Genomic DNA, 72,089 nt, shown 5'->3' with positions numbered 1-72,089 from the left:
TATCCACCTTCATAAGTACATCCTCAACAATACCTCTAGGAATCTTAACAGTCCTATCAGCTAACTGAATGCTCATCCTAGTAGGCTTGTGATGGTTGCTACTTGTGTTAGCTACAATCTAAGGCAGTGTACCTATCGATGCAGTCTAGCACTAATGGCGAGTATCAAGGTCGTATTCCTCGGCAAAGTGAAAGCCCAAAGTTACTCCTTTGTTCTTTGTTATATTAACCTAAAATGAGTGATGAATAATTTCTAAACTAACTAATAGCTACAAGCTAAGTTCTAAGGGAGATGCAGAAGTAATTGATAAATAAAATAACCAAGACAAGAAAGCAAACCCAAAGGGAACCTAAACTAGTTGGCAATCAAACAAATGATAAAGGATTGGTGAGTCTAATTATGCTACCCGTGCACGAATTCTTAATCGAATTCGGTTTCTCTCTCGAGATAACCGAATTCCTAAATCTAATAACCTAAAGTTGGAATCTCTTCCTAACGATTGATTCTTAAATTAGCATTAAGCTTTAATCCGCCTCTATTAAGCTTTGTTAATTCTTAATTCGGCTAGTTAATTATCCTTATCTCTAAGCGATTATAAACCAGTTCTTGCTATTTAAAATTCCAATTGCCAAATGGACTTCTCAATCACACAAAGCAATCTAAACACATAATTCACAACGTCTCATGAATACTGCATTATCTTATTAATACTGAAAGCAAGAAGAATACAAAATTAACCCAAACAATCCAACAATATAGTATCAAGCCAACATAGTAAAGAAATCCCAATGGATTTAATCAATCTAGCTAATCATGTTCATTATCAAAATCCACAAGAATTCAATTACAACAATGAGTAAAGGTATAGAAACTCGATTACACCCTTAGATGAGAGTAAACAGCCCCAATTCCTCTTGCTCAAATTGAATTGATTTTTGTTCCTCTTGCTCGAATTGAAATCCAATCAACGAACCTCGCCTAATCTTCAATCTTTGAAGGGAATCCGATTGAAACCTTGATCCAAGTCTCCTTTTCCCTTCGTTCCAGCTCATAAAACCCTTAGAGAGAGAAAAATTAGGGTTTTTGACATTCTCCCTCGCCCTGTTTTCTTCTTTCCTCTTTTCTTTTAATTAATTCCCCCTGTCACCGCCAACATGGCCGTGTTGATGCCCGTGTTCCCAACACGGCTGGTGTTTATGCCTGTGTTACTCTTTGTGGCCGTGCTCCCTAAAAACTTCTTTTTCTTTGATGTTTGATGCACCCAACACGGTCGTGTTGGTGCCCGTGTTGGGAACATGGCCAATGTTGAAACCAACACGGCCAAGTTCAGCTTCCTCATGCGCATACTTAGCTTGTTTCGGCAGCTTTGACGTCCAATTATGCTCCACTTCTTCCCTTTATCATTCTTTGACTTCTTTTGGACCTAATGCACACAAACAGACGCATAGGGTGAGTGTTGGGACCAATTCATATCCAAATGTCCATAAAATCAATCTTAAAAACCTCATTTAGATGTGTGTATTTTACACACATCAAATAACCCCACACTTAGCTCATTACTTGTCCTCAAGCAATCAAAAGTAAAATAAGGAAAATAAACCACTAAGGAACAACACTTAAACTGATAGACAAGCTAGAGAGCTTCTGCACATATCCTTAACAAGCGTAAGTCAAACAAAAAGAAACGAAGCAATCAATTCAAGTATCACAACCAAGATGCCAATAATTCGCAAAATACTGTCTCAACAAAATTATTCAGAACCAACTCCTCACCAGATTCACTCTAAATCATTCAAAGTGTTTAAAGGGTAGTGTCTAATCGCTCAATGCATCAACAACTGCCTTACTATATGCTTGCTCTTAAATCCTACTCCTACCACTTATGGAGAGTCAACAACCATGTCAAGAGGTCTTTATAAGGGTTGTAATGGGGATTAGGCAAGGGTAGGTAATTTGGTCAAAGTTGAACCTATGGTGTTCTGCAATGAAATACATGACCTGCACACAAGTCACAATAATCACAAGGGGTAAACAATGGATAGTAGTCTAAGGTGGGAAATAGGAATCAAGTCAAAATGTAAACTCCGAAAAGCAATTAAACAATTAGCTCACTTACTTCCTTTCTTTTTATCACCCTTCCCTTTTATTCTTCTTATTATTATTTTTTTCTTCTTTTTTTTCTCTTTTTTTTCATAAGGGAAGAACATTCACATAATAGAGTGAATTTCTTTTGGATTGAAGAAAGCTGCTACAAGATTCCACACTATTCCCAAGATAAAAATTCCTAATAAAAACAACTCATATTCAAAATCATAACCCAAAGCAGAATAAAACTAAGTGGTAATGGAATATGATAAAAAAAATGGTGAAAGAAGGGGTTATCTATAGAAGCAATAAACGAATGAAGGCTATTTGGCTAGAATGAAAAACCTACGTGCCTCTATCATACCAAAGTGTTAAACTCTCCTTGTGGCCCTCATAAGCATTACCGAGCAAGTTCTAAAAGCAAAGATAGTAATTGGCACTCTCAACAAGAAATAAATACAAGCATATAAAGTGTATGCTTATAATTTAGGCTCAATTTCTCACAAGTGTGCTTTTGAGTAGGTTCCAAACAAAAATCATCAAAACAGAATTAAATAAACCAAAGCAACTTAGTGCAGAACTCAAACTAATTATCTTACATTCTTCCGTAAAACTCAATACTATCGGTTTTACCCGATCATATGGACATAAACAGGATTTCAAAAGCAAGTCAACAGTAAGAGCATCGAAACAAAGTGAAAAATTTTCAAGATTTTATAAAAAAATTGCACAAAGAATAAACAAATAACTGAGATGGGATAAATATTACCCACCCCACAATTGAAGGACACACTGTCCCCAATGTACAAAATGTATAAGAAATGAAAAAGGAAAAAGAACTAATACTGCCCTGACTATAGCTCCAGAGTGAAAAGAGGTGCATCGGTATACCGTATGCTGGCTAGTCTGTGGTAGAGGAGTGGCTGCAAATAATAAAATAAAGAATTAAAATCAAAACTGAAACAAAAATTAAATAAAATATGAAAACTAAAACTAATAAAATGTTTCAAAATAAAAGGTTAAAATATTAGAGATTAAAGATAAAAATTGGGGTGCCTCCCAAAAGCGCTTCTTTTTTATATGATGAGTCTTCTTAGCTGGACTCATGACGAAAAGCAAACGGGCATGATCAACGACCATCCATCCTTCTTCCAAGGAAATGTCTTCAAGTATCCGCTTAGAGGGATAATCGTTAATTTCCTCTTCCCGACTGTCAAGCAAGCTGCCAGTATGATGGGCAAGACTCGCTCCTCGTATAATTGCACGTATTCATGATGCTCTAGGGGCTATTCCAATTTGAAAGCTGAAGTTTCACCAATTGGAAGGATCGACGGTTGGGCAATTTCTTCAGGAACGTCAATGGTTTTCTCCAGTCCTTGGCTTGGTTCACTTGCTAGAAGAAACTCGAGCTCCTCCAAGACTTCTTCATTGGTTAACTCGTGCTCATCTTCCATCATCAAAGGGACTTGTGGAAAAATCCACCAAGAATTCCTGTAACTGCAACTCGGCATCATCAACTGTACATTCATGTTGATAGTCTTTCAGAGGAATCATGTTCGCCTCTTCCTTTTCTGGTTCCATCTCCATGTTCAAGAAATCGTCCTGCATAGAAGCATCATCGTCAAACATAGTAGATAAAGCAGAAAAATTCTCACCTGAACACAAAGTGATGGCACTCAAATGTTCCTTAGATTCAGTAGCGTTTGATGGAGTTCCCAATTGCTCTTCAGCTAGTAACTTGAAGATTAAGCCTACTTGATGCTCTATGTTCTTAATCGAGGCTTGTTGATCTTTAAGTATCCTCTTTGTTTGTTGGAATCTATCCTCTTTGTTTGTTGGAATCTATCCTCAAGACTTGCAATAAACCTTATCATCAACTCCTCTAACACTAACTCTTCACCTTGAGTTGATGGCGCAAGATTAGGCTGCTGAAATTTTGGTGGTTCTTGGTCATCTAAGCTCCATCCAAAGGGTGAATGAATGCTCAACTTTTGATTGTAGGTGCGTCCATGCGAGTCATTTGGCCAACTTCCTGTATAATTCACCTGTTCATAGTTATAAGAACAATGAGCAACATCACTATATAATGGACAATCATTACTCAAATGTAAACCACAACAAAATTCATAAAAAACTTAAGATGAAAGGATAGGAGTGGAGAGTTGATCGATAGCCCTGCAAAACGATTCCACTCGAGCTTCTAAAGATGCACGGGTATCCCAATTTTTAGCACTCTCTTGGTTCCTGATTCCATTTTCCAACGTCATACAAAGAGTTTGAATTTAGCATTGAACCTCCTTATCATCCACTATCTGAATCATAAACTTAACTAAATAAATATGTACAAACAAAACAGAAATAAATATAAATAAAAATAAAAAAATGGCTAAATTAACAAATAGCAAATTTCACTCTAGTTTTCAAACATTCCCCGGCAATGGCGCTAAAAACTTGATGGTTGCTACTTGTGTTAGCTACAATCTAAGGTAGTGTACCTATCGATGCAGTCTAGTACTAATGGCGAGTATCAAGGTTGTATTCCTTGGGAAAGTGAAAGCCCAAAGTTACTACTTTGTTCTTTGATATATTAACCTAAAATGAGTGATGAATAATTTCTAAACTAACTAATAGCTACAAGCTAAGTTCTAAGGGAGATGCAGGAGTAATTGATAAATAAAATAACCAAGACAAGAAAGCAAACCCAAAGGGAACCTAAACTAGTTGGCAATCAAACAAATGATAAAGGATTGGTGAGTCTAATTATGCTACCCGTGGATGAATTCTTAACCGAATTCAGTTTCTCTCTCGAGATAACCGAATTCCTAAATCTAATAACCTAAAGTTGGAATCTCTTCCTAACGATTGATTCTTAAATTAGCATTAAGCTTTAATCCACCTCTATTAAGCTTTGTTAATTCTTAATTCGGCTAGTTAATTATCCTTATCTCTAAGCGATTATTAACCAATTCTTGCTATTCAAAATTCCAATTGCCAAATGGACTTCTCTATCACACAAAGCAATCTAAACACACAATTCACAATGTCTCATGAATAATGCATTATCTTATTAATACTGAAAGCAAGAAGAATACAAAACTAACCCAAACAATCCAACAATATAATATCAAGCCAACATAGTAAAGAAATCCTAATGGATTTAATCAATCTAGCTAATCATTTTCATTATCAAAATCCACAAGAATTCAATTACAACAATGAGTAAAGGTAGAGAAACCTGATTACACCCTTGGATGAGAGTAAATAGCCCCAATTCCTCTTGCTTGAATTGAAACCCAATCAACGAACCTCTCCCAATCTTCAATCTTTGAAGAAAATCCGATTGAAACCTTGATCCAAGTCTCCTTTTCCCTTATTTCCAGCTCAGAAAACCCTTAGAGAGAGAAAAATTAGGGTTTTTGACGTTCTCCCCCGCCCTGTTTTCTTCTGTCCTCTCTTCTTTCTTTTAATTAATTCCCCCTGTCACCGCCAACACGGCCGTGTTGATGCCCGTATTCCCAACACGGCTGGTGTTTATGCCTGTGTTACTCTCTATGGCCGTGCTCGCTAAAAACTTCTTTTTCTTTGATGTTTGATGCACCCAACACGGCCGTGTTGGTGCCCGTGTTGGGAACATGGCCAGCTACTTAAACAAGTCCAGAAACTTACTGCATTGCTTGTCCACCTTATCATGCCTCAACCTCACAAGATATGGAACCGGAGCCTGATACTCCCGCACAGGGCTCTTTTGCCTGTCCTCTTTCTTCCTCTCGATCTCCACCACCTCAGGCTCTAGTTCTTCCTTAGCTGGCTCATCCTACACCATTATATCATCCTTATCAGCTAAAGGCAAAGAACCAGACAATTGCTTACCTAATTGCAAGGTGATAGCCTTGCAATGCTCCCTCGAGTTTGACTCTGTAGTGCTGGGGAGCGATCTTGGGGGTCTCTCTGAAAGCATCTTAGAATCTGGCCAATCTGAGTCTCCAAGTTCTGAATCGAGGCCTGCTGATTCCTAAGTGCACTATCAGTCTGCTGGAATCTCGTCTTCGTAGACGTCACAAACTTCATCATAAGCTCCTCTAAATTTGACTTCTTTTCTAGTGGAGGAGGACTTGTGCAGGCCTAACTGGCTGTTGCTACGGCTGATGAAGTCTCTGAAAACCTAGTGGACCCTTGGCATTATTGTTCCTCCAACTGAAGTTGGGATGATTGCGCCACCCAGGGTTGTATGTGTTGCTGTAAAGGTTGTTCTGCTGCCTTGGGGCATTCCCCATATAATCAACCTGCTCAACATCAGAAGACACAACAAAAACAAATGGAAAAGTAGAAGAAGATGAAGCAAACATACCTCCCGCAATACAGTTCTCACTGTAGTGCAGGCCACCATAAAACTCGCAGCCAACGTTCGCTGCATGAATTGGCATCTAGAGTTGGTCAATCTTCTTGGCTAGAAGCTCCACCTAAGCTGCCAAGGCTGCTGTAGAATCCATTTGGTTTACCACTCCCTGTCTTCCTGGTCGGCTCTTAGAGGATTGCCACTAATAATTGTTCATGGCCATTTCCTCTATCAAGTTCGAGCCCGCCGGGCGCTCTTAGCGCCCCACCTGCTGCAGCATCCACCATCTGCCTCGTCGTAAGGTTCAACCCGCTGTAGAAGGTTTGAACCTGCATCCACACTAGTAATCCGTGATGTGGGCAGCATCTTAAAAGACCCTTAAACCTCTCCCATGCATTGTACATGCTCTCATCATCAAACTGCACAAAAGAAGATATGTCATTTCTAAGTTTAGTAGTTTTAGCGGAAGGAAAATACTTATAGAGAAATTTTTTGGCCAACACCTTCTAGGTAGTAATCATCTGCTGTGGAAAAGATTGCAACCATCTCTTTGCTCTGTCCCTCAAGGAAAATGGAAACAATCTCAGCCGAATGGCATCATCGGTTGTTCCATTTATCTTGAATGTGTCACAAATCTCTAAAAAGTTGGATATATATGCATTGGGATCCTCGCTAGGCAATCCTCCAAACTGCATGCTCTACTGGATCATTTGGATAACATTGGCCTTTATCTCAAAATTGTTGGCCGCTGTAGGAGGTCTGACTATACTAGTTTTTATCCCATCCAAAGATGGTCGAGCAAACTCGTACATCGTTCTCTAATCGTCATCGCCTGGGGGTTGTGGTTCTCCATCATGTTAGCTGTATGAACCTGAATTGTAATTCCGACCTCCTCCTCAACTGCCTACAAACGTCATCTCAATAATCTGAGATGGGTCAGATAAGGGTTCTATGGGATCAGGGTTAGAGCTCCTGGTTATAAACTACTTGAAACCGACAATCCAAACAACCACTAATCAATAAAAATAATAAAATAAAGAATAAAGAATAAATAAATAAACAAATAATGACTAAAGTAACACAAAAATAATTCACTCTAGTTCACCGTTACGGTTCCCCAGCAACGGCGCCAAAAACTTGATGGGCTACTGATGCAACCTACACCTAAGGTAGTGAACCTATTGATGCGAAACTAGCACTAGTGAGTATCAAGGTTGTATCCCTAGAGATCGGATGAACCTAGAGTTACTACCGTTTGCTATGTTATCTAGTCCGAACAACTCAATGAAGTGTTATGCTATGATTGAATATGAACAAATAATTAATTAAATGTCAGATAATCTGAAAGGATAATGGAGCAACACAGGAAGAGAGCAAACCCAAAGGGGACCTAATTGTGATGGAATTACTAAAGGTGATTATCTTGATTACCAAATTGATTACCCGTGCTTGAATCCTAAAATGAACTGGGACCCTCTCTCGAGCTCACCAAATTCCTAACTCTGGGAACTAAATGTTGGAATCTCTTCCTAACAATTAATCTCAGCACAACATTAAGCTTAGATTCAAGTCTATTAAGAGTTGTTAATCCTTAATCCGACTAGCCGATTAACCTTATCTCTAAGTGTATTAACCAGTTCTTGCTTAATCAAATTCTGACTATTTAATGAATTTCTCAATACCAATTAAACAATCTAAGCAACATTTTACTCAACGTCTCAAGTGAAATGAAATTAACTTTTATTACTGATAAGCAAGAAGGATTACAATTTGGTAACTTAATAATTAAAACAAATCAAATAATCCATCAACAATAGAAACCCCAATGGGTTCAAAAGCTCTAGCTACTCATGTTCATAGTTAAAACAAAGTAAGGAACAAATAAGGAAGCAAATTGAAAGCATGTACACCCTTCTCTTTCAAGTTGCATGAGAAACCCTAATTTTCCAACTCAAAATCTCAAACCCTAATTTGCCTCTTGAATGCTCCCAAATCTTGTCTTGATCTTCAAATCGATGTTGAAACAAGGGTAATCCTTCCTTCAATTAATGAAACTGATCTCCCAAAGTGGACAATTGAAGTCTAGAAACAAATGAATTGAGTGTGTATATTGGAAATCAAGTCAGAAAATCGAACCCTCATTCACTAAATCAATTTTGCCTATATAGTCCCTTCAGCACGACCGTGGTCAAGCCTGTGCTGGTCAGCACAAGCGGAGTCCAGGTCGTGCTGAACCTATGCATTCTGTTGTGCTGACCTCTTCCAGGCCATGCCCAAGCCGGTGCTGAGCCACCATGGGCCATGGTGGAGGCCGTGGTGACTATGGAAACCGTGCCAAAATGGCACTTCTAAGGGTAGCTTCTTGACATTGATGAGCATAGTTTTACACATATTTGCTTGCATATTATTGCGTATGTTCTTAGCAATTATTGTGCTTTTATCCCCAGATCATCTGTGTTTTGTGTTCTTTTGCATTTCAGGAACATTTATAGGACCATCATCGGTGTTTAAGCAATCAATACGTGCGGAAACAGACGAGAATTCATCAAGATCAGACAAGAGCCCGCGTTGCACACATTGAGCACGGCCTGAGTCAAGGCCGTGCTGACCATCACGGCCTAGACTCTGGCCGTGACCAACCATCAAAACTTGGTCTTCAAAACAATAGTTTGGGCACGGTTTCCGTAGCCACCATGGCCTTCAGCACGGCCCGTGGTGGATAACACGGGGAGTAACACGGCCCGTGGTGGCCAACACGGGGAGAAACACGGCCGTGGTGAAACCCTACTTGGTGAGATCCACAGTTTCGGCCATGACTGGACTTGACCATCTTGACCAAAGACGGCCTTGAACACGGCCGTGCTGAGTTAAATATATAAGAAAAATGAATTTTTCTTAGAAAGAAGAAAGGGGGAAGAAGTGACATAGAGCCCTGGCGGCTGGTTCGATTTTTGCACAGTATTGAGTGCAAGAGAGAGTTGCGGGGAGTAAGAATCCTGGAATCGCAAGGTTCCGAGTGCAAAACAGTAGTGGAAGCAATTCAAGAGGCAGTTTGGGAGATTAATCAAAGTGTAGATCCAGATTTGGAGCTGTTCATCCAATTCGAGAGAAAAGGGTGTACATGTTTTATTTTCATTATTCTTTCATTGTGATTGATTTCCTAGATTGTTTTAAACATGAACATGATTAGCTAGATTGATTTAATCCATTGGGATTTCTTTACTATGTTGGCTTGATATTATATTGTTGGATTGTTCGAGTTGGTTTTTTATTCTTCTTGTTTTCAGTATGAATAAGATTATGCATTATTCATGAGACGTTGTGAATTGTGATGTTTAGATTGCTTTATGAGATTGAGAAATCCGTTTGGCAATTGGAATTTTGAATAGCAAGAACTGGTTAATAATCGCTTAGAGATAAGGATAAATAACTAGCCGGATTAAGAATTAACAAAGCTTAATAGAGGCGGATTAAAGCTTAATGCTAATTTAAGAATCAATCGTTAGGAAGAGATTCCAACTTTAGGTTATTAGGTTTAGGAATTCAGTTATCTCGAGAGAGAAACCGAATTCGGTTAAGAATTCATCCACGGGTAGCATAATTAGACTCACCGATCCTTTATCTTTTGTTCGGTTGCCAACTAGTTTAGATTCCCTTTGGGTTTGTCTTCTTGTCTTGATTATTTCACTTATCAATTACTCCTGCATCTCCCTTAGAACTTAGCTCGTAGTTAATAGTTAGTTTAGAATTTATTCATCATCCATTTTAGGTTAATATAACAAAGAACAAAGGAGTAACTCTGGGCTTTCGCTTTCCTGAGGAATACGACCTTGATACTCGCCATTAGTGCTAGACTGCATCGATAGGTACACTGCCTTAGATTGTAGCTAACACGAGTAGCACCCATCAAGTTTTTGGCGCCGTTGCCGGGGAATTGTTTGAAAACTAGAGTGAAATTTGCTATTTGTTAATTTAGCCTTTTTTTTTCTTTTTCTTTCTTATTATTTTATGATTTTTATTTTTATTTGTTTATTTATTTTATTTTATTTGTACATATTTATTTAGCTTAAGTTTATGATTCAGATAGTGAATGATAAGGAGGTTCAATGCTAAACTCAAAATCTTTGTATGACGCATTGGAAAATGAGAATAGGAATCAAGAGAGTGCTAAAAATTGGGATGCCCGTGCATCTTTAGATGCTCGAGTGGAATCGTTTTGTAGGGCTACCAATCAACTCTCTTCTCCTATCCTTTCATCTCAAGTCTTTGTGAATTTTGTTGTGGTTTACATGTGTGTAATGATTGTCCATTGTATAGTGATGTTGCTCATTGTTCTTATAACTCTGAAAAGGTGAATTATACGGGAAGTTGGCCAAATGACTCGTATGGAAGCACCTACAATCAAGAGTGGAGCACTCATTCACCCTTTGGATGGAGCTTAGATGGCCAAGAACCACTAGGAATTCAGCAACTACGTCAGCAGCCTAATGTTGCACCTTCAACTCAAGATGAAGAGTTAGTGTCAGAGGAGCTGATGATGAGGTTCATAACAAGTCTTGAGGAAAGATTCCAACAAACAAAAAGGATACTTGAAGATCAACAAGCCTTGATTAACAACATAGAGCATCAAGTAGGCTTAATCTTCAAGTTACTAGCTGAAGAGCAATCGAGAACTCTATCAAACGCTACTGAATCCGAGGAACATTTGAGCGCCGTCACTTTGCGTTCAGGTGAGAATTTTTCTGGTTTATCTATTATGTTTGACGATGATGCTTATGTGCAGGACGATTTCTTGAACATGGAGATGGAACAAGAAAAGGAAGAGGTAAACATAATCCCTCTGAAAGACTACCAACTGGAATGTACAGTTGATGATGCTGAGTTGCAGTTAGAGGAATTGTTGGTAGATTTTCCATAAGTCCCTTCGATGATGGAAGATGAGCACGAGTTATCCAATGAAGAAGTCTTGGAGGAGCTCGAGTTTCTTCTAGCAAGTGAACCAAGCCAGGGACTGAAGAAAACCATTGACACTCCTGAAGAGATTGCCCAACCATCGATCCTTCCAATTGTTGAAACTCCAGCTTTCAAATTGGAAGAGCCCTGAAACATCATGACTACGTTCAATTATACGAGGAGCGAGTCTTGCCCATCATATTGGCAGCTTGCTTGATAGTCGGGAAGAGGAAATTGACGATTATCCCTCTAAGCGGATATTTGAAGCCATTTGCTTGGAAGAAGGATGGATGGTCGCCAATCTCCACCGTTTGCTTTTCGCCATGAGTCCAGCTAAGAAGACTCATCACATCAAAAAGAAGCGCTTTTGGGAGGCACCCCAATTTTTATCTTTAATTTCTAATTTATTTTTTTAACCTTTTTGTTTTTTGAAACATTTCATTAGTTTTAGTTTTCATATTTTCAGTTTCGATTTTATTTCTTTATTTTATTATTTTCAGATTCTACCGAGGAGGCACTGAATTTCCACAACATCAGCCTCGATGGATGATTAGGGCAGTCCCCTAGATCTTTTTATTTTTCTGCATTTATTTACTTTATTTTTCATACATGTCATGCACTTGGATTGTATTGCCTTTGTTCTCCTAGTTGAGCATTCCATGCGGGGTATCCATAACATTTTACACTGAGGACAGTGTGTTCTTCAAGTGTGGGGTGCTTATGAGTAAACCTTAATCTCTTATATGGATTTTTAATATATCTGAAATTGCTATGGCTAGGTGTTGTGTATTTTTAGGGGATGTTAGGACACTGTGTTTTTATGCACTTGAGTATGCTATTTTTAAGCTAATTGATGACTTGATTTATAGAATTGTAGTTACTTTTCTTTGTTGTTCATTGTCCTTGGAAAACAATTTATGGTGTTTTACCCTGCCGGGTTAAACCGGTGTTATTTAATTATTTTTTTTCAAATTGTCGAATTTTAACTTAGAACGTTGATAATATCATATGCATGTGTTTCTTAAGTAATGATTCAATTAATGATGTTGCGAACCAACTGCACCTAATACCACACCTGAAAGTGAGATTTTGAGCCATTTGAGCATTCATTATACTTATGCTCTTTATATTTCTTGTTTGAGTGTGCATTGTACTTAACTTTGCTTCTAGAACTTGCTTTGTAATGCGTGTTGAAGTTACATGAATATTGTGAATACCATGAGATGATTTGGGCGATTTAGGATTCACCACATTTGACCAAAAGCCTATCACCTTATGTTTCCATTATTTAGCCAGTTTTTGAGCCTTAACCTTTTCTTCATAATCTACACCTATACACTTCAATTATACCATTCTTTACATTTATCTTTCCTTTACCCTTATGCTGGAATTTCTTTCTGTGATTTATTCAACTTTATGTGGGATTAAAATGCTAGTTGCTATGTTGGTAAATTCACTAAATCTTTTTGATATTTTAAATGCTCCCTTTGATCCAATTTGTATTTGTTATTCTTTATGTTTATTCGAGTTGTATGCAGCGGTCGCTAATAAGCTGCTAGTTCATTATTATAAAAAAAACAAAACAAAACAAAAAAACAAAAAAAAACCAAAAAAAAAAAGAGAAAAAAAAAAGAAGAAAAAAAAGAATATTTAATAAACAAATCTCTTTAATTATTTGTCTTTTTATTGGATTTAGAGCATTTGCGAGCATTATTCTATGAAGTAGGGATTTTAGTGAATGATTCTTTTTGTGATCTTAGGCATTTAATCCTTTGAGCATATACTATTGTTTATCGCACGAATTCTAGCACTTTCACACTTCTATCCAAATCTCCGTACCTTTACCTTAGCCCCATTTCAACCTTGGTAAAGACCCTTTGATTTTGGTATTTACTTATTCATAGTAGCGAAGATATGATTTATGAGCAAACTTATGGTGAGCGGGTCTTGTGCATTTGCTTTGAGGGATTTGTTATTCACCTAATATACACTTTGAGCGACTTCAGTGATCCCTGTGAGGCATTGGTTCATGATGTTTGTGTTGAGTTGTCATTTAAGTTACTCATGCATTAATATTATTTCCATTCTTTGTTAATGATTTGTAATTTGATTTATGATTGAGTATCCTTTGAGATGTGTTGAATACTCTCTGTTGTGGACTAGGAGCATAAACTGAAAGGAATTGCTAACTGTAGTTTTATGAGGTGAGTTGTTAATTGCTTGAGGACAAGCAATAGCTTAAGTGTGGGGTAATTTGATGAGCATAGTTTTACACATATTTGCTTGCATATTATTGCGTATGTTCTTAGCAATTATTGTGCTTTTATCCCCAGATCATCCGTGTTTTGTGTTCTTTTGCATTTCAGGAACATTTATAGGACCATCATCGGTGTTTAAGCAATTATAGATCAATACGTGCGGAAACGGACGAGAATTCATCAAGATCGGACAAGAGCCCGCGTTGCACACATTGAGCACGGCCTGAGTCAAGGCCGTGCTGACCATCACGGCCTAGACTCTGGCCGTGACCAACCATCAAAACTTGGTCTTCAAAACAATAGTTTGGGCATGGTTTCCGTAGCCACCACGGCCTTCAGCACGGCCCGTGGTGGATAACACGGGGAGCAACACGGCCCGTGGTGGCCAACACGGGGAGAAACACGGCCGTGGTGAAACCCTACTTGGTGAGATCCACAGTTCGGCCGGCTGGACTTGGCCATCTTACGACGGCCTTGAACACGGCCGTGCTGAGTTAAATATATTAGAAAAATGAATTTTTCTTAGAAAGAAGAAAGGGGGAAGAAGTGACATAGAGCCTTGGCGGCTGGTTCAATTTTTGCACAGTATTGAGTGCAAAAGAGAGTTGCGGGGAGTAAGAATCCCGGAATCGCAAGGTTCCGAGTGCAAAACAGTAGTGGAAGCAATTCAAGAGGCAGTTTGGGAGATTAATCAAAGTGTAGATCCAGATTTGGAGCTGTTCATCCAATTCGAGAGAAAAGGGTGTACATGTTTTATTTTCATTATTCTTTCATTGTGATTGATTTCCTAGATTGTTTTAAACATGAACATGATTAGCTAGATTGATTTAATCCATTGGGATTTCTTTACTATGTTGGCTTGATATTATACTATTGGATTGTTCGAGTTGGTTTTGTATTCTTCTTGTTTTCAGTATGAATAAGATTATGCATTATTCATGAGACGTTGTGAATTGTGATGTTTAGATTGCTTTATGAGATTGAGAAATCCGTTTGGCAATTGGAATTTTGAATAGCAAGAACTGGTTAATAATCGCTTAGAGATAAGGATAATTAACTAGCCAGATTAAGAATTAACAAAGCTTAATAAAGGCGGATTAAAGCTTAATGCTAATTTAAGAATCAATCGTTAGGAAGAGATTCCAACTTTAGGTTATTAGGTTTAGGAATTCGGTTATCTCGAGAGAGAAACCGAATTCGGTTAAGAATTCGTCCACGGGTAGCATAATTAGACTCACCGATCCTTTATCTTTTGTTCGGTTGCCAACTAGTTTAGATTCCCTTTGGGTTTGTCTTCTTGTCTTGATTATTTCACTTATCAATTACTCCTGCATCTCCCTTAGAACTTAGCTCGTAGTTAATAGTTAGTTTAGAATTTATTCATCATCCATTTTAGGTTAATATAATAAAGAACAAAGGAGTAACTCTGGGCTTTCACTTTCCCGAGGAATACGACCTTGATACTCGCCATTAGTGCTAGACTGCATCGATAGGTACACTGCCTTAGATTGTAGCTAACACGAGTAGCACCCATCAACAATTCAGCACGGTCGAAGTCCAGGCCGTGGTCAACCCTCGAAATGCTAGTCCTTGCTCAATTTGATGAATTCTGGTTTGTAATTACGTGTATTTCCCTCGATTGCTGACAATGTCCTTCGATAACGACCTGAAACGCGAAAGGAACTAAAAGACAGGTGATTCTAGCATAAAACGAGATAATTATGCACAAGAATGTAAACAATTGGGCATGTAAATATGTATAATATGATGCCTATTAGTTCTCATTACATATGTTCCCAAGGTTTGTTTATAGTCGATGTTTGATCAAGAATTAAATATTGGTCGTTGGATATTGATCAAACACTCGAGACTACCATAATATATTATCACTTCCTTATGAAGTAAGCAATCTGTCTCATGAGATTGAGGAATAGAGATTCCAAGATAAGCAAAAGCAAAAAGCACTCCTTAGATTGACGAAAATTCCTTTTGTAAGCCTTCTCCATCTTTTACTTATTTTCTGTGTTATGATTACTTTACATCAATGAAATCCTTGGTAGCAATAAAAAAAACTTTTTTTGAGATCAATAAGATCCGTGGTAGGAATTTAAAAAAACAAACTTTTTTTTTATTCTGTTGCACCTTTTCTTATATTCTAATATCAATTCCCAACAGCAGTATTAGAGCCTCCATTGATTAATTTAGTCATAATGGTTGCATAATTATTTATTGATCAAAAGCATACAAATTTGGAATTTCAAAGCTATTTTAAAGATTTCATTGGTTGTCATATCTATATGTCAAATGTTTGGGTAATTCTTGTTGCATATGAATGCTAAGGGATATAACTTATGATCTGAAAGTTTTTATAAACTTTGAATCTCGTTTGATTATGGTTTGGGTGCTGAGAGTCCATGCCTTGCACGTAAACAACATATGATGTGATCGTCAATACCTAATCTCTAATCAAGTTTAAATCGCAAATTGATTGAAATAAATTCTGGGTAATTGTTACAGTAAATTTCTTTGGATATGTGATGTTCAAAATTCATTCAAAATAATTTGGAATTGGATTCTTGATGATCAAAGTAAAACTATGAACATACTACACATCTAAGGGTTTATCATGTGCATGTGTGTTTGGGTTTTGCTTTGATTTGTGTTTGGACAGTAATGAATATGAGTTAGAAGATGAATAATGAACCTTAGATTTCTGGAAATTTAAGGCTTAATCTTCATGAATACCATATATGCACACAACACACATATCAAGTGATGATTTCATAAGTTATGCTCACAATATGGGTTACTTATGGGACTCGGCATGTATGTGTGTTTTTGGTCTAATGGCAAACCTTTTGAGGAAGAACATCATATCTAGATCATGCATAAGATGAGTTGTTGAAGCAAACTTGAAGGTTGATTTAAGTCTTGATCATGTTCCTTCCATAGTTGCCTTGTTTTTTTTTTTTATGTTTGCCATGTGAATCTTGACTATCTTGAATTGTTTGATAGGAAATTTGATTTTCTTGATAATGGATCTTGATGAATCTTGATAGATCCAATTATGTATATATACTTAGTGGGTTTAGTGCTTAATTGTATGTTTTACATACATAATATAGTGAAAATATATGTTTTTACCTCACTTTAGCTTCATTGTCCAATTTCAGGTAACATTAACCAAAAAAGAGGGAAAAAAATGGAGCCAAATACTCACAAATGGGCTTAAATAAGACTATTGTTGTCAGTATCCAAGAGCGAGATGTGTAGACTGGATATTTTGCAAAGCCCAGCCGAAATTTGCATGGCCTAAGGGTAATTTAGTATTTTGTATTATTATTAGAATTTATGTTAAGAATTATTATGGTATAATATTTGGTGGAGATAAGGATATATAGTCTTATTTTGAGTATATTTATCTTTAAGGAGACTTATCATGGTGGATGACTCCTTTATATATATTTTTGTAAATCTAGTTCTAAAGAGGAGGAGGAGATGTCTCTCGTATCTGCTCTGTGCTACATCTCCTATCTACTCTGTGCTACATCTCCCATCATTATTTGTTCACTAGCCTTGTCTTTGCAAGTTCTCTCTATAGTTTATCTTCTCCAAACATTTATTTTTAATTTTTCTTTTCTTTTAAGATCAAAGAAGGTTTTTAAGAAGTGAAGAGTGAGGATCAATCATCTTCCTACCTTAAAAAAATTCTAGATCTAGAGGGAGCTTTTCTTCTCAGTCTTGTTTTTATGTTTAACTATTTAATTACCATGATCATTGGATTAAATATGTTAGGCTAGTTTTCTTTAAGTGTTTAGTTTAGCCTATTTACTTTGTATGAACCTTGTTATCTTTTATTTAATGAATGATTTCTTTATCATCATATATTTATTAGTTTCAATTATTATTGTTGGTTGACCATCATATTAATTCAATAATAACAATTGTTATGAAAATATTTAGGTTGAATTTATTAGAAACATCATCTTTACTTCAATCTATGTTGATATAAGAAACTTTAGTGGCATCATTAGCTTGAGTAATTAAAGGAAAAGGAACATCACCATCTCATTCATTAGATCTATGCTTAAGGTTAAAACAAGGGGATTCCTAAGTAATTGGCTACGCTAAAAGTTGTCTTTAACATATAGTTTCATTAAAATCATATCATTGCATATTTCTTTTACTAGTTTATTTTATTACTTTATGAACCTCAAAGTCTTTCAAAATATTGATTCAGAGTATTTAAATTTACTTTTATTTTTTGTGTTGATAATTAATTTTTATAATAAGTAGCCTCGTAGTTCTTTGAGAGATCAACCTCGAGGTAAATTTACCGCTTTACTATAAGAACAGTTCGTGCACTTGCGAGTACTAAGTTAGACATATCAAGTTTTTGGCATCATCGCTGAAGAACTGTGTCTAAATTTTATTATATTGATTATTGTCAAAATTGTCTTATGTATGTTTATTTATTTTCTGATTTATTTTGTTCATGTGTTTATTGTTTTACTTCTAAATATCATTTTTAAGTTTTAGATCTAAAATTCTCTTTTTGGTTTATATGCCTAGCAGAAAAACTAAATCAGATGACTCATCAATTCAAAATCCATACAACTTGAGATCAACTATTAAAAAGGTAGAAGAAGATCAAGAAATGAGTGTGAGTTTGTGCCATAAAGCTAGAAGAGGAAATTGAAAAAAAAAAGTTAAAGAAGAATTAGAGATAATAGCAAACCCATAAAGAGAAGTGGCTACGCAAAAGCAAATGGCCATGAAGGATTATGTTTGGTCTATAATTGGTAACACTACTTCATGTATAGTTCTAAGTGATGTATATAAGAATTATGAACTAAAGAACATATACTTTAATATGCTTCCTTTATTTTATGGTATCCCTAGTGAGGATGCATTAACTTTTATTAGAGAATTTTATGTCATAGTTCATATTTTTTCATTATAGTGAATTAATGAGGATCAACTAAGAATAAGGTGTTTTTCTCATTCATTAAAAGAAAAAATAGAGGCTTGGTTAATGACCTTGTCTCTTAATTCTTTAAGAACTTAGGATGAGGTATATCAAAAGTTTATGAGTAAGTTTTACTCACATCAAAAGACCAAAGAATCAGAGCAAAAATTTCTAATTTTTATCAAAAGAACATTTGAATCATTTCATGAAGCATAGAATTGCTTCAAATTACTTTTATTACAATGCCCGCACCATGGATACCCACTTCTAGTGACCAACCGATCATTTTATGATAGGTTGACGCAGGAATATGAACGTATGGTTGGTAATCCAGCTGGAGGTGCTATGTTAGAAAAGACAGCTAAGGTTTATGATATCTCTGAGATGTTAGGAGCTAACACACAATAAAAGTTGTGAGAACAAAAAGAGTAGGACTGAATGAAGTAGTAGATAGTAGTGAGATGACCATGCAATTAGTTGACTTGACCAAGCAAGTTAAGATACTTCCTTTAACCAAAAAAGCACAAGGAATAAGGTAAGTAATTTTGCGATATTTATGGTCATGGTACTTATATTTGTTAATCACAACAAAAAAAAGATTGTGTTTAGTGATGGACAGATCCATGAGTATTCCGTCACAAAACCAAAATAGCAATGAATTCCATCTATAGTTATTTCACTTGCCGTTATTCTTTTCACGACGAAAAAATTGTCTGTCAGTAAATTTAGCTACGAATTTTATATAACTGAATTTAGCGACAATTATTAATCTATTGTTAAATTATCAAATCTTTTTATTTTTATTTTAAAATCTGTGGCTAATTCATCGCTAAAAGTTAATATATATTTAAATAATATTTTTTAAGTATTATTAATTAAACTCTTTTGTATAATTTTTATTTTAATGTCTAGTTGTTTTATAAATTAACTTTCGATATTTTTAAATTCTAATGTCCAATTAATTTATAATAATTATTATTATTATAATATGAAAAATGAAGAAAAAGAAGAGAGAAAAATGAAGAAGAGATAAATGAGGGAAGAAGAAATAATTAAATAGAAGTAAAAATCAAAATAATGTGAATGAAAGAAAAATTAGATGAAAAGAGAAATCAATACAAAAGATAGAGAAACAAAATAAAGAGAGAAAAGATAGTAAAGAAATTTAAAGAAGAAATATCAAAAAAAAAGATTGAGAAAAAAATGAAAAGAGAAGAAAGATATAGAAAAAAAATAAGAAATTGAAGAAATGAAAGAAAAGAAAGATAGTGAAAGAAAATGTAGAGAGAGTAAGAATGGAAAAAAAGAAAAAAAAAATGATAGTGAAAGAATATGTAGATAGAGAGTAAGAAAGAAGAAGAAAATGATAGTGATAATAAGGATAGATAGAAAGAAATAGAGAATATGTAATAAAGTGAAAATAAAGGAATAAAGAGAGAGAAGTGATTTATAATAGGTTAAAATTAGCGAAAAAAATGTCGCTAAATTCATCAAAAATAGCAGCAATTATAAAAAGTGCGGTAATTAAAAATATATAATCTATCGTTAAAGTTAAGAAAAATAAGCAAAATATGAAAAAATATGGAAAATTATAAAATTTAAAAATCATCACTAAAATTGAAAAAACAAAAACCCGAAATGGCAGAAGTGTAGGAAATATAAAAATTCGAAACTCCATTGCTAATCCGTTGGTAAATCTGTAGCTACATCCATTGTTAAATTTGTCGCTAAAATTGGTTAAAAAATCGAGTAGCTATTTTAGTTACAGATTTCAAATCCGTTGGTAAAATCTGTCACTAAGCTGGCGCCAAAATATATGCCCAAATTTAATGTCAATTTAGCCACAGATTTTAGCTATTCCTAAATGTCGTTGCTATTTCGTCACTAAATTATAGTTAAAGTTCAAATATTTTTCTTTCACCCTTTCCAACGTTGCATATCATTATGTCATTGCTAAACATGGAATTTATTGTAGTGCACCTTTTGATAATTGTACAGGAAATATCTATGAACAAGCTAAATTAATAAATTCTTACAAACACAAGCAGCCTATAAATAACTCTTATTCTAACACATATAATCCGAGTTGAAGAAATCATCCAAATTTTTCTTGAAAAAACAATGACCAAAATCTACTACAAATATTAAGGAACCGAAATCAACCTCATTACCAAAAACAAGATTCTCATTTCCAAAGGAACTTATATCTTTCCTTTCAAAATCAAGGACAAACTTTTCAATCTAATGAGTAAAGAAAGCCAAGTTTGGAAAAAATACTTTAATCATTTATGATGGTTTCTCATGATAGGATGTGTTGTCCCTTAGAACAAAGAAGGGGGGGTTAAATTAGTGACCTCAAATCACGAAAATAAGTTAACTTATGAAAAACACAAGAAATTTAGAGAGATTTAGAAAGAGTTAGGGTTAGAGAAATTTAGAAAGAGTTAGGGTTAGAAAGATTCATACAATAGTTGTTCAGAAACAATCCTCTCTACATCCACTCCTCAAGATCACACTTGAGAGTTCCATTATAATTTTTAAGATTACAATCTTTAGATTTTGCAAGTTCACCCAACAACTTGATATTTTTCAAGGTTAACACTAAACCTCTTCGCTTAGTGAACTAATCCACCACTAAGTCCCTTGAGTATTAGATGGTTACTCAATAATCAGTTCTTTATGTTTTTAAGGGCTCGCATGACAACCCTTCAGAGTTTAGTTGAATATAGAGATTCAACTTAATAGACTTTACAAAGAATAAAATTAAGTGTACCAAGTTGAGAAATAAATTTGCAAGAGTTTGGATATATTAAAATCACACACCTTATGTTGTGAGTCTCTATAAGGGGTATTTATACTCATACCAACCTCATCGAGATCTTATAAAGGATTCATAACTCATTTAATGCAAATTGGATGACTTGGCAAAAAGTTATCTATAGTCATGAAAAGCGCCATCGCGCTTTCTGAAAAGAGTTGTTGAGACTCCAACCGCTCCAGACATGTAGCTCTGACTTGTTGGCTAAATTTGCAATGGTCACTGACATCGTATTAAATGCGAAAACAGCCCTCGCGCGAGAATGTCGCGCTCGCACTTGTCTTGGGCATGCTCAAAAGACCCTTCTGCTTCTCGTCGCATAATTGCCTACTATATTGGAGCTTTTGACCCCAATTACCATGCCCCGTGCTTCTAGAGGTGTTGACACTTGACTGCCATGTGTCTCTCCATCCTTAGGGTATTGCCAGAAGGTCCTCTTTCATAGTTACTCAATTTTGACCATATAAAAAGCACCATTGCGCTTTCAAGGTACCCTTGCGCTTTTTAGGATATTTTGCAATCTTTACTTAAGAGCTTGAGGAACCTTGCCTTATGATTGAACCCTTAATGCACTATCAAATAGACACTCAAATATGATATTAGCGACACTCAATTTGAATGTTAAAATCAAAATAGAGATCAATTGACCCTTAGGTCAACAATTTCCCTTTTATAATTATGACAACCAAATTAATAAAAAAGATAAAATTGAATGTTTATAAGTGTAATTAGGTAAGTAATGAATAGGATTCAAAAGATAGAATTATATTTCTTTGAGTTATATAGCAAGATAGCAAGAAAAGACATAATTACTTAGACTAAATCGCTCCCCTTATTATGATATTTCTTTTTTTTATCTTTATTTCTCCCCTTTAATTATTGTCCTTATTTTATTTTCTAAATAATTAATTATCTCATTCTCTTTCCCTTGGCAAAAGCAAAAAGATAGACAATAAGAGAATATAAAAGACATAACACAATAGAACAATAAAGAAATGAGAGTTGCATTAATAAGATAAGGAAAAGAATGCAAAGAAAATGTGTGATCAAGGAGAAATGAATGCATGAAAAGGAAAAAAAATATGTAAAAAGAAAAAAATAAGAAAGATGGTCAATCTTCTTCTTCATCCTCTTTTTCCTTGTCTTTCTTTTGAACCACAGGCTCCTTTCCTTTGCCTCTACTACTTGAATTAACATGAGTGGGGGGAACTAGTCCCTCTTCTTCCTCTTCTTTCCCATCCTCAACATGGCAATGAGGAATCTTATAGATCTTTTGAATTTCCACTAAGTTTGCATGCAAATGATGGAGATAGTTTCAAGTCCTCTCCATTTGCTTAAGAACCTTGTCTTCGAAAGAGAAAGAGCTTTGGCCTTCAAATGTAGAAGGGGTAGATTCACTTAGGATTCTATGATCCTTTTTCATCTTCTTCCTATCATCCATAAATTTTCCAATAAGCAAGAAGAACTCACCATCCATTTCCCACTTAGGCCCAAGTCTAATCACCTTTGTATGCTCAAAGAATGGTAGGCCTAAAGAGATGGGAGCTATTGGAGGAATGAGATAGGTTTTGTTAAGAGGGGTAAGGAGTTGAAGGTGGTTTGCTATTTTTGTGATGTAAATAGACACAAGAAGAACACCTTTTTAGGTGTTCCCAAGGTGAAAGAGGTGGTCAAGAAAGAATTTTGAGGTTAGGATTCTCTTACCATGAATCATGGCATAAAGAAAGAAAAGATCCTTTTAAGGTACTTTCTCCATCCCATTATCCCTTGCATGGATATTAGAGGCAATCATCCTATGCACTACCCAATGAGAAAGTAACTTGAGGTCTTTAGAAAGAGAGTCTTTGATGTGGGTGTCTTTGGTGGATATTTGTCTCTAAAATTGAGAAAGGGAGAAAGGCATCGCAACAAAATTTTCTATTATTCTCATAAGGCTTCTCTCTTGAAATCCAAAAATGAAGGAGAATTGAGTTCTAAAAAGGTTCTTTTTCTCTCCAAACAACCAAAATTCTATCCCATGATACTCATCTCTATCACTCTTTTTATTGATCACCAAAAAGGAGAAAAATTCTTTGCTGAGATTCTCACACCCTATGTCTAAAGATTGGGGTAGAAAGAAGTCCATTAAACCTAAATTATCTTATAAGGTATATTGAGACACACATAGCTTAGTAAGAGATTCTTCATCAAAATAGCGACCGGCTTGAACATCTTTCCTCTCTATTGTTATAAAATTTATTTTTGTCTCATCATCAATGCCCTTCATTCTTTCTTAAATATTTTGAGAAGAATAAGGATCTCCTAATGGATTTCTTTGACCTCATGGTTAGAGATGGAAGAAGTTGAAGAAGATTATAGAAGATGAAAGTAAAAAAAAGTATTTGAAAGTTTAGAAGATATAAAGCTTTTGAAAATTGATGAATGTCCATCAAATGAGCCTTATATAGCCTTAGTGGAGGTAAAATAATGGCTAGATTTGCATTAAAGCTCTTTTTAAAAATACTATAACGGCTAGATTTTTGCAAAATTCAAGGAGAATCGCAGGCATGCTTGCCAAGTGCGATTGCCTAATTGAAAAAGCAGTCACAATGGCTAAAATTTTGTTGAACTGCGGTCGCACTTCAGAGGTCAATTTCCAGTTTCATGGAGACTTGTAAAGCATGATCGCCTTTCTAAACTATCAGCATGCTTTTTAAGAAAATATAAATTTTAAATTCATGCAAAGTTATACTTAATCATTTTCTTTTTTACTTTTAGAGTATTAAAATGCATAATGAGTTAAAATAAATCTCATATGCCAAATAAAATTTCAATACTCACCTATACAAAATAGAGATGCAAACATAACATATTTTCACAAGCATATCACATAAAAAATTCACCAAATATTTCAAGAATTGAGAATTAGAAAACTTATACAAAAGAACTAACCTAAAGTACTTCCATCAATCATTCCTAATTCTCTTCTGATATAACTTAATCTCTCCTTATTAAGAGGTTTGGTGAAAATATCGGTAAGTTGGTTAGTTGTATCAAGAAATTCTAAGACAATATCACCACTTTGCACGTGATCTCTCAAAAAATGAAACCTAATATATATATCCTTACTCCTAGAGCGTTGAATTAGGTTCTTAGAAAGATTTATAACACTATTGTCGTCATATTTTGTAGGAGTCTGATCAACCTCTCTCCCATATTCTCTTAATTATTTTATCATCCAAAGGATTTGAATACAACATCCTACCACCACATATTTGGCTTTCACAGTGGAAAGAGCAACTAAAACTTATTTTTGCTAAACCAAGACACTAAGCATTCACCTAAAAGATGACAAGTTCTAGAAGTGCTCTTTCTATCTAAAAGACTTCCCATATAATTGGCATCTGAATAGCCTATTATGTCAAAAGATGATTCTCTAGGATAGCAAAGTCCTAAATGTTAGGTGCCATGCAAATATCTCAAAATTCATTTGACAGCATTCAAGTGAGACTCTTTAAGACAAGATTAAAACCTAGCACATAGGCAAACACTATACATAATATTGGGTCAGGCAGTTAAGTATAAGAGAGAACCGATCATGCCTCTATAAAAAATTTCATTTACACTCTTACCCTTCTCATCTTTGTCCAATTTTGTTATGACACTCATGGGAGTCTTTGTTATTTTGCAACCGTCCATCTCGAAATTCTTCAAGATTTTTTTTTTGTACTTAGATTGGTTGATAAATATTTCATCCTTACTTTACTTGATTTGAAGACCAAGAAAGAATTTGAGCTCTCCCATCATGCTTATCTTAAATTCTCCAGTCATACACTTAGCAGAATCCTTACAAAATAATTCATTAGTAGCTCTAAACACAATATCATCAACATAGATGTGGATAATTCGAGTGTCATGATTATGTTTCATTACAAATAAAGTGGCGTCAACCTTTCCTTTTGAAAATCTATTTTCAATTAAAAAAGAACTAAGTCTTTCTTACCAAGCTCTAGGAGCTTGTTTTAAACCATTTTAGGCTTTAGTCAATTTGAAAATATGATTAGGAAATTTATGATTTTCAAAACTGGGAGGTTGGTCAACATAAACTTCCTCCTCAATAAAACCATTTAAAAAGGCACTTTTCACATTTATTTGAAATAATTTGAAATTTATATGACATGCATAGGCTAAAAGTATTTTAATAGCTTCTAATCTAGCAACCGGAGCGAAGATTTCATCATAATCAATGCCTTCCTCTTGGTTGTAACCTTTTGCAACCAAACTAGTTTTGTTTCTAGTGGTAAAGCCTTGCTCATCTATCTTGTTTCTAAACAACCATTTACACCCAATAATTTGGTGGTCCTTATGTCTAGAAACAAGTTCCCATACTTTGTTTCTCTCAAGTTGGTTGAGTTCATCGTATATAGCAATCACCTAACTTTCATCATTTAAAGCCTCATCAATAGTCCTTAGCTTGAATTGGGAAACAAAGGCTAGATTATTTAAAGCTACTAGTTTATAACGAGTACTTACACCTTTTGATAAGTCTCCCAATGACTTGAGTAGGTGGGTGATCCTTTTTGAAGTTCCACTCCTTGGAAAGAATTTTGAATTCTCCATCATTTCGGGCTTTTGAGTTGCATCATGATCTTATTGACCTTTTTTATTGTTCTTAACAGATTCATCAATCTCTTTTGATGGATCATCAAGATTAACTTTAAGCTCCTCAAATGCACCTACAAGATCATTCACACAAGTACCTTTCCTAAGATCAAGCTTGTTTGATTCATCAAAAACAACATTAATAGACTCTTCCACTACTAAAGTATGTTTTTTAAAGACTCTATAAGCTTTACTTGATATGGAATATCTTAGGAAGATTCTTATATTGGTTTTAAAGTCAAATTTTTCAAGATTATCCTTGATATTCAAAATGTAGCATTTGCATCCAACTACTCTAAAATATGAAACCTTAAGCTTTCTTCCATTCCAAAGCTCATAGAAAATTTTATTTAATAATGGTCTTTTAAAAATTATATTTGCAACATAACAACTAGTATTAATGGCTTCCGCCCAAAAGTAAGATTGGAGTTTATACTTATTGAGCATTGTTCTAGCTATTTCCACTAGATTACTATTTTTTCTCTCCACAACTCTATTTTGTTTTGATGTCCTAAAAGATGAAAAGATGTAGAAAATTTCAAATCTTTTGCAAAGGGTTTTAAAAAGATCATTTTCAAACTATTTTCCATGGTCATTCCTTATTTAGGAAATCAAATATCCTTTTTCATTTTGAACACATTTTGTAAGATTTGAGAACATTAAAAGTTCCATTCTTATGATCAAGAAAATTAATCCAAGTAAATCTAGAGTAGTCATCAACAATCAAAATTTATATGACTCTCTACCCAAACTAGCTACTCTAGTAGGTTCAAAAAAATCCATATGAAGTAGTTAGAGTGGTCTAGAAGAACTTACTATGTTCTTTGATTTAAAGGATCAAAGATGTTGTTTTTCCATTTTTCATGGCTCACAAGGCTTGTCCTTGATGAACTTCACTTTAAGGAGTCCACTCAATAGCTTTTCTTTGGCTAATTTGTATAGAAAGTCCATGCTTGCATGACCAAGTCTTTTGTGCCATAGCCAAGATTCATCACTAATAGATACAAAGCACTTGAAAGATTTATTAGCAACTTTATGTAGGTAAATTAAGTAGCTCCTTTCTCCCTTGAATACTACTTTGTTATCCATTAGGGTATTGATATAGCATTCATTGGAGTCAAAAGTGACTATTACCTTTGTCACACAATTGACTTGCACTTCAAAAGTTATATTTTAATCCATAAAGTAGGAAAACATCACCAATAAGAGATTGGTCATCCTTATCGAAAAAACCAATGCCAATTACCTTACCCTTGGCATCATTACCAAATGTGACTTTGCCTCCATCATAGTTTTTGACATTTACAAAGAGGCTCTTATCTCTTGTCATATGCCTTGAGCATCCACTATCAACATGCCAAAGATTTGTGCATGTGGACTTAAGGCAAACCTATAAGAAGAAGTCAATTCACTTGGTTTTAGGTATCCAAACAAGGTTAGGTCCTTGAGAGTTGGGTTTGGAAGTGTCATCCACAAAGAGGTGCATTTTCCTTACTTTACATAGCATGTTGATTGTGCCCAACTCTCATACAATAATGGCAAGTGACCTTTAAGTTATAAGAGGAGTTAAAGTTAGTCTTTTTAGCCACTTTTGCTTGAGGTTTAGGCCTCAATGCATTCACCATATTATTGCATATGCATGAGCAAGACCCTTTAACATATAAATGCTTGTACATAAATGTATGTCTTGTCCTTTTAGGCTTAGCTTTTGGAATTTGTGATGCCTTCCCTTTCTTCTGAGTGGGAGTTTTAGTGTATGTTTTGTGCTTTAAATTGTTTTATAATTTCTTTCAACCTTAGAAGGTTGATTGGCCTTAACAAAAGTTGTAGTATGAGGTGTTACAACTAGTATATCAAGAGACTCATTTCCTTTGTGAAACTTTGAGATTCAGTACCTAAGTTTCTCAACTTTATTTTTCTTAAGAAGCTTTTCATTTGAAATCTCATCCAATGAGTTCTTTAGATCATCATTGGAAGTTTTTAAAAAAGTAATTTCTTTTTTTCAAAACTTTAAGATCTTTTTTTCAAAATTGAACATTTGTTTTTATAGAAATTTAATTTTGTGAGCATGTTTTGTAAAAATTCATCCTTGTCATCTAAGACATCATCACCAAAAGAATGAGAAAATGAATATGAAGAAGAAGAATTATATGAGTGAGAAGTGGAGCATACCTCATGAGATTCTTCCAAGTTGGATATGAAGTAAAGGTTTGCTTCTTCATCTCTATTACTTTCATTATTTTAAGATGAAGATGCATCACTCCAAGTAGCCTATAAACTCTTTTTCTTTTCTTTATCTCCTTTCTTCCTCTTTAAGTACTTGGAAAAATTTGGTTTGATGTGTCATTGCTTTCCACACTTAAAGCAAGTAACATCATCTTTTTATCTTTGCTAGGACTTGATTTGGATAAGGACTTCTTGCTTCTTCTCTGTTTGACTTCAAGAATCCTTTTGACATGTTTGGTGATGAGGGCTACATTATCACTCTCACTATTTGCTTCCTATTGGTCTTTATCATCACTTGGGGCATCTTTTTCCTCTTGAGCTCTAGTGCTTACCTTGAGTGCTAGGGCCTTTTTCTTTCCCTCATCTCTATCAAATTCATCCTTAAGAAGAGACATTTCATAGGTTAGAAGTGTACCTATAAGGACATCTATGGCAATTTTAGGTCCTTATTTCCTTCTATAATGCTAGCCACTCTAGCATATAAGGACATCTGTAGGATTTTTCCAAGGTCCTCATTTGCTTCTTCAATGCTAGCTACTCTAACACCATACTTTTCCAAAGGTAGACTCTTAAGGATCTTGTTATGGATGTCCACAAGCTCATATGCTTGTTAAGCTTTCTCACATTGTTGATGATAGTGAGAAACCTATTGGTCATGTTAGTGAAGGATTCGTTTGGCTTCATCTTGAACATCTCATACTCGGTGACATACATTTGGATCTTCCTTGATTTGACTTATTTGGTGCCTTCATGATAATTTTCCAAGGTAGTCCAAATTTGATAAGCCGTAGTGCAATGTTACACTTTCCCACATTTTTCTCTAGATACACAACTCATAAGAATGGTCATTGCTTGATTATTCTTGTGATTATGATTCTTGTGAGCATCTACCCATTCTTCTCTAGGAAGTATTATTTCTTCACCATTCTTTATTTTAGTAGAAGCGTTCCATTTCTTCACCATATAGTCCCACACTTCAATGCCATATGAATCCACATAGATTTCTGTATGGAATTCCCAAAAGGCATAATCAGATCCATCAAAGAATAGCTTGAGGTGTTGAACTCCTTTATTGGTTGCCATTGATCTTTATACTCACAATAAAGCTTGAGAAGAATATTTGAACTCTGATACCACTTATTATCCCTTGGAACTAACAAGGTAGGTTGAATTGGTGATCTCAAATGGTAGAAATAAGTGGAGGTATAAAGCATAAGAATTTTAAGAAGGATAAAGAAATTTGGAAGAGAGTTAGGGTTAGAAAGATTAACACAAAGATATATAGTGGTTCGAGAACAATCCTCCCTACATCTACTCCTAAAAATCACACTTGAGTATTCCACTATAATCTTCAAAGTTACAACCTTTGAGTTTTGCAAGTTCACCCAATAACTTGGTGTTTTCAAAGGCTAACACTAAACCTCTTTCCTTAGTGAACTAATCCCTCACTAAGTCCTTTAACCTTTGAGTATTAGATGGTTACTTAACAACCAATTCCTTATATTTTTAATATCTAGACTCACACAACAACCCTTTAGAGTTTAGTTGACTGTAGAGATTCAACTTAATACACTTTACAAAGAAGAAAATCAAGTGTAACAAGTTGAGAAGATTTTGGGTATATTAAATTCACACACCTTATGTTTTAAGGCTTTATGAGGGGTATTTATACGCATACCAACATATTTGAGATGTTACAAAGGCCCCATAACTCATTTAATGCAAATTGGATGACTTGGTAAAAAGTTGCTTGTAGTCATGGAAAGCACTCACACGCTTAGAAAGCGCCTTCACGCTAAAAAATTCGTTGAGACTCTAACGGCTCTAAACACGTGGCTCTAACTTGGTAGCTAAAGTTACAACAATCATTGACATCGCATTAAATGCAAAAACTGGCCTCGTGCTAGAATGACGGGCTCATGCTTGCCTTAAGCACGCTTAGAAGCACCCTTGTGCTTCTCATTGCATAAATGTCTGCTATATTGGAGCTTTTGTCCGTAATTGCACCGCTCTTGTGCTTTTGAAGCACCCTCGCACTTTTAAGGATATTTTACAATCCTTACTTGAGAGCTTGAGGAAACCTTGCGTTATGATTGAACCCTTAATGCACTATCAGATAAACACTCAAATATGATATTAACCACACTCAATTTAAATATTAAGATCAAAATATAGATCAATTGACCCTTAGGTCAACAAGGTGGAGAGGAATAAGAAAAGAACAGACTCTGTTGAGGCTTCAATAAAATATTTAGAAGTTTAAATAGGATAAATTATTGAAGTTGTTTAAGAGCTCAAGAAAGAGAAAATACTAAGTCGACCTCCATTATTAAAAGTGGTAAGGTAGTTGATAATAAAGTTCATATGGAAATTGAAACAAAGTTTTCTTCTTATGTAGGTACACTTAAAGATGATGGATTAGTGGAAGTAAAAATCAATGAAGAGAGCATGCAAATGAAGAAAAAGTAGAGCCTAATCTTAGGCTTGAGAAGAAAGAAAAAGAAGCATTTCTTGGACTTGAATTCCATAAGATAGCTCAGCTTTATAGGCCACCTATTCCCTTTCTCAATTGACTCAAAGAGAGTAAACAAGTTTCTCAAAATATTGAGATACTCTCTAAAGTTAATACTAATTTACCTTTGTTGGATGTTATCAAGAATAAGCCAGCTAATGCAAAGTTCTTTAAGGAGTTGAACACCAACAAAAGGTGATATGCAAATAATGAAAAAGTACAAGTATTAAAAAAAACAAGTGCAGTGCTTCAACATCAGTTGCCCCTTAAGATGAAGGATCTTGGTACCTTCAATATTGATGTTATAGTGGGTGAGAAAAAGGCTACCAAAGCCATATTAGATTTGGGAGCAAGCATCAACTTGATGTCTTATTTGGTTTATGAACAACTTGGCTCGTGAGAGTTGAAGTCACTACCATGTCTCTACAACTTGTTGATAGATAAATAAAATATCCTATAGGTATAATGGAAGACCTACTAGTTTAAGTAGGTAAGTTAATAATCCCTGTTGATTTTATAGTGCTTGATATATAAGACATACCAACAAACGATAAGGAGCAAACTGTATTCCTTAGTATACCTTTCATGGAAACTATCAGAACAGTTATTGATGTGCATAATGAGAAACTTACCATGACAATTTTAGGAGAAACTTTGAAATTTAAAGTGTTTGATTCTCTAACTTTATCTCCTAAATCTACTAATGATGAGCGTTCATATGTTGATTATTTGTATTCTCTTGTTTATGGCACATTATATGATGTTATTCCATTGTTAATTAATAAAAGCTTCCATGACACTTTAGATATTCCCATTAAGAGTATAAAGTCATACTTGAAAAGAATGGCTTATAGCCAAAAAGTGGAGTGTATGAATGAAAACCCACTCCATGAGCATAATCAGGAATGTTTAGCTATAGATAATAAACTTAGCAATTGTATTTTTATGTATTTAAGTTATTTTTATTTTTATTTTCTATTCTTTTATTTTAAAATTTTATGTTTTATGTTTATTTTGTAAGTCTACGATGGAACTGCCAGCATTCCTACTTTCTTTGAGATTCCCAAAGCACATAATTTTCCCATGTGGTAACAAGTCAATTTAATTTTCAATCTTATGTTTTCATGTTTCATTGATCTTATGTTATTATGTCTTTAGTATGTGTTAAATGTTTGATTCATCATTAGGAAAATAATAATTAGGGATTAGATGAGTTTAGGCATGTATCTTTCCTTGTAGGATTAGGACTGAGTTCTTTTCTTTATATGTTTGTCACTAGTGTAGGAATTAGTTTGAATTATATTTAGTTGATTTTAGTTATTTTTAGCTTACTTGATTTTTATTTTGTTTAAATAAAGTCCATCTCTTTATTTTGAGTTATTTGAAGTATGTTTATTTTTATTTCCCTTCAAATTTTATGCTTTTCATCATTTTTTAACCTTTAGTATGTACAAAAATTGAACAAGGTGTATATTAAATCTTGTACCAAAAAATTTGTGAACCACAATGTCGAGGGCCACTCGATGCTAACCAACTAGCGAGGTATGAAAGCTATTCGTGAGGACCACAGACGTGGGACAACAGAAACAAGCCCGCCAGTAGCGAGGTCGCGATCTAGCTATAAGGTTGCAGGCCACATTACCAGGAGGCACGAATGTAACCATTGCTGGTTTGAAGTAGCCGCAGGACGTGTGTGACAAGACCTCAACATTCCTTTTGCCATTTTGACCTAAAATTAAATATATTAATGAGAAAAATAAGGGTAACTGAGATATATACAAAAGTAAAGTTTTTTTTTTAAATTAAAACACTCTCTTCAAACAATAAATCCATATCCATCTCCTTCATATACATAGTCATGTCATTAATTAGAAATTTATTTTAGGATTTATATTTAGTTATTTAAGGATTTCTTTTTAGTTATCTTATGATTTTATCTTTTTAATTTCTTCAGGATTTTTTTCATTTTTATTATTGATATAAATAAATTATTATTTTCAATTATTTCTCATTCTTTCTATTTCTTTTATAATAATCAATGATGTGTGTTTAAGTGTACTTCTAAGGTTGGATTGATGGAGATTGGAATTCAAGTTCATGGCTTACTTTGCATTGCTAAAATCCACGGGGAGTGTTCTATTTTTTTTCTCCTTTCTTGTTTTTTATTTTCATATATGCTAATGACATTGAGGATAATGTCAAATTTAAGTGTGGGGAGATAGAATTTCTTCTTTATTTAATTAATATGCCATATGAATTAGCAATTTTATTAATCTTTATAAAATTTTAAATTTTCTACTCAGCTTTTTGTTTATTATTCTATATAATAATCAATGAAAGAGTGTTATTATGCCAAGCTTCTTAAACTCTTAAATTAGTGTTTAACATTTATTTGTAAACTCATAAGTTTATATGTACTTAAATAATCAAGTATCCATTCTTTGCATATGGACATGACGAGTAGTTTGGCAAGTTTGAGTTGGGTATAATTAGAAGTGTATGATTTAGATTAATATTTTCTTATTATTAAATTAGCTTGCCTAAGTTTAGTGAGATATGATATAGGTACGTAAGAAAAAGATGTTAATGCAGGTTTACATTTTGAATAAGGTTATGATGATTTGGATTATGCACCATAGTTATATCCTTTGAAGATGAATTAGGCTATTTGTTGTGAAACATGTGTAAAGAATTAGATGCTTGAGTCTTTTGTTAACAATAATTGATTTTACACTTTTACAAAAAAAATTTATAATTCAAGTTATTCTCGGGTTGGCATGATCGTTGCATTAGTGAGATTCTTTTGAGTAATGACTTGAAGCTATAAGTATGATTGTTCTTAATGATTTTTGCAAAGGTTAATTGTTAGGTTGTTATTTAATTGAGGATAGGTAAAGGTTTAAGTGTGGAGGTATTTGATAGATCCATATTATATATATAGTGTTTTAGTGTTTTAATAGTATGTTTCATATATGGTGGAAATATATGCTTTTATCTCACTTTAGTTTAATTTTCCAATTTCACGTAACATTAACCAAATAAGGAAAATATGGAGCTAAAGACTCACAAATGGGCTTAAATAAAATTATTATTGTCAAGATCCAAGAGCGAGACACATAAACTGGTTGTTTTACAAGACCTAGCTGAAATTTACATATCCCAACGACAATTTAGTTATTTTGTATAATTATTATAATTTATATTAAGAGTTATTATGGAATAATATTTAGTGGAGAAAAGGATATTTATAGTCTTATCTTGGGTATACTTATCTTTAGGGAGACTTATCTTGGTGGAGGACTCTTCTATATATATCTTTGCAAATATAGTTCTGAAAAGGAAAGGGAAGTGTCTCATATCTGCTCTCTTCTATATCTTCCATCATCATCTGTCCACCAATTTTGTCTCTACAAGTTCTCTTTATAATTCTCCAAACATTTAGTTTTAGTTTTATTATTTTTTTTAAATCCAATAAGATTTTGAAGAAGTAAAGAGTGAGGATCAATCATCTTCCTACCTTAGAGAAATTTTGAATCTAAAGGGAGCTTTTCTTTTCAGTCTTGTTCTTATGTTTAACTATTTAGTTACCATGGTCATTAGATTAAATATGTTAGATTAGTTTTCTTTTAAGTTTTTAGTTTAACCTATTTACTTTGTATGTACCTAGTTATCTTTTTATTTAATAAATGATTTTTTTATCATCATATCCTTATTAGTTTCAATTGTTATTGTTGGTTGGCCATCATATTAATTTAATAATAATGATAGTTATGAAAATATTTAGGTTGTACTTTAATCTATATTTGTATAAAAAAACTTTAGTTACACCATTAGCTTGAGTAATTAAAGGAAAAGATGACCATTTTATTCATTAGATCTATGCTTAAGATTAAAACAAGAGGATTACTAAGTAATTGGCTAGGCTAAAAAAATGTCTTTATCATATAGTTTAATTAAGATCATATCATTCCATATTTATTTTAGTAGTTTATTTTATTACTTTATGAACATCATATTCTCTCAAGATATTGGTTAAGTGTTTAGATTTACTTGTATTATTTTTTATTGATAGTTAATATTTATAATAAGTAGCCTCATAATTTCTTGAGAGATCGACCTCGAGGTGAATTTACCGCTTTACTATAAGAATGGTTCGTATACTTGCAAGTACTTATTTAGACATATCAAATCTTAATGAACTCAATTAATTCTGGAATTAATGTGATTAATTAACCTTGTTAGATCTTTAAATCTTTTTAAATAAGGAGTGTCATTGTTTATAGAGATTTCTAGATAAGGACAAGGCATACCATATCCTAGTTGGCATTTGACTCCTTCCCTTGAGACAAATTCTAATTGTCTTAGGATATAATTATTTGTCTTAATATGATTAGGAGATTAATTAAAGGATTGTTTTAATTAATACAAGTACTATTAATCCTTTAGGTCAAGGACATGTAATTTTAGAATTCTAGTTAGATTAGGTAATTGTCTATATTAAGACAAGAGTTTGACTCTTGTCCTAAAATCTAGACATGGCCGAACATTACAAGAAATTAAAAGAGAATTTTATTTTAAATTTGATTTAATTAAATAAAGTTTCTTATTAATTTATGTTATCCTATAATTTATGTCTTAGTACCTTAGTATAACTAGGTTGTTTGTCCTAATTAATACATAGTTTTGACTTTATGTCTTAATGTTTGATTTTGTGTCCTAAAATGACATAAAATTAAAATTTAGGATATTTATAGAAAATTAGTTATTAATTAAATCTGATTTAGTTAATTTTAATTCTCCACAACTTTCTACAACTAAGATTAAATCTTGGTTTCCTAGTATGACTACGATTAGTAAAGTTTGTTTGATCAAAGTTTGACTTTATGTCCTAATTTTATTTTGGCCGAAAATTACACTCTAAAATAAGGAGAATTTTTATTTTAAATATGATTTAATTATTTTAATTATTTATACTCTATTTAGTCCTAATTGTATGCAATAATCAAATAACTTAAATTACATTATCTTGTTCATAGGTCAACTGAGTAAGATACAACATATCCTTGAGAGATATGAATTTCTTGTGGATAATGAAGTATGTGTCAAAAGCGATGAGCCTACTACATATCAAGAAGCAATGTTGTCTGAAGTGGACTCCATGTATGAAAACTAAGTAGACTTTGGTGAACCCACTTGAAAGTATAAGTGGTATGGATGGCAATGTACAAATGTACAAGGCTAAGCTAGTGGAAAAATGTCTCAAACAAAGATAAGGCATTAACTTTGATGAAAACTTCTCTCTTATTGCTATGCTTAAGTCCATTAGGATTTTGCTTGTTATAACTGCTTACTATGATTATGAGATTTGACAAATAGATGTCAAAATGACTTTCTTTAATAGAGATTTGGTTGAGGATATATGTATACGACACAACCCGAAGGTCTTGAATCCATAAATCCCAATCAAGTGTGCAAACCGCAAAGATTCATTTATGGATTAACACAAGCCTCTCGAAGTTGGAAGATTCATGTTGATGAGACAATTAAGGAGTTTGATTTCAAAAGATCCGGATGAATCTGTTATTTTTGGCTCCTTTATCCCACATTGAAAAGCTAAGAAAAGGAAGAAGTAGTCCTAAGGCTATATAGTGGGCCTTCTCTCCTTTTCTAAGTGTCAAGAAAAACAATGGGCCTTATATTTCTATGGCTAAATTGTATTTCTCTTCTTTCTCTTCTTATTAATATTTTTTTGTAATTCTATTGAATTAAGAAATATTATTTTGGTAGTGCCCGAGGAAGTAAGCATAATTTTTGCCGAACCTCGTTAAAGTTCTGGTGTTTCTTTTCTTATTATTTATTTAATAGCTTATTTGTCAGTGGAAACTAACCCGATTTCCACAACAATTAGTATTAAAGCCAGGTTGCTGAGTGGTTGCAGTTTAAATTGATCTTCCATATCATAAAAGAATCTGGATCATTCCACATTGTATTTGAAAGCTATTAAATATAGATCGAAGCAGAAATGGCTGACTGTGAAAATACCTCTACACCAACCACAATAGTAGCACCAAATTCGTCGATTTCAGTGAGAAATGTAGTGGCGAGTTCCAGAACTGTGGTGGAGATATTTGATGGTACCAGTCATTTCGGTATGTGGCAAGGTGAAGTTCTAGATCCCTTATTCCAACAAGGCCTAGATGTTGCCATTGAAGATGAGAAACCAGACTGTGTGGAGGAGAAGGAGTGGAAAATAATTAATTAATTGGCATGTGGTACAATTCGATCGTGCTTGTCCAGAGAGCAGAAATATGCATTCTGTAAAGAAACTTCAGCTAGTAAATTGTGGAAAGCACTAGAGGAAAAATTTCTGAAAAAGAGCAGTTAAAATAAACTCCATATGAAGAAAAGACTGTTCAGATTCACATATGTTCCTGGTACCACAATGAATGATCACATAACAAACTTCAATCAGCTTGTTGCTGACTTGATGAATTTAGATGTGACAGTTGAAGATGAAGATTTGGCCTTGATGTTGTTGGGATCTCTTCTAGAAGAATTTGAATTTCTTGAGACTACTTTACTCCATGGGAAGGCTGAGGTGTCTCTCAATGAGGTTTGTGCTGCTTTATATAGTTATGAATTACGAAGAAAAGATAAAAAGTGTAGCTCTAGTAGTGCAGCGGAAGCTTTGGTAGTGAAAGGCCGTTCGGAGAAAAGAAGTAAAGGGAAGAAGGGAAGATCGAAGTCCAGAGTTGGCAAAGACCAATGTGCCTTTTGCCGGGAAAAGGGGCACTGGAAGAAAGACTGTCCGAAGTTGAAAGAAAAAGCCAAAGGGAAAGCTGTTGCAGATACAATGTAGCTGAATGTGATTCTGATCTTTCATTAGTAATGATGCCATTAACCAGCAATTTGGGAGCTTGGATTCTTGATTCAGGCTGTAGCCACCATATATGTCCTAACCAGGAGTAGTTTTCTGATTTCAAAGAAAAAGAGGGTGGAGTTGTCTACACAGCAAATGACAACACTTGCAAAAGTGTTGGAATTGGTTCAGTTCGGTTGAAGAATCATGATGGATCAATTAGAATTCTGACTAATGTCAGATATGTGCCGAGTTTAACAAGAAACCTTATTTCTTTGGGAGTTCTGGCAAGAAAGGGCTTCATTATTGTCATTAAAAATGAAACTTTGAAGGTTATCTCTGGGGCACTTGTTGTGATGAAAGGTATTCAGCAAAGCAATAACTTATATTACTATCTTGGCAATCCAGCTATTGGTACGGCAGCAGTAGTTTATAGTCATAATCAGGAACTAGAAGCAACCAGTTTGTGGCATATGCGCTTGGGACATGCAGGCGAAAAATCCTTGAAACTTCTAGTAAATCAAGGATTATTGCAGGGAGTGAAAGTCTGCAAATTGAATTTCTGTGAACATTGTGTCAAGGGAAAACAAACAAGAGTGAAGTTTGGTACTGCAATCCATGATATTAAGGATATTCTGGATTATATTCACTCAGATGTATGGGGACCCTCCTAGACAGCTTCAATAGGAGGCAAACATTATTATGTTTCCTTCGTTGATGATTTTTCCCGGATAGTGTGGGTGTACACTATGAAGACAAAGGATGAAGTGTTAGGAGTTTTTCTCACTTGGAAAAAGATGGTAGAAACTAATATCAAATGTCTCCGAACAGATAATGGAGGAGAGTATACAAGTGATCCTTTTATGAAAGTCTGCCAAGATGAAGGTATTGTGAGACACTTCAATGTCATAAATACACCACAATAGAATAGGGTGGCAGAAAGGATGAACCGGACTCTACTGGAGAAAGTTCGGTGTATATTGTCCAATGCTGGGTTGGGCAGACAGTTTTGGGCTGAGGCTGTAACATACGCGTGTCATCTCATTAATCGTTTGCCACAACTGCTATCAACGGTAAAACACCTTTAGAGGTATGGTATGGAAAACCTGCTACAGATTATAATTCCTTACATGTTTTTAGTCCCACTGCATAGTATCATGTTAAGGAATCAAAGTTGGATCCGAGGGCAAAAAAAGCAATTTTCATTGGGATATCATCAGGTGTAAAAGGATATCGCCTATGGTGCCCAGATTTAAAAAAGATAATCTTCAGCAAAGATGTTACCTTTGAAGAATCTACTATGGTGAAAAAGGTAGAAGAATAGGAGACAAATGGAGCTTACAGCAGGTGGAGCATTCTCCCAAACAGGTGCAATTTAATGGTAGTAGAAGTACTGAACCAATAGTAGATCAGTCTGATAAATCTATTCCTATAGAAGAAGGGGAGTTAGAAGATGAATCAGGTGATGAAGTAGAGGTTCCAACACAAGAACCTCCACGGCAACATGAGTCAATTGCATTGAGTAAGCCAAAGATGAACACTAGAAAACTTGCTCATTTTGAAGATTTTGTAACCTTTGTATCTTCAAATGTTGATGTTCTGGCCACTTATATTGAAGCTATACAGAGCTTTGAGGCAAATAAGTGGAAAATGACTATGGAGGAAGAAATGCAATCCCTTGAGAAAAACCAGACATGGAAGCTAGCTAGTCTGTCTAAGGGAAAGAAGGCAATTGGTTGTAAATGGGTATTTGCAAAGAAGGATGGATTTCCTAACAAGAATGATGTTCGCTATAAGGCAAGATTGGTAGCTAAGGGCTATGCTCAGAAGGAAGGAATTGACTACAATGAAGTTTTTCCTCTAGTGGTGAAGCATTCCTCCATTAGAATATTATTGACCTTGGTAGCACAATTGAATTTGGAACTGTTTCAAATGGATGTAAAAACTGCATTCTTGCATGGCAATCTGGAAGAGGAAATCTACATGGATCAGCCTAAAGGATTTAGGGTTGCCGGAAAAGAAAATTTGGTGTGCAAATTGAACATATCATTATATGGTTTGAAACAGTCATCGAGGCAGTGATACAAACGATTTGATAAGTTTATGATGAGGCAAAGGTACACAAAAAGCAAATATGATCATTGTGTATTCTTGAAAAGGCTACAGGATGGATCCTTTATCTATCTTCTCCTTTATGTTGATGATATGCTTATTGCATCAAAGAATAGATGAGAAATAGAACAATTAAAGGCCCAACTAAATCAAGAGTTTGAAATGAAGGATTGAGGTGAAGCTAGAAAGATTCTTGGTATGGAGATAAGCAGAGGCAGAAAATTGGGGAGACTTTGTTTAACTCAGAAGGAATATCTGAGAAAGGTACTGAAGCGGTTTGGAATTGATGAAATGACAAAGCATGTCAGTACACCACTTGCTCCTCATTTTAAACTCAGTGCTTCTCAGTCTCCAAATAATGATGAAGACCGAGAATATATGTCAAAGGTTCCATATGCAGATGCAATTGGTAGCTTGATATATGCTATGGTGTAAACAAGGCCTAACATTTCACAAGTAGTCGGAGTTGTGAGTAGGTATATGCGTGATCCTGGAAAAGGACATTGGCAAGCTGTGAAATGGATCCTAAGGTATATTTAGAATATTGTGGATATTGGATTAATGTTTGAGCAGGATGAGAAGTTTGGTCTGAGTGTGGTTGGATATTGTGATTTTGACTACGCAGGTGATTTGGATAAACGTCGGTCAACGGTTGCTTTGTCAACAGAGGCAGAGTATATGGCAGTTACAGAAGCTGTAAAGGAGGCAATTTGGCTTCAGGGGTTGGTGAAAGACTTGGGAATTAATCAGAAGCACGTCAAAATGCATGTTTAGCTAAAAACCAAGTCTATCATTCAAGGAAAAAGCATATCGATGTTCATTATCACTACGTGAGAGAAATTCTAGAAGAAGGTAAGATACTTCTTCAGAAGATCCCAACTGCTGAAATCCTGCAGATATGACTACGAAAGTAATAACTGGTGTCAATTTCCAACATTGTTTGAACTTGATAAATGTTTTGAAAATTTGAAGATGGGCGCTTCAAGCGCATTTGGAGGCATTGCTAAATTTGTGATGAGAGAAAATAGAGAATGTTTGATTGGGCTTAGGAAGTTGCCAAGGTGGAGATTTGTAATTTTTGGCTCCTTTATCCCACATTGAAAAGCTAAGAAAAGGAAGAAGTAGTCCCAAGGCTATATATAGTGGCCTCTCTCCTTTTCTAAGTGTCAAGAAAAATAATGGGCCTTATATTTCTATGGGCTAAATTGTATTTCTCTTCTTTCTCTTCTTATTAATATTTCTTTATAATTCTATTGAATTAGGAAATGTTATTTTGGTAGTGCCCGAGGAAGTAAGTATAATTTTTGCCGAACCTCGTTAAAATTCTGGTGTTTCTTTTCTTATTGTTTATTTAATAGCTTATTTGTCAGTGGAAACTAACCCGATTTCTACAATAGAATCTTGTGTGTATAAGAAGGTTAGTGGTAGTGTGATTGCTTTCCTAATACTTTATGTCGATGACATTGTATTAATAAGAAATGACATACCTTTATTGAAGTCTATAAAGGCTTAGCTATCCAATAATTTCTCCATAAAAAATTCGGGAAGCAACCTATATTCTAGGAATAAAGATCTATAGAGATAGATCTAAAAGACTGATTAGACTATTCCAATCTAGTTACATAGACAAATTACTAAAGAGGTTTAGAATAGAAGATTCTATGAAGGGACTCTTGCCAATATCTCATGGCATAATTCTTTCAAAAGAAATGTGTCTTAAAATACAAATTGAGAAAGAGAGAATGGATAAATATCCTTATGTATCTGCAATATGTTCTATCATATATGCCATGTTATGTACTAGACCATATGTATCTTATACTTTAAGTGTTACGAGCAGATACTAAGCCAATCCAAGTGATGATAATTGGAAGACTGTTAAAAATATCATTAGGTACTTGAGAAGGACAAAAGATATTTTCTGGTTTATGGAGAAAAAGAACTCATAGTTCAAGGTTATTCTAATGCTTGTTTCCAATCAGATAAGGATGACTGCAAATTGCAAGCGGGATATGTTCTTACTCTTAATGGTAGGGCAATAAACTGGAGGAGTTCTAAAGAAAGCACTGTCAATTCTACAACTGAAGTTGAATACATCTAAGGCGGTGAAAGAGGCATTTTGGATTCAAAATTTCATTACTAAACTAAGTGTGGTTCCTAGCATTGTTGATCCTATTACTTTGTGTTATGATAACAATGGAGCCATTGAACACGCAAAGGAACCGGGATCTCATCAACAGTCTAAACATGTATTAAGCGCTACCACTTAATAAAAAATCTCATTCAGATGAAATAAATATAGAATGAGTACCCACGAAGAACAATCTTGCAAAGCCTAAGCCATTATCTCAACTAAAACATGATCAACATATGAAATGATTCGATGTCAAGTATCATGGAGATTGGCTATAGTGTGCTTTAGTTGTAATAACTTGAAATTTTGGAGTTCAAATAATTTTGAATTTTATCTTGATGAAAGCTTAAGTTTATCAAATCTTATTTGATATAATTTAAATCTAATTTTAACACAATGTAGTTAGTATCATGGAGATTGAAATGAGAGCATTTAATTATATTAAAAAATATAAAGGAAGAGTATTAATTTTATTCTAAGTAGGTTAGCTATATATTTTATTCTAAGTAATTTGTTTAAAGTTTATAATTTTGAATGAATGACATTTATGGTGCTATAAAAAAAAGAAAGAAAAAAACTACTTTAAGATATCTAATGTTTAGTAATAATAATTTGAATAAGTATATTTTATTTGATTTAATTAAATATTTTAAAATAGTATCATATATAGATATAAATTTACTTATTATTAAAAAGGAGTAAAAAAAGAAAAGAAAAGAAAGATTTATTTAGAAAACATGTTATTTAGGTATTTATACAAATTTTATTATTTCTAAGGACTAAAGTTGAAATTTTATATATATATTTATATAAAAGGGCGTAATTGAAAGATTATTTTTCTTATCAAGAATCAAATTATATTTTGACAAAAACTATGTCGTTTTGGCTAAGGAGTTTATATCTCCTTCTTCCTTCTTCTCTAGGTGACAAGGGAATAAAAAAAGAAAAGAGGAGGAGAGAGAGCTTTTAGAATAAAACTTCAAATAGCCATAAATTTCTTATTTTAGCTCTGATTAAAGCATTAGAATTGTTAGGAAACTAGCTTTTTTTTGAGACTAACAATGTAGATTTTGGAAAGAAAATTTTAGAGAGAGAAAATATAAATTAGATTTGGTTTTTTATTATTTTGAGTTAATCCAACAGTTGAATTTTCAAATAAATAGTATAGATGAACTCTCCATGAAGCAAGCTTTTAAATATCGTTGGTTTTACTCCGATCAAACACTGTTTACGATCGGACGGTCATAAGTATTTTAATGTTTCTAGTCAATCGTCGACTCTTTAAAAAAAAGAATATCTAAACCATGATCTATTCATTGAGATGAGTCTGATGGTGTCTTCGGATTGTCGAATGAACATCGGCAACCGCTGACAAGTTGAAAGGCGTTACACACATTTGGATAAATTCCTAATTGTATAATGTCTTATAATTTAATTTAATGTTAATAATTAATAATTGAGTATCATAAGTAGTATGATTGCAATATTATATTTGTTTTTAAAAATAGACATAAGAAATTTAATTAATTAATTTGATTATATTTATTATTTAATTAGAAGTTTTAATTAAAAAGAATTGATAGTTAAAATTAATAGATGGAAACAAATTTTCTTTTAATAAGTTGATAAAGTTAATTAGCAAATCCATATATGACTTAAGTGCTTAAATATTATTTAAATATTTATTAATTGGTTGTGAGGTTGACTATTGTATGGTTAACTAATTGAATTTATGTGTGTACGTATTTCTTTTTAGTTCTAGAAATTCAAATCTATTAAAGTATCAATTCTATATTTTTATTATTTTTAATTAACTTTATAAGAATTTATTAGTATGTATAGGTAAAAGAGTAATATTATTATAGATTTTATTGTAACGAAATTATAAACATGCAAATGAAATTTTTTTTCTTTAAGCTCATGTATATAAAATTAATTATTTATTAACTTAGTGTTAATTCTTATTTTTTTAATTGATTATAAAGTTTTTTTTTATTTTTTTATTTGTACATATTTATTTAGTTAACCTATATAATAACAATTTAAAAACTACTTTCTCTTTTATCTTTAAACTTTAAAGCATGTTCTTAGAAATCGATTTTTCTTAGATTTCTTTTATAATAGAAATTAGTTACTTGTTTATAAATTATGAAATTGCTATGTAGATTTTATTATAGATTGGATTGTAGTAGTTGGTATGAGTTGTTGTGGAATCCAACCTGGGTTATGTTCTAGTTAATGATATTATTAAGGTACGGAGAGAATATATCTGTATTTTAGAGGAGATTCTATCAAATTTTCGGTAGAGATTACGATAGAATTTAAATAGAGTTCAAGCGGTCAAACTTCTAGAAGAGTTTAAAGTTAAATTATTTCATAAATTTTGTATTGATTTGATTATTTCTTATTTAGATATTCCAACAGGACAGTCAACTCCATCAGAAGTTTAGCAGTTCAAAGAGTCATCTAATCTATTAATCAAAGTCGTATAATTTTATAACGTGTTGTTTGCACGCTTGAGCCAAGGCTCTTCAAGGATGGAAAGGCATAATTGATTATTTGTTCTACTCGTTAACTAAGATGAGCAATATAACATATGTGCTTATGTGTTAGCCCTCTAGCCCCTTGCATTTCATGTGTTATTGTGTGTGATGAAAAAGTAAGCATGTACTGTATTTATAAGATAGACAAAATGCATTGTGGTATTATATGATATGTAATTGTATGACGAAGATGAGTTAGAACGACTTAGTCAATGGGAAAATCATACCATATGTACACTAGTATGATTAAAAATTTAAGTGTGTGAGGTGCGTTAATAAAGATAATTAAATTCATCATGGTTGGAGGGTCGGATATCGGACCTTGAGGGACGCGGGCATCTCAGTATGTGATGGGAGGTACCACAAGGTTAGGCATTGAGCCTTGAGAGGTGACATGCACCTATTGGTGAACCACACGAGGTAACTAGAGGATCGGGCACCGAACCTTAAGGGTGATGGGTACCTTTGGCAGTAAATTCTCAATTTTATGTTTAAAAAGTGGTAACAGTAATATTTTCGTTCTTTCTTTATTTTCATCTGTCTTATGCATTGAGCATCATGAAATTTGGTATGAATATTTGTTATAATTATATAAAAGATATATTGCATGAATGTGTGATCCATTAATATTAGGGTATATATGTTATATTATTCACTCAGTGAGGTCTGACTTCCTTCAATTATCTTTTTAGGTTAGCTCGTGATTTGTGAAACATATGCTATATTGCTTCTTTGTGGCACTTTGCAATTGGTTTGAGTATTCATTTGGTCATCTTTTTACTATCCACAATATAGATTTGATATAAATTAAAATTTTAGATGTAAGATGCTAAGTAGTGTATATTAGCTTATAATTAGTTAATAGGCTTGATGATATAAAAATCTTATATTGTGGCCTTGCAAACAGTGTATTTGCGAAATGTTTTAAGTTGTAGAATAAAAATGAAGGATTATAGTTGATAAATGAATTGGATACTAATTAATTTAGTATTAATTGAATTAATTAAAAGTTAGGATCTCCTAAATCTTACAGGTTTAGTTAAGTTGTGATGAGAGATGTGAGAATTTAGTTTAGAAAAATATGATTTTAGGCTTGTTATGCCCATAGCCATGTTCAGAATGAAGAATCAAAATATATTATACATTATAAAATAAAAGAAAGAAACAAAGGGCATAAGAGATCACTCAATAAGTGAAAAATGAAAAGCTTAAAGAATTCTCTTTGAGCTATTTGAAAGTTATTCAACTTGAGTTAGAAGGGTACAAATGCTTTTTTTCTTTTTTGTTTACCAAAAAAAAAAAAACTTAAATCATAAGTTAATTGATTTGATGATTTTATGGATCTATTTGACACTATAATTCTAGATATATACAGAACTTTAAATCATTTTTCTCGAGTCGTACGAGAAGAAAACTTCTTATATGTTTTCACGGGAGGTCTTTTTTTTTTCTACCTTTACCCAATGAGCCGTTTATCGAATTGTTGCAATTAATGTTCGATCTCGTAAAGAAGGAAGAGATCTTCGAAAAATAGGTTTTTATGATCCTCTAAATAATCAAACCTATTTAAATGTTTCTACTATTCTATATATTCCTTGAAAAAAACGCTCAATCTATAGGAACTGGCGCATGATTTTTTTTATGAAACATCGTCTTAATCAAACGTAATTTATTTAACAAAATACAAAATATGGTTACATTTTTTATGTCTTAATGACAGTTTGACCTAAAATTTCGTTCGGGACAGAATTTCTCATCCTCTTAGTCTACACATATACTACTACGTGCACTCTATTTATTGCTTTGTCATAAGTTGGGTCTATGGATCTCCTAAATCAAATTTGTATCAACAATCCTTTTTAGATAATATAGTGGTACCCTTTTGAAATAACTTTTGAAGAAAACAATCACTTTCTTCCAAAAGTTGTATTCTAATCAATGGTTAATAAGGAAATAAATTTTAATTAAAAATTTAAAAACAACAAGATGGAAAGAAAATTTTGGACGGTTACCAATAAATAGAGTGAAGAAGATAAGGAAAATGAGAGAGGAAGGCACTATAATATAATAATAATATACTAAATGATATATAATAATAATAATTTTTTAATTGAAGAGGCAAAAGGCTGTTGTTATTCGGTAGAAACCAAAATAGTTTAATATGAAGATTCCAATCGCCAGTGTCCAGGCTTATTTGCACATATTGGATCTTGGACTGATCCTCTATTAACCTCCCTGGACTCTTCTCCATTATTGCTCTTTAAATATTATGCCCTGCGCCACAGAATCTTCTTCCTGAGCCGGTGATTTCTTCACTCTTCTACATATATTAGAAAGGAAAAAATAAGAAATAAGAGAAAAGGTAACGAGGTTTAACCCTTTATTTATTTATCTTTTTTGAAATTAAATACAAATGAGCAGTACCCTTTTCTTTATATATTAAATTGATTGATGGGTGATGATGCAAAAGGAAGAAAAGAAAGAAAAAGGAAGAGAAGAGCGTGAGTGGTGGTGGTGAGTGAAATAAAACCTAATAGCACCAGGTGACGTGCTGGGCAGAGAGTGAGGCATAAAGGGCAGGTGTCTTGGGAGTAAAGGCCTTTTAACTTCTGTTTTCTATTTGGCTTCTTTCTAACTTTACTTTTTTTCTTTTTTTTTCTCTTGCAAAAACAAAATTTGATTTATTTTTTTAAATTTTTTTATGTGCTTATCAAGTTGCTTTTGATTGTTGTTGTGCTTATTGTACCCCACGGCCATCCTTTTTGACGCCAAGCAATTGCAATTTGCAGAGAAAATGATGGCCCTTTCTGCATCTGATGATACCTGAAAGGACCCACGATCATCAGACGGTTCTGCTTGTTTTGCTTCCTCATCTTGGTAATTATTTGATAACCAATTCCTTTGTTTTCTTTTCTGGTTAGATGCAGACATCTGGGTTTGCCTTTTTCTGTTTGTATCATATTTAGCTTCTTTTGTTCTGTTTTATGGTTTTTTTGTCGACTGATCGCTTTTCCCATCCCAGATCAAACAATTATTATAAGTTTGTTTTATTGATTTTTCAGTTCGTTCTTTCTTTCAGCTGTATTTGGTTGAGTAGTTATTAGTGTTGTCGGATTCTTGGGATCCCTGTAAAGATGAGCGGAGCTGTGCTTGTAGCTGTTGCTGCTGCAGTTGGAAATCTATTGCAAGGATGGGATAATGCAACCATTGCAGGTGATCTTCTACCTTCTTTTATTTCTCTGTCAAGGTCTGTAATGTCTTCATTTATTTTTAATCATTTACTTTACCTTGTATAATTTAGATTTGATTCATAAATGACTTGAAGCATGTATCTTTGGCTTTTAATTCATAGATTCATAAGATCTCTTTCTCTCTCTTTTTCATTTGACTGCAGGGGCTGTTTTGTATATAAAGAGGGAATTTAATTTGGAAAGTGAACCAACTATAGAAGGTTTGATTGTGGCTACGTCACTTATTGGAGCCACTTTGATAACTACATGTTCTGGAGCCATATCAGACTGGCTTGGTCGCCGGCCTATGTTAATAATCTCTTCTGTGCTTTATTTTCTTAGTGGTGTTGTGATGTTATGGTCTCCGAATGTTTATATTTTGCTGTTGGCAAGGCTTTTGGATGGATTTGGTATTGGCTTGGCAGTAACTCTTGTGCCAGTTTACATATCTGAAACTGCACCACCTGAAATCAGGGGCTTGTTGAATACCCTCCCTCAGTTCACTGGATCTGGTGGCATGTTTTTGTCATATTGTATGGTGTTTGGAATGTCATTAACAACTGCTCCAAGTTGGAGATTGATGCTTGGGGTTCTTTTTATTCCCTCCCTCATTTATTTGGCTTTGACTCTATTTTACTTGCCCGAGTCTCCAAGGTGGCTTGTGAGTAAAGGACGAATGCTTGAGGCCAAGAGGGTTTTGCAGAGGCTTCGTGGCAGGGAAGATGTATCTGGTTAGCTTTTCTGCTTTGTATTTTTAAAATTTGTGCATGATTTTTCTCTATTATAAACTATAATCTGCATGGGCTTTGAAGTGTGATTTTTCTATGCTTAATGATAGTTGATCCAACATGTCATTGTATGCTAGGAATAATTAGTAAACAGTCTATTTTTGCAGAATGGAGAATTGTATTAAGGATTATTATTCATTTCCTTCCATAAGACCTTTAAAATATTTTAGAATCTTCCTGTAGAGAATGGTGTGTGCATACTATTTCTATCAAACACACTGCATTGATTGAAAGCTCAGGATAGGGTAATTTAGTTAAAAGCTTTTAGAAGCTTTGAATTTGATACAATGTGCTATTTGTAAGGATATCTATCGGACTGAGCTTTCTGTATATATAGGGAGTCTAATCTATTAGGGCATGTGGATCAAATCATCAACATAATCAAATAGACTTGATATTTTTCTCTGTTAACTTGATTATGGATTCATTTAATGTTCATGAAGTACATAGCATAAATCAAATTGCAGTACTAGAAAATGATCAATGTAGCTGACCTTAATTGATTGGAACTAAGGCTATAGTTCAATTGACTATCATGAATAGCAACAAGATCTATGCTCAAGCTCACACAAAGAAGCTTCTTTTTCTTTATTTACATTCATCCCTTGATGTTCTAGGTATCTAGTTGGGAAGTACTCCAATGGTAGATCTGCTCAGCCAATAAATATTTGGTTTTATATCGTTTTTTTTTTTACTAGATAAACCTTTTATAGTGGTGATGGACATGTTTTATAGGTTATCAAACTTTAAAAGTTAGTTTAGGCAGCAGGCAGTTGATTAAATGACCTAAACGGCTGCATATGGGTTATTAAATATAGGTGCTTTATTTAGGATTTCTTCTTAATATTATGCTTCAATACCTTTTCACTTTCAAGACTGTTTTTCCTTGTTATAGTTTTAGTTTGCAAGGTATTTTTGCTGATTCTCAATAATTATACTTGTATGAAACCTGTCTAGCATAAAATTAACTACTATATAAGTGTCCTAAATATTGCAGCTATATTGAGTGTAACATGATATCAAATTATTACAATGTCAACAATTTTTTCCTTTCTTTTTCCACCTTTCAAGTAGTAGTTTAATGTGAAAGAAAGGGGAGAAAAGAACGTTTGAATTATTAGTATTTGTGTGTCTTTTTCCTTGGCATATACAAGCATCAATAGTAAGATGTTTGGTTCTTTCTCATGGGTTATCAACTTGTCATCCCACAGGCACTCTATGGAAAGTAGTGCAATGGTAATAAAGGAGAATTTCAGGTGATAAGATTGATTCAGAAATATTGCAAGCCAATAAGTGAAAAATTGCTGAACCACCATACTTTTTTAGACTTCTCCCTCATAAATAGTGCCATCATCTTTCTCTGATGTGGTATACCTTATGAAACACTAAACCTGACATGGTAACAAGGAAGCAAAAGGGGACAAATCTTTTTGAACTTCTCCCCCATAAAAAAATGCCCTGTCTATCTGTCCTTTGATGCCTTTTTGCATGCCTCAGCAGCCAGGCCTTTTATTCACTCATAAGTATTGGGTAAATTACCATGTCTCTGTTAGTTTATTCAAAATTATAGCAACTATCTAGATGATCAAGATATGTATGCTGTTTCTCTTTGGTTGTGTGCAGCCTCACGCACTTCATTGTTTCGTGTTATATCTACAGTAACTTTTGATTATTTTTCCTTTTAGGAGAATGTGGGAAAGCACTTTCTACTTACCTTTGGCTTGATATTGTTGTGACTTTGAAATAAAGAAGTATCATATGGGTGATACTGATAATGTTCAGATGCACAGGTGAGATGGCTTTACTGGTTGAAGGACTTGGAGTTGGGGGTGAAACCTCAATAGAGGAGTACATAATTGGCCCTGCCAATGAAGTGGTTGATGACCAAGATATATCTGTGGATAAAGATCACGTGAAGTTATATGGGCCTGAAGAAGGTCTCAGCTGGGTTGCCAAACCTGTTACAGGGCAGAGCACTATTGGTCTTGTGTCTCGGCGTGGAAGCTTGGCAAACCAGAGTATGCCACTCATGGATCCTCTAGTCACCCTCTTTGGCAGTGTGCATGAAAAGCTACCTGAGACAGGTAGCATGAGAAGTATGCTTTTTCCACACTTCGGCAGCATGTTCAGTGTGGGAGGGAATCAGGCTAGAAATGAAGAGTGGGATGAGGAGAGCCAAACGAGGGAAGGTGAGGATTATCAATCTGATGCTGGTGGCGGAGATTCTGATGATAATTTGGAGAGTCCATTAATTTCACGTCAGACAACAAGCATGGACAAGGACTTGGTCCCACATGCCCATGGAAGCCTTTCAAGCATGAGACATGGCAGTCTTATGCAAGGAAATGCTGGAGAACCTGTTGGTAGTGCTGGGATTGGTGGTGGCTGGCAGTTAGCATGGAAATGGTCTGAGAGGGAAGGCCAAGATGGAAAGAAGGAAGGAGGCTTTAAAAGAATTTATTTGCATCAAGAAGGTGTCCCTGGTTCTCGGCGTGGATCTTTGGTGTCGCTTCATGGTGGTGATGCCCCTGCAGAAGGTGAATTTATCCAGGCTGCTGCTTTGGTTAGCCAACCAGCTCTCTTTTCCAAGGAGCTTGTCAATCAACATCCGGTTGGACCAGCTATGATTCACCCATCTGAAACTGCAGCTAAAGGCCCTAGTTGGAATGATCTCTTTGAACCAGGAGTAAAGCATGCATTGGTTGTTGGGGTTGGACTTCAAATACTTCAGCAGGTGACAAATAAAATCTCTTATCTGTTTTCTTTCTCTGATGAAGTTCAAAAAATGCTAGTTTGCTGTCATATGATATCTTGGAGTTTAACTGTCTTTCATCCTCCTTTAATGTCTTAACATGAAATATAAGTCTTTTAGCTTTTGCTTAAATTGCTTTATTTCTTTCTCCCAAATAAGATATAATTACTAATTAAATCCTGAATTTTATATTTTTTAATAATTTTATTCACAACTGTTTTAGAATTTAAAAATAAATACCTATAACGTTTTATTTTCAAAAAACTTTTAAGTGATAATTTATGCGATTTTACAATGAAGAAGATGATACTGTAGATCCACTGTGCTTACTAAAAGAAAATTTGTGAATAGTAAAAAGTTTGATGTAATTAGATGCAAGTGTGAAAATGATGCACATATATAAAATCTTTAATGCAACATTATTAAATTTAGGATAAAGCTTTTCGCTGATTTTCAAATTTTTCTTTTTTAATAAGCACATCTGACTCATCACATCATCATTTTTACCGTGAAATACAAAAATTATCCCTTTAAAAAATTTTTGAAAATAAATTGAAAGTATTGGTATTTATTTTCAAATTCTGAAACAATTGGATAAAATTATTTAAAAGTCTAAAGTTCAGGATATAATTAATAAGGCCAATAAGATATGGTGTTTGTGCAAGTTGCTCGAGCCATCATTTGCAGTCTCATTATGACTGATGAGTTGATTTTATATTCATGACCATCCTGTTTATTTTCTTCTTGGTCACTTAGAACTAGGTATTAATTATGTTTCCCATGCATATTGACAAATTGTGTGCATCTATATACTACTGGGAAATAAAAGCAATAAATTCTAATTGTGATTATGAAATTTGACATATTATCTGGCTACAATACCAGGAAGCTTGTTTTGTCTCTGCGCTGTTCAATTGGAGCTTCATATTTCTTCTTGCAAATATAGAACATTATTTGACGATCATATACTGTTGGATATTGCAATTCTGTGTTTTAAGCTAAATTCAATCTATAAGCTATTTCAAACTATCCACATTGCATTAGTCCTAGGATTATATATATATATATATATATATTCGCCTTTTCTCAAAAAAAAAAAAAAAAAAAGAAAAAAAGAAAACTAAGCATTAATGGTAGAGTAATTAACTGCCTGATCCTCTTAAGCCAAGATAGATGTGTATTCAAGTTTAATGGGCTCTAAGGGCTCTAAGTTTCTGTTCTACTTTTAGTCTTACTAAAGAACTTTTGTGCGTGTACATGCAGTTCTCTGGCATAAATGGTGTTCTCTATTACACTCCTCAAATTCTTGAGCAGGCAGGTGTCGGAGTTCTTCTTTCAAACTTGGGCATTAGTTCCGCTTCTGCATCTCTGCTAATTAGTGCAATTACAACACTATTAATGCTCCCCTGTATTGCTGTTGCCATGAGGCTCATGGATATCTCTGGGAGAAGGTATTTCGACTAGTGCTGTTTCTTTTCCCTTAGAATTTTCTCCAGGCATTGTCACAATCCTTAAGATTCCCAGAAATGCTTGTCTCGTGAAGATTAGATTCTTTTTTCTTTTTTTCTGGGTAAAGGCAATTCATTTATTTTGTTTCTACTATTTCTTTTTGGGTTGTTGGCTTGGGGTTAACTGCACTAAATTTAAATCTAAAAATTCGGAGGTTTATTTATCCTTTTCTTTCTATTTGATGGCTGGCTCATGTCTCTATCTGATTAGAGTAGCAAGTCAGGCAGCTTGTTGGGTAGCAACAAGCAGGAAAGAAAGGCTATTCAGTAGAGGTATTGAATAACATATGCAATTTCACTGCTACATACGCATATAAAGACACATTGATCTGAATTCTGAAGTAGTAGTGCTCTGTGCAGTGATATTTATTCTTCAGTCTTTTAGTCCTTAAAGAATTTATAGCTGCTCAAAAATTTTTTAATTAAAGGGGAATAGAGGATTTAGTATAGCGAACCTTGAACAGCCAAATAACCATAGGAACAGAGATTATCAGCTTTCCTAGATTAAGGTCACACAGTATCTTGGTATTAATTGGGGATTCACAGTATATGGTTCAGTTGCTCATCTCTTATCTATTGTAGTAAAGGAGTTGGGTAAAACAGGGTTGGATGGAACGGAGTTAGACTCGCCTTAATTTACCACATATCTCATATCTTTTTCTTAACTGTTTGTTTTGTTTGCAGGAGTTTGTTGCTTTGCACAATCCCTGTCTTGATAGTCTCTCTGCTTGTCCTAGTTCTTGGAAGTGCAGTGAATTTGGGCAGTGTCATTAACGCATCTATCTCAACTGCTAGCGTGATAGTCTATTTCTGTTGCTTTGTTATGGGATTTGGGCCAATTCCTAACATACTCTGTGCTGAAATCTTCCCCACTCGTGTCCGTGGCCTCTGCATTGCCATATGTGCCCTCACATTTTGGATCGGTGACATAATTGTTACCTACTCACTCCCAGTTATGCTCAAATCCATTGGTCTTGCTGGTGTTTTCGGGTTGTATGCAGTTGTGTGCATCATATCATTGGTATTTGTTTACTTAAAAGTTCCAGAAACCAAAGGGATGCCCCTTGAAGTAATAACTGAGTTCTTTTCTGTCGGCGCGAGGCAGGCTGCGGCTGCCAAGGACAACTGACTTTGGTTACCTTCTGATCAGAGTTCAGAAGTTTTGATCCTTTTTCTATTGTCGTGTCATTCCAGATTTTCTTTTTAGGTGTGGAAGATGGGAATCTATATTTTTGTAGAAAGAAAATATGTGTATATCTTTCGACAGTTGGTTTTGCTTTTAATATGACTTTAAATTGTCATTTTTTTATTTCAAGAATGTGTTGTTACAGGGATAAAGGGGCTTGACACGTCAAGGATGAGCTTTTGACTGTGTTTGTTGGCATTCAAAGGAAGGGAAAAATATAAGAGGTGTAAAGTTCACCCCAAAATGGACCGTCTCTTATTCTGAAATACATGCAGTCAAAAATCACAGAAAAAGGTTCCACCCAGTAAAATCTTTAGAGAAAATTACAGACTGGTTATACATCATATTAATGGAGGAGAGAATGTTGTTACAGTTGGACTGGACATTTTTTATTTGCCTTTATGTTTCTATTTTCACATACAGTAAACTGGCTTGTAGACTATAGACAATTGGGTAAGTTTGAAGCAACTACAGCTACATCAACAAAGCAAGAGAATTTTAGTTACTATGTTGTTAACCACAACCAAATAAGAGGGTGCTAAAGCGGCTGCTGTACAATACCTATTTAGTGAAGCCAAGAGTTACTACTATGCCTCTCTTGAGAAATGTCCCTCTGAATTCTGTCAGATCCATCAACTGAGTCATCTTCCTTCCCATAGCCAATAGACTCATCCCCTCGTTTTCTCTTCGATTTGCTCTTTGATTCATCTGCTTTCTCATCAACAAATGATAAGAACGTTTGAATACGTCTAGAACGAGAGCTGCGAATTGAAGGATCAGAATCTTCAGGGGCGTGCCGGCTGAACTGGCGTAACATCATGCAGAAGTAGATAAAGAGAGCAAGAAAACATGCAATCCCACAGATGAGAAAAAGCCCCCAGAAGCTTTGTAACTGAAGCTGTTCAGACCCAGAGTCGGAAATCTGAGAACTGCAGACTTTTCTTGCCAGCCACTTATCATGAATTTTTTGGAGATCACCAGTCTCAGAAAGAGTGAGAATGGCAGTTGAGATATCCATGGCTAAAGGAGAATCTCTTGGAAATGCCTAAAGAATGCACGAAACAGTAAGACCAATAAGCTCTAACAACGTAATAGTTTAAACAGTATAATAATAATAAGAAGAAATTTGACGGCGCATTATTTTCTGAAAAAAAAATCATTTTTACAGTTTTTTTTTCCAAAAAATTCTATTTATACAGTTTCTCTTTTTCCAAATTTCGTCAAAAAAACACTAAAAATATATCTAAAAAAATACTTAAAAAATATTATTTTTAATTTATATTGTTGTGATTTTAATTTTAATTTTTAATTTTTTTATAATTTTATCATAAAAATACTAAAAATGCTGAAAATTCATTTATTTTAACTTGTATTATTATAAATTTTCTCTTTAAAATTTCATTCAAAAAAAGATATTAAAAGTATACATATAAAATATTAAAAAAATATTATTTTAACTTGTATAAATCAGTCAAATGAGATAGATTTATTATTTTTATTTTATATCTTTATCTTTGGTATTCGTAAATTGAATGATATTACATATTATTTTAGCCATTAATGTGTTTTGATAATATAAAAATGTATAATTTAAAAAATAGACTACAATATATTAAGAATATATTAAGTGCAGTTTAAAATGTAAAAAAATATAATTAAAATAAAATTAAAAAAATTATTTAACAGTAAAAAAATATATTAAAAAAATATCAAAAAAATACCATAGTATAGTTAAAAAAAAAAAAACCGTATAAATAAAGTTTTTTGAAAAAATCATTAAAAAACATTTTTTGGTAAGAAATCGTAAAAGTAAAAAAAAAAGTTTTGACCTTAAAAATAAATTTTTCTTTTACTTTCCGGAACTTTTGTAAAAAGCCCTAATATTAATAATAGTAGAAAGAAAAAGTGAAACCATTTCACTGGGAACTTGAGGACACCGCGATCATAAGGCAAAGACTGCCATGCATAGCAATATTATAATAATCGGCCATCACAACTACATATGGCAATATAATCATGATCTGCCATTATCTGTTTTATTGGCGAAGGGCAACTGACATGCTACATTTGATGGAGTCCATAATAGGCCATCACTTCTCTTGAAGAGCACAGATTAAACAGCTTCTTACGGCCATTTTTAATATGCTCAACTTACCTGAATCGCAAGCTAATGACCGCTAAAAGTTTTGCAGCTAACTATTCCCTGTTGCAGGTTCGTAATTGAATTTTCCCTATTGTATGTTAATATAACTCTGAACAACCTTATGACAGTTGCATGGGGCTTGATAAACTCAGGTTCAAGTTTTCTGCCATTTCATAAAGCACCGCGAATTTCCTTCATACTTTTCATTATCATAAACTAAAATTATCCTATGTCTCTCTGGCATATCTGGCATATTTTTTATGAAATTATGTGATTTATACTTGCACCGAGTCAAATTTAAGTTGTCAGAACTTGCCAGAAAATTAACTTTGATTGAGCAAGGAAAATAGCAGACTTAGAAATGAATTGGTTTCAGCTTGAGATACTCACAAATCCCCATCCACTTTTGGTAAACTCTTGGCCCCTGATTGAGAACTGACAATGATCGGAGAGGAAGAGGTCCACATAAGGTCGTTCATCAACCACAGCAGCAACAGTTCCATTTGCAAGGGCACTAGCGTATTCTTCTGGTGAGCCGAGAGCAACAAGTCTGGTTTTAGCTATGTTGAGTTCCTCATTCAGATAGTTTTCAGCAAAGGACCCTACTTGGTAACCGATATGTTCACTGCTAGTTACCAAGGTATCAATTCCTTTAATGGGCGAGGATAACTGTTGGACAGTCAGGATTGATGTGAGACTTGCTGTGTAGCTCGAGTTGATTATCAACACAACAAAAAGCCAGATGATCAGAACCATACGACCTAGTGTGCTCACTGTATTTTCTCCTGAAAATTCAAGGAAATCCAGAGTTGGTATTACTGACAAAGGGAAATGAAAGTTCTTCACTGAAAATAGCATATGGATGTTAAAATGCAAAAGGGTCCTTACTATGAGCGAAAAACATGGTTGAGAAGCTAAACCTGCAAGGCAAAAGAGAATATGAGTTAACAAATAGCACATGGAGTTAACTAGAGAGGAGAAGCCAAAAGAAAGGAAATGAAAATATAAATTTAACTAAATATGCTGAATTAACCATTTCAATCTTGCAACATGTTGAATAGGAATTTTTTTTGGTTATCCCGTTCAACAGAGAAATGTGATACAAAAATTGCATTATTGTTTGTGTTGTATGCAAGTCTATGTTCTTTCCATATCCACATGAATCATCTATGCATCTAAAAATTGACCATGGGTGTGTATGACTTGGTGTAGTGAGAATTTGAACAATGGAGGAAGTTCCAAAACTGCCCATGCAGGTTTATGGTGTAAGAGGCAAATCACAAGAAGAAAGGTCACCCCACAAATGACAGATGCAGCTTTATTGCTAAAGACACTCCACCCATCCAAAGGCATCCACTCAAACTAACCAAATCACTAACTCTTCCATGGAAAAGCATCATGGGAAGAGATGCAGCACAGCCGAGAAAAAGATCCACGCTTTCACTATGGTGAACTATTCATACAAGGGCACAAATGTCAAACTCCAAGGATGTTATTGATGTGAAATAATTTGGGAGAAGTAAAAACAACACTTGTGGTTTGGACCTCTAGGAAATTCTTTCCTAGACTATGGTCTATGAAGGAACACCACACATGAATGGTGGATTCCACACGATTTGAATGGTGAGAGCCACTCACATGCGAGATGGTCCACCATGCATGGATCATGGTCTAGATTCAATGAATTCTCATGAGCTTTAACACTTTAGGAACTATGGTCTATTTTGTATCCATCTAGTATTCCATGTGTTATTTGAATGACAATGACTAGGCTTGACCACGAGGCGCTCCGCCATTCCAGTTACCTTTGGTCCTGACTTTTTAAATTGAATCTTACAAAACAAAATTAATTACAAGTTATCTAACTTACAAATTAATTAAGTAATTCAACTCAACTCAACTAAGCCTCAATTGCAAGTTAAAGTGGGGTCGACTAAATGAATTCATTGTGGTAGGCCAAAATATAGCAATTTCTTCTGTTTATGAAATGATTTGCAAGGAATGCAGATAGCTTCATAATTATAGTTTAATATAACGGGCATTGTGTTACTAAGCTAGAAGTTATTCATTTTAATGATTATTTCATGGTACTTAAAATCAACACAAGATAAACTTTGAAGTACCAGAGCCAGTTTATCCACTAATAATGCGGGTCCATGACCTATTATCAACTTCAACATGTAAGCACAATCATCAATGTGTATCAAAGTACTCACCAAAGAATTGTGACAACTTGCTTCCTAGGTGGCCCCCGGAACTCATCATTGATTCTATGTTCAAGGATCCATACAACAGCTCCCACAAGAAGGAAAAAAATAGCTGTAACAGCCCACATCCATGGAGTAAATGGGCGCAAGAATGCCCATTCATTCGAATTCAATTTCTTGACTGGAGCCACCACAACTAGCCCTGATTCTATATATGGCTGTGTGAAATCCACAACCCTCGTTCGGTTCGTGACAATTGCAATGTCTCCAATTACACCATCAAACACCTATAGGAATAAATAAAACTATTAGCATAAGGAATATCCATTTTATTTTCCTCGTTAAAAAATGTTGATTTTATTTTCATTTTTAGGATTTATATACTTACACCTACTGTTATCCGGTTTACCAGCTCTGAGTAGCTTGGATTCTTATGACCATCTCCGAAAGGAATGAACTTATATGGAACTGCATAAGGAAGAAGTTTTATGGCAGCAAGAAATACATCTATGCAATATCCTTGGACTTCATCAGTACCATTTATTTTTGACACAAAATCCCGATAACTAACCCGATTTGGAATTCCAATTCTTAATCGCCTTCCATTGTCTGGAAAAACCCATCCACGAGGCCTAGCTGATACTCCTCCAGGCCATAAAACACTGAACAAACGCTGGCTGGAACTAGAACGGTTAGCTGGTTTTCCATAAAGTGTCTCTGGGGGCACGACAGATAACCCAGAATAGTTAGACCAGTATCCAATCTGCTGATAACCAGTTTCAATCACATTAACTATCTCATACGAAGGATGCAAAAGAGACCTATCTGGATTAAACCGGATAGGTCCTGTGAGACCTGTCATATTTGTCAGCAATATGTTTTTGAGCAACTTGCTTCCACCATCAAAAATGCTTAATGCACCAAGATTCAAAGTCCCACCTCCTAAACCACTTAGTTTTGAATCATTGGAAAATGAAATAGTGTTGCCCTGGTCAAAAAACAATTTCATAGCATGAGCAATCATCCAGACTGTATCATAAGCATATAAAGCATATGGATTCAGCCCAATAGAACCATTGCTCAGCTTGTTCCACCGTGATTCAAAATCCCTTTTTCTTTTTGAGTCTGGTGTGTGCGGGCGAAATGTGATAACTCCCTGAATAGAATTAGCAGTCTTGGAAGGAAGTGGTGAATTTGAATCTAAAACAGTGGACAGCCATGTGGTAGCTATCCAGACAAATCCTTTCTCCATCATCCCAAGACTCTGAGCCACATCAAAAACCAAGAGGCCGGTTCTGGAGAAAGTGTGCAAGACAATTACCCGAGATTCCATTCGTAGTATCTTAACTAATTCATCTTGAACATCACTTCGGTTTGCAGTTGGATCTGGCGGCAGTGCTGCTTTATAGGAAATCCTGCAACGTCTCTCTGCAAGTTTATCACCTAATGCAGTTACACCATTTCTGCTCTGGTCATCATCACTATAAACTGCAATTACTTCAGCCCAACCATAATAACTAACCATCTCAGCGATGGCAGTCATCTGAAACAGGTCATTGGGAGCAGTTTGAACGAAGTAGGGATATTGGAGAGGTGACAGGGTGGGATCTAGAGCTGTAAATGACAATAGTGGGACATGGAGCTCATTTGCGAGATGTGATAGCACATGGGCCATTACAGCATTTTGTGGACCAAGAATAGCAACAGTATCAGTCTCCATAAACTGTAATGCTATAATCAGTAAAGAGATATGATTCCAAGTATTAATACTGAGTTATGATAGGTGATATATCTAAGCACATAGAAAAACAAAGATTAAAAAAGAGAAGTACAGAATAGAAGCAAGCATGAAAGAAATCATACCACCAATGATACCCAGAAATCCACTAAAGTTGGAATCATGCATGGTTGTGGAAAACTTCCATCCTCCAAGAATGCTGGGATCAGAATTAATATCATCCTCTGCAGCCTTCATGGCAATCCTTGCAACTTTCCCATTGATAGTGTTAAATGTGAAAATAGCTCCAACATTTATGACACCAGGATTTGGAGCCCCATGTGAAAGTGAACTTATGCAGACAAGGAAGGACACCAACCAAACCCGATTCATGGTACTTTCTTAATTGATGAATTTTCCTACCTAACTTCCAAAATTAAACAGAACAAATATATCAATATGACATGAATTCAATAGAAATCTTGATTAGAATACTGATAACATATGTACGAGCAATATTTAACTACAATAATGGTAGGTGTCTTCAGTGAGAAGGAGTAGCAAACACTACGATAAGCATCAACCAGAATACAATATTAGCAGGAAAAGTGGAAAAGCATTAAATAAATAAATGAATGAAAAGGTACCTAATCTATGTCCAAGGTAGTAAGCCTAACCATAATAAAATAAATGTACAGCTAAAAGTAGATGAATTTATCATGCGGAACCTCATATAAAGCAAAAAAATAAAATAAAAATACCCATCAAGAACTAGCAAGCAGAAGCAAAGAATTTCAGGGGACTTCAGCAGTCGGAGGAATTTAACACTCACCAAAGAAAGAATATATTATAAAGGAAATAGTGTCAGAAACAAAGGCGGAAAGCTATCCATCCTGAAAAACAACAAAGTTAATTAGTACAAGAAGAGCTACTGCTAACACAAAGAAAGAAAGAAAAACTAAAGAAACAAGAGATTTAGGAAAATCTTACAAAAGAAAATAACCAGTGCTGTGTTGGGTTTCCAACTAAGATGATATACTGATATAAATTTCTCCTTTTCCATATCTCTGTGTGTGTGTGGCAGTCAGCTTTCAACTACAGCAATACAGCATAGTGGGGTTTCTTTTTTCTTTTTCTTTTTGGGTTATTGGGGGGATATTGGAGAAGAAAATCATGGTAACTTCTGACCAGAATAAAGCCATAAAAGATGCCCATAATAACCCAGTATTGGCCAAAGACTTGAAGAGGAGGAAAAATAAAACGCATGTGTTTCTTTTGGTTGAAATTGGAGTTTTACTCAAAAAATACCAATGATGACACCACCTTAAATATTTTTTGTTTCAGACAATTAACTCCGCTTGCTTGTTTGACCACCACCAGTTTCCTAACATATTTTTATATTTTCTTTGGCTGCCGGTGTACTTGAGCCATGTTTGGTTGGAATCTTGGTGGGTTACTATTAACATTAAAATTTTATTTTTATTTTTATTTATATAATAATTATTTTCTTTTACACTTTGATAAATTACACTCGTCATAATCCCTTTTCATACTATTTTATGAAGTCATTTATGTCATTTATTATTATAATTATAAAAATATAAATAGATGGGAAATAAATAAATTTACTTAAAGGACACTATTAATTTTTTAATCAATTGATTTAATTTGGTCATCTATTAAATTTAATTTAATAGTAAATAATATTAGTAATTTATTAAATACAAATCTAATTCTAGAAGTTTATTCTATTAGACAATTTTATTTACAGTGCATGCTTGAACCAATCATAATTTACTATAAAATTATTCTTATAAAAAAATTAAGACTTAATTATTAATTAAATCATAATCCGCTAATAAGGCTAGGGCAGAAAAAAATAATAAAAAAAAAGTTTCGATATAAAAATCTTTATTAGTACGTAAATCGATTGTATATCACCATTAATAAACACCAGATAAATGATATTCACTAGGCCAGGTGCACCCCTCCGAATAAAAGCTTCTACGGCGGGTTGACCAAAATGCAGTCAATTTTCTCTTATATATATTTTTTAACTGAAAATTTTATTTATTTATTTATATTTAATATTAATTTAAATCTTTTTATTTAATAATATTAATATTAATTTCTTATTTTATATTTAAATATTTATTTTAATTTAAAATGAAATATTCATTTTATTAATAAAATTATTAATAAAATAAAATATTCATTTTATTAATTTTAAATATTAATTATTTAGGAATTAAGATTAAAAAATTAACGATGAGATTTATTATCATTTTTTATGTCACAGAAAATTTGAGCATGTACAAATTCTCTCAATTTATGGCCCACCATATAATCTATTATATAAATAGGTAAATGCTCATTTCCATTATGGATAACAATAGTATGGCCAATCATTGTGGTTATAATCGTTACTATTATTTCTTTTTCTGCTTTTATGTTAAGCTTATTTTTTGTTTAATAAATAATTTGCTACAAAAGGATTTTTTTAGTAGATCTGTCACAGTTAATTTCTCCTTTTTTTTTTATTTATTTTGAAAAGACGAAGAAACAAATTCTATTTTTTCTCCTATTTACTAAGGCGACAGAAAAATCAAATTATCACTATATTTATTCTTTTTTCTACTTCTTCAAGTGTAGGATAACCTCAAAGGGTTGCGGGTTTTTTTTCTACCAATTGGGACTTTCCCTTCACCACCTCTATGGGGATGGTCTATAGGGTTCATAACTACTCCTCTTACTACAAGACGCTTACCTAGCCAACATTTAGATTCGGCTCTACTAAACTTTTTTGGTTCACCCTAATATTCTCTACTTGTTTGACTATTGTTGAGCAGTTTTTGGATATTAAACAAACCACCCATAAGGTAATTTTAATGTGGCCGATTTTTCCTCTTTTGCAATCAGTTTCGCTACAGCACCTTCGCTCTATTGAAAGGTTTCTATTCCTACGGCGATTTTGTCAACGAAAGCGTCTAAGGCCGGATTGACTAACTTAACCCTTAAGGGAAGGGGGCCTTTCCATAGTTGGATGCTCTGCTTTAGTGTAATTGACGAAGGCTAGGCTAGGTTTGGTAACACAATACCCAAAATAAATGAAAAGAGATCGGGATCGATAGTTGGCAAGGAATTTGATCCTCCCAAAAAAAGGGGCAGCTATAATCAAACTAATTCTAGAAACAAGTCGGGCCATTTTTTACCAAGTTTACCAGCTATAAAATGATAGAAGGCGCAACGGTAGTTGTGTTGCATAAGATGTTGTCGTCTCACTTTGAGTTCCTTCCTTCAAAGTCAAATATGATGAAACCCTTCGACGATGTTACCTACCAAATAAAAGGCCTGCTAGGTGATCGAAATCACTTAGGTCAGTGAGGACTCACTTACCTACTCCTTCTAATAGTTTCTTCTATATATGGAATTAAAAAGGGACCTGCCGCGCCGGGCTATAAGATAAGATACAGTTGTTCTACTACTTGACTAGTAAGAAAATGCTTACGTAAGAACTGAAAGACTCTTGTATGTATGGTAATCCTTTCTTCTGCTATTGGTGGACTGTTGCACAGAAAGGCTGACAGAAGCAACATTTTTTAGTGCGCTTTTCAAGTGCTTAGCTTCTATTAGTGGCGGGCAACAAGAACATAAAGTAAGTTCAGTTGGAAGCCTAAGCTAAGAAGGTATGAATGAAGTGACGAGCCCCTTTAGAGATAGGGTAAGGGGCGGCTTTCTTATGGTAGTAATTGCAAATATCTCTCCTTTTTTCTTAGCATGCACAGTTTGCTTGCATGCCGCCTTATGCACATCTCTCTTTCTTAATTTCACGATGGAGAAGATTCTTCTTTTTACTAAACATATGTGGATCCAATCATGATCTTATAATAAGAACAAGCGATCTTTATCGATCAATCCCTTTGCTCCCTCATTCTTCGAGAATCAGAAAGATTTTTTTGAAGTTTGAATTTGTTCATTTAGAATATGGGCTCTTCTACTTCATTTTGTAATTTAGACATTATTTATTACAATAACGATCATTTTATGATTGGGCGTAAAGCGTTTGTAGGTGGCTTTTTAAGTCTCCCATTAAACCGCAGGGCTCAACCTTGGACATGCGGAGGAAATTGCCAAGTTAGAATACGATAGAAGTAGAGGGAATTTTCAGTGGAATGGTGAAATGCGTAGAGATCGGAAAGAACACCAACAGCGAAAGCACTCTACTGGCAAGACACCTTCCTCCAACTTATGACCAGTAGTCTGCTCAGTGTTCCAAACTCAATAGTGGCAATTAAACGCGAGGGTTGCACTCGTTGCGGGACTTAACCCAACACCTTATGGCACGAGCTGACAACAACCATGCACCACTTGTCTGTGTTCCCAAAGGCACCCCTCTCTTTTAAGAGGATTCACGGCATGTCAAGCCCTGGTAAGGTTTTTCGCTTTGCATCGAATTAAATTACATTCTCCATCGCTTGTGTGGGCCCTTGCCAATTCCTTTGAGTTTCATTCTTGCGAACGTACTCCCTAGCCGGGATACTTAACGCGTTAGCTACAGCACTGCACGGGTCGATACACATAGCGCCCAATATCCATCATTTACAGCTAGGACTACTGGGGTATCTAATCCTATTCGCTCCCCTAGCTTTCATCTCTCAATGTCAGTATCGGCCTAACAGAGTGCTTTCACTGTTAGTATTCTTTCCGATCTCTATGCATTTCACTGCTCTATTAGAAATTCCCTATGCCCCTACCATACTCCAGCTTGGTCATTTCCACCGTACTGGAAGGTGCGGCTGGATCATCTCCTTTTAAGGGAGAGGTAATAGTTCTTAGGTATTTTGGTTTGACACTGCTTCACACCCCAAAAGAAGGGAGCTACAATGAGTTAAACTTGTCGACGAAAGTCTTCTTTCTCGATGGTGAAGCAAGACCAAGCTTATGAGCTTATTATCCTAGGTTGGAATAAGTTAATAGGATCCCCATTTTTTGTCCCCATGCCCCTCCCGCGTGGCGATATGGGGTGAAAAAAGGAAAGAGAGGGATGGGGTTTCTCTCGCTTTTAGCATAGTGGGCCCTCAGCAGGAGGCCTGCATGACGGGCTATTAGCTTAATGGTAGAGCGTGCCCCTAATAATTACATCATTGTGCCTGGGCTATAAGGACTCTCAACCACATGGATAGTTCAATGTGCTCATCAACGCTTGACCCTGAGATGTGGATCATCCAAGGCGCATTAGCATGGCATACTTCTCCTGTTCGAATCAGGGTTTGAAATCAAACTTCTCCTTAAGAGGATAGATGGGGGCGATTCAGGTAAGATCTAATGTAGATCCAACTTTCTATTCACCTGTGGGATCTAGGCGGTCCAGGGGGGACCACTATGGCTCCTCTTTTCTCGAGAATCCATACATCTCTTATTAATGTATGGACATCTATCTCTCGAGCACAGGTTTAGGTTCGGCCTCAATAGGAAAATAAAATGGAGCACCTAACAATGTATCTTTACAAACCAAGAACTACGAGATCATCCCTTTCATTCTGGGGCGACGAAAGGATCGTACCATTTCGAGGGCTGCAAAGACTAATGCACCAATTGCGGTACAATACAGTTGTAATTCACTAGTTATTCCAAATGCTCTCCAAATTTGAAAAAGACCGGAGGTTATTTGTATTCCTCGGAACCCCCGTCACATCACTATTCAATATTTCTTGGCCCACTATTGGCCAAACAAGGTCTAATGGGAGCAAGAATCTTTTTGTTACTTTTCTCACGTATGTATAAGACCGAATGCATTGATTTCTAAAAAAGATTACTAATCCTTAAATTTTCAAGGAATTCTTCATCAGTGGTTGTAATCGAATGTTGTAATCGAAAACTTGAAGGGTATGGTTCGGGAAAAGCTCCAACAACTCTTGGCTAGAATGGCTACAAACCAAGCCCCACCTATTGTTCCTATTGCACCGGCTAACCCTCCTATTGTTGTTGTGTGACACCTGTAAAGGATGTTAGACATACATTGTATGCAACGACTGATACATAACATATTTCTTAACTACTAACTTTTAACTCATAAATTATTATGTATAACAAAAACTATTTATATGAGTCATACATATCACACGCCAAAAAGCTCACAACATCAATAGTACACTCATTTTTTTTATATACATATAAAATGCTCCAGATTTATACATGATAATAAAATCCACTTGATATGTCACGTCCAAGAAAGAAAAACTGAGGGCGACCTCCTGCTGACCTACCTGACACAATGCTAGTGCGACAGATGCAAAAGTTTCGTCAAAACCAATTATAATTCTTCTAATCCTAAAACAGAAATAATGCAGAGGAGTGAGCCTGCAACTTAGCAAAAGAATAACATAATTTCCTATGAAAAATAACACAATCAAACTTGTAGTATTATCAAACATCAAACCATTCGATATTTAATTATGACTTTATAGTGTTTACATAAACCTTGTTATAGTATTTTCTTTAGGATAGCAATGAACTTGTGAATTACATTTAATTCCATATTAATATATATATATTTTTTATTTTCATGGATCCCCATACGCACACAGCTAACCATAATCTTATGAGGAATTCCATATCGCACACAGCCTTGCCTGATTCACAAGTAGTATTGCGTCCTTACAATCATCCAACCATAATTCTTATATATATACTATTTAAATAACTAACATCTCCATAATATATAAGAAACCATAATAATACCTATGATATACCAAAAACATACCATATTCCAACATGGCAGATTTAATAGTGTGCATTCAGAAATACACCAAAAATTCCACATTAGGAATTATAAAACCATATTCTTCAGATCAGTAATATTATAAGTCTAGATTAATTTGAAACTGATTTTACATCAAATGGATGTGTATAGAAAGAGAAACATCAAAAACATTCTACCATGGTCAAGCTGTCAATAAAATTAAGCAACAGAAAGTATGATCCAGATTGGCCATCAAAACAGCAAAATCAAGCTTCCTCTATTTCTATAACATTTGTAAATTACATTTCAAATTTTCTATAGCAATAAGTAGCGCTCCATTTGGAGTTATAAAACTCCAGATATGGCTAAATTAAATATACTATTCACATTATAACAGGACACTCGAATTCACCATTCAACATTCATATAGAACATTAAGTTATTCACTTACCTTTGTTGCTCCCTTTCCTTTGCTTGAGCTTACTTGGGTGTCACCCTCATTCCAAATTGGTTTAGCTGAAATAGATCATAATTCACTTATTTTTAAACACCCAAAGTTAATAGAATTTCATATAGCATGATAATATCACTAAACTCTCTACATATGTGTGGCTGCCAACTATGACAGAATTAATAGGGTAAATTTAAAAATCCACCAAAACTTCTATACAATAAATTTCATAATGAAACTTTCTAGATCACTAACCTTATGTGTCTAATATAATTTAAAACTGATTTTGTTTCAATTGGAGGTGTATAGAGAAATATCCGTACAAAACAATCCATCTTACTTAGACCAAAGATGGAAACTGAACAATAAAATGTATTCTCTTATTATACTAACATAGAGCCTGATTCAGATCGAGCTAAAGAAATAAAAGTTTTAGATGACTCTTTAAAGTTTCTATATCATTAAAGAACACTCAATTTAAAGCTTCCTAACTCAAGATATGATCAAAACAATAAGACTGAAAAACTAGGTCTTTAGAATTCGAATTCTATGTCTTTTAAATCCTAACTCAATTCAACAAAATATTAAAATTACTTACCAAATAAACCTCTAGAGCCTTTGTAGATGAAGATTAAGATCAAAAATGGATTTTAAACCTCCAAATTCCACTTGAAAATTCAGTTTTCTTTTTTTTTTGAAGAAGAAGAACAAGAAAGAAAGAAGAAGGAAGAAGAAGGAAGAAGAACTACCACCTTTTCTTTCTTCTTCCCCTTTTCTATCAAATTAATAATATTTTTTTTAGGTTCAATTAACCCCTTAATTTTTTTGCTATTAATCAACTCAATCCCTTAACTTTCTAATTCTTATTATGGACTTAATTGTAACATTTATAATATTCTTCTATTTGTCATTAGCACCAATACTATACATATCTCATGCATTTCTCATATCTATATGATATGCATGTTATAAAAATAAATGCAAATGCATTAGGTGGGCATTACATGTTGACCCAGTTGTAGTTGTCATTAAAACTGCTACTGCCACTAATACCAATACTGAAGACCCAGCTAGAAAGGGTGTGCCCCAAAATTTATGGGACCTTGATGAGTTCATGCTAGATTAGGCTAAGAGAGAGACTGCCTTTGCCACCAATGAGGCTGTAAGTGGACTGAGTGCCTAGCTTGATAAGATGTAGGGCATGCTGGAAATCAAAGGTCTAGATCCAACCTATGATTTCAAAGAACTAGTTTTGATGGGAGAAGATAAGCTGCCTGCAAAGTTTTGAATGCCCGAGATGAATAAGTTCAATAGGACTGGTGACCCGAAATTTCATCTAAAGCAGTATGTAACCATCATGGAAACTACTCAACTGAGCAGGAGCTAGATTGTCAAGCTATTTATGCTGTCGCTTGAAGGACCCACTATCAACTAGTACCACAGTCTAGAAAGATCCGCCAAAGCAAAATGGTGCAATTTATGCAATTCTTTTTTCAAGCAATATGACTACAACACTCATTTGGAAGTGTCAATTAGGGATCTCGAATCCATTAGGCAGAAGCCAAACAGTCCTCTGATTTCATAACCAGATGGAGGAATAAGGCTAGATTAATGAAGAACAAGCCCTCTGAAAATGACCAAGTTCGTATGGTGGTCTGAAACATCCTTCCTGGATGGGTTAAAAAAAAGGTTGCAGATGATGACCCCTAAAACCTTAATGGATCTATACGATGACAGGCTGCAGGTCGAGGAGATAAAGAATGACATAAAAAGACTGTGAGAACTAGCGGAAAGGCAAACTATCAGGTTGGAGGGAGTAGGACCTTGGATGTGAATACTATGCAACAACTGAGGAAGTTCTCTAACTTCAAGCAACCTCTCTCCAAGGAGAGAATTTAAGAAAATAATAGAAAAAAGAAAATAGTATTTACTTGCTCCTATGATGACATGCCAGGTCTAAACAGAAAAATAATAGAGCACCATATTCCAACTCATCCGCACATCAAGCCAGTTAAGCAAAAGATGAAAAGACTGAGGCCGGAATAGGCAGAGAAAATATGAGAGGAGGTTGCTAATAAGTTAAGGCCAATTTCCTCGGTGTAGTTGACTACCTCGAATGGTTGGAAAACATCGTTCCAGCCTCGAAGAAGGATGTAAAGTTCAAATGTGTGTAGATTACCGGGACTTGAGCAAAGCATGTCGAAAGGACAACTTTCCTCTTCCTCATATAGATGTGATAGTCGATATTGCTACTTCGAATGCGATGTACTCCTTTATGGACGGGTTCTCTAGATACAACCAGATCATGATGGGCAGTAGTGGACAAGCTGAAGATGTCGTTCATCACCGAGTGGGGGACATACTGCTACAAGGTTATGCCTTTTGGACTAAAGAAAGCAGGGGCAACCTATCAAAGAGCAATCATTACCTTATTTCATGATATGATGCACAAGGATGTGGAGGTGTATGTTAATGATATGATGGTAAAGTCTGAAACAAGGAAAGGGTGCTTTCAAGCTCTTGATAAGTTTTAAGGACGAATAGAAAGGTATAACCTGAGACTCAACTCGAAGAAGAGAGTGTTCGGAGTTACATCAGGGAAGCTGTTATGGCACATAGTGAATCAGCAAGTTATATAGATCGACCCGAACAAGGTCAAAACCATTCAAGAGAAGCTAGCGCCAAAGATGGAGAAAGAAGTCAAAGGTTTCTTAGGAGGTCTGCAATATATCAACAGGTTCATTTTAAAGCTCAAAATGGCCTGTGATCCTATCTTTAAGCTTTTAAGGAAACATCAACCCGTTGTGTAGGATGAACATTGTTAAAAGGCCTTCGACAGAATCAAGCAGTATCTGATAAGCCATCGGTATTCAAGCCGCCAAAGGATGGCGAGCCACTAATTCTTTACTTGGCCTTGGAAGAAGAAGCTATGAGCACAATGGTGTCACTATGCAGACCTAATGACATAGAGCATGCGGTTTATTATCTCTATAAGAAGTTGTTGCCTTATGAGTCGAAGTATAACCTCATGGAAAAGATGTGCCTAGCCATGATATAGGCTATAAGGAAGTTGAGGCACTACTTTTAGTCTTATAAGGTGCAAGAAATTTTAAAAATAGACCCTTTGAAATACTTATTTGAGACTCTATCTCTTACAAAGAAGCTGATTAGATGGTTGGTGCTCCTAATAGAGTTCGACATTGAGTAAATCAATAAAAAAGTAGTCAAGGGTAGGGCTGTAGCTGAGTTTCTAGCCTAGAACCCGATCAAGGAGATGACCCTTTGGTTCTAGAATTTTTTGATGAGAATCTGAGGGCAATCAAGATCCAAGAATGGAAAATGTACTTCGATGGAACCGTGAAGGCAAGAGGTGTAGGCATAAGAGTAGTTTTGATCACACTAGAAGGGGAGATGTTGCCAATGAGCAAGAGATTGGACTTTAAAGTGAGTATTAACATGGTAGAGTATGAAGCATGTTTATTTAGATTAGAAGCGGCCATGACAATAGGAGCTAAGCAATTGATGGTTTATGGGGATTCTATACGAGTAATACAATAAGCCCTCGAGTTATAGGAAGTAAAAGAGGAGAGGCTGAAGCCGTACATCAACTATCTTAGGACTTTAGTATGGAACTTCTCCAAGTGTTCCTTTGTACACTTGCCTTAGACAAGAATCAGATGGCGGATGCACTAGTTACCATGTCGTCGATGTGAGACAATCCCTTGTAGCTTTCAATGAAGCCTTTGGTAATCGTGAAATCAGGTGTGCTTTATTGTCAAGAGGATCAGATAATGCAAGTTTAGATTGGACTATAACATAAGTCATGGTTCTACAATCTGAAGAAGTAAAAAGTAGGGAGTATCTGGAAAAAGCGATAGCCAAGGAAAGGTACGCGGCTGGGGATTCAAGCCAGAAACTACATCAGCCACGAGGAAGTCTTATGTAGAAGAATGGTGTCGGGTCTACAGCTCTGATATATGACTAAAGCAGAAGCTTAAGGAGTGATGGAGGAAACACTCAAAGGAGTATGCGGGCCTCATATGAGCGGGTGTTAACCAGGAAGATCATGCGGTAAGGATATTACTAGTTAGTAATGGAGAAGGATTGCATAGTGCTAGTGAGGGAATGTCAGGAATGCCAGCTATACAGTGACTTGAGACATGTGTCTCTGACCGAGCTATACAACTTGATGTGTCCTTAGCCTTTTACAACTTGGGGGATCGACATCATCGGGGAAATAAAGCCTCCCTTGAATGGTCACAGGTTCATAGTCGTAGCAATCAACTACTTCTTGAAATGGATTTATAAAAAGGAACCTGATATGCAGATACGGGGTCCCGCATCATGTTGTGACGGATAATGGGGCACAGCCCATGGGTGAGACAGCAGACCTGCTAGCAGAATGCAAGATCGAGCATCATCAGGTCTTCTCTGTATAAACCTCAGGCGAATAGAGTAGTAGAAGCAATTAATAAGAATTTGAAGGAAATACTTTCGAAGATAGTATAGAATCATAAGGTTTGATCATTTCAATTACCATTTTCACTTTAGGGATATCCGACAACCGAGCGAACATCGACAAGGCAAATGCCATACTCTATGGTTTACGGGATTGAGCTGGTTTTGCCATTTGAGCTAGAGTTGAAGCATTTAAGAGTTGTATTAGAAGCTAAAATACTAGATTACGAGTGGATTGAGCAAAGATACCAGAAATTGGCTTTGTTTGATGAGAAAATGATGAAAGCCATATACCATATGCAGTTACATTAGAAAAGGATAGCTAGAGTATTCAACAAGAAAGTAAAGCTAGGAAAGATCAGAGCTGGTGATCTAGTATTAAAGCATATAAGACCTATTGTGTTCGACCTGAGAGGGAAGTTCAGGCCGAATTGGGAAGGCCCGTACTTGGTAAAGAAGAA

General features: G+C 34.5%; 2 protein-coding genes, 1 long non-coding RNA gene and 2 other non-coding genes across 13 annotated transcripts; 3 read left to right on the top strand and 2 right to left on the bottom strand.

Annotated features, from left to right (window-relative positions):
- The first annotated feature begins 6,766 nt into the window (after positions 1–6,766).
- LOC112535113 lies at positions 6,767–6,873 on the top strand. Its single transcript, XR_003079307.1, has one exon. It is a non-coding gene; the product is annotated as a small nucleolar RNA R71 (small nucleolar RNA).
- An 11,880-nt stretch (positions 6,874–18,753) lies between these two features.
- Positions 18,754–18,861, bottom strand: LOC112537157. The gene has a single exon (XR_003081064.1). It is a non-coding gene; the product is annotated as a small nucleolar RNA R71 (small nucleolar RNA).
- A 27,749-nt stretch (positions 18,862–46,610) lies between these two features.
- Positions 46,611–54,033, top strand: LOC8270550 (monosaccharide-sensing protein 2). Of its 8 annotated transcripts, none has more exons than XM_015720099.3 (8): positions 46,611–46,808; positions 46,917–47,026; positions 47,236–47,323; positions 47,526–47,659; positions 47,841–48,407; positions 50,255–51,198; positions 52,480–52,667; positions 53,409–54,033. In XM_015720099.3, the coding sequence occupies exons 4-8, from the start codon at positions 47,581–47,583 to the stop codon at positions 53,851–53,853; spliced, it is 2,223 nt and encodes a 740-aa protein (XP_015575585.2). In that variant the 5' UTR covers positions 46,611–46,808; positions 46,917–47,026; positions 47,236–47,323; positions 47,526–47,580; the 3' UTR covers positions 53,854–54,033. The 8 variants fall into 8 exon arrangements, with proteins under 8 accessions (XP_015575585.2, XP_025013375.2, XP_002520608.2 ...); XM_025157607.2 differs by having other exon boundaries at positions 47,509–47,659; XM_015720098.3 differs by having other exon boundaries at positions 46,612–46,808; positions 46,917–47,037.
- Positions 54,034–54,192: 159 nt separating this feature from the next.
- On the bottom strand, positions 54,193–61,278 carry LOC8270549 (glutamate receptor 3.2). Of its 2 annotated transcripts, none has more exons than XM_015720097.3 (8): positions 60,968–61,278; positions 60,810–60,870; positions 60,124–60,404; positions 58,649–59,991; positions 58,270–58,547; positions 56,942–56,973; positions 56,444–56,838; positions 54,193–54,955 (listed from the first exon to the last, which is right to left on the bottom strand). In XM_015720097.3, exons 3-8 carry the CDS (start codon positions 60,368–60,370, stop codon positions 54,476–54,478), a joined length of 2,775 nt encoding a protein of 924 aa, XP_015575583.1. In that variant the 5' UTR covers positions 60,371–60,404; positions 60,810–60,870; positions 60,968–61,278; the 3' UTR covers positions 54,193–54,475. The 2 variants fall into 2 exon arrangements, with proteins under 2 accessions (XP_015575583.1, XP_002520606.1); XM_002520560.4 differs by having other exon boundaries at positions 60,124–60,400.
- LOC125369807 lies at positions 55,695–57,857 on the top strand. The gene is made up of 2 exons (XR_007215526.1): positions 55,695–56,122; positions 57,266–57,857. It is a non-coding gene; the product is annotated as an uncharacterized LOC125369807 (long non-coding RNA).
- Positions 61,279–72,089: the final 10,811 nt, after the last annotated feature.

This window comes from Ricinus communis, chromosome 4, assembly GCF_019578655.1.
Source record: "Ricinus communis isolate WT05 ecotype wild-type chromosome 4, ASM1957865v1, whole genome shotgun sequence".
Classification (NCBI taxonomy): Eukaryota; Viridiplantae; Streptophyta; class Magnoliopsida; order Malpighiales; family Euphorbiaceae; genus Ricinus; species Ricinus communis.
The sequence above is the reverse complement of the archived record's forward strand: the minus strand, read 5'-3'. Positions and strand labels throughout refer to the sequence as shown.

Bases quoted from the DNA above. Each gene is read 5' to 3' on its own strand.
- LOC8270550 (XM_002520562.4), top strand. From the start codon at position 47,581: ATGAGCGGAGCTGTGCTTGTAGCTGTTGCTGCTGCAGTTGGAAATCTA. The intron at 47,660-47,840 runs GTGATCTTCTAC...ATTTGACTGCAG, and splicing joins GGATAATGCAACCATTGCAG to GGGCTGTTTTGTATATAAAG. The intron at 52,668-53,408 runs GTATTTCGACTA...TTTTGTTTGCAG, and splicing joins ATGGATATCTCTGGGAGAAG to GAGTTTGTTGCTTTGCACAA.
- LOC8270549 (XM_015720097.3), bottom strand. From the start codon at position 60,370: ATGAATCGGGTTTGGTTGGTGTCCTTCCTTGTCTGCATAAGTTCACTT. The intron at 56,974-58,269 runs GTGAGTACTTTG...TTTGCCTTGCAG, and splicing joins CAAGTTGTCACAATTCTTTG to GTTTAGCTTCTCAACCATGT. The intron at 54,956-56,443 runs GTGAGTATCTCA...TGCATTCTTTAG, and splicing joins CCAAAAGTGGATGGGGATTT to GCATTTCCAAGAGATTCTCC.